Source organism: Amblyomma mixtum, chromosome 8, assembly GCF_055824585.1.
Source record: "Amblyomma mixtum isolate Tamu chromosome 8, ASM5582458v1, whole genome shotgun sequence".
Classification (NCBI taxonomy): domain Eukaryota; kingdom Metazoa; phylum Arthropoda; class Arachnida; order Ixodida; family Ixodidae; genus Amblyomma; species Amblyomma mixtum.
In genome coordinates, this window is record NC_143019.1 from 5561517 (window position 1) to 5633605 (window position 72089).

The 72089-nt window shown below is 48.4% G+C and overlaps 1 protein-coding gene across 4 annotated transcripts; it reads right to left on the reverse strand.

The window, feature by feature from the left end:
- Positions 1 to 5097: 5097 nt before the first annotated feature.
- Positions 5098 to 56935, reverse strand: LOC149331200 (sulfotransferase ssu-1-like). 4 transcript variants are annotated; one of them, XM_089556383.1, is made up of 4 exons: positions 56810 to 56935; positions 30158 to 30298; positions 7532 to 7780; positions 5098 to 6071 (listed from the first exon to the last, which is right to left on the reverse strand). In XM_089556383.1, exons 1-4 carry the CDS (start codon positions 56852 to 56854, stop codon positions 5373 to 5375), a joined length of 1134 nt encoding a protein of 377 aa, XP_089412509.1. In that variant the 5' UTR covers positions 56855 to 56935; the 3' UTR covers positions 5098 to 5372. The 4 variants fall into 4 exon arrangements, with proteins under 4 accessions (XP_089412509.1, XP_089412510.1, XP_089412511.1 ...); XM_089556384.1 differs by lacking the exon at positions 30158 to 30298; XM_089556385.1 differs by lacking the exons at positions 30158 to 30298; positions 56810 to 56935 and adding an exon at positions 24195 to 24321.
- Between the last annotated feature and the right edge of the window lie 15154 nt (positions 56936 to 72089).

Sequence of the window (72089 nt, forward strand, 5' to 3'; positions counted from 1 at the left end):
CTCTATATTTTCATTTTTACCGGCGGCGTATAACAGGGGCGTGCAAGCATGCAAAGCGAGCGCAGCGGCTTCCTTTAAAATATCGCCCTCCACCGATGTCATGGCCCCCGCTGCTCACACAAGCGCAATCGCGAAAAACGAAAATAGTTACACTAACACCAGTGACGATCACTAGAGCGTTGCAAGAGCACGCCTAATAGCAACGAGGTTTCACTGCCGATGGAAACGGGAGCGCGAATGGCACACGCACACTGCACGCACAGGACGCGAAACGTCCGCGCAATACGCCGACGACCTCTCTAGCGCACGGCGTATTGAATCACTGGTAAACGAACAGCGCGAGTGCTCCTCAGTAAGCAGCGGCGGTCTCCCGACGGCTCCGAGCAGTGACGCAGTTGACGAAATGCCCGTGCGATCGTGGTCGAGCACGTTGAAATCAATGCACGCAACAACGAGAGTTTTGCAGCGAATTCCGCCTGAGATATGAGTGAACGGCGCCAACGTAAGCTTGTGAGCACGATCAAAAACAAACTCGAGCAGTTGAGAAAAGTACGCCGCACCGCAACTGCTACGCCGCGGTCGTCTGCTACCGCCCGGCTTGCAAGCAGCAACTACGACGCCGTTGCTAAGTTGCCCGGACTAGGTGGCCTCCCGATCGCGAAAAAAACCACGTGATTTCCTCCACATTTTTCTCCCATGGTGTTGTGTGGAAAAGGCCTCTCCTCTCTTTTTCCTTCCTCCATGCTGATAACCAATAGGCACGTGACTGCAAACAGAGATTTCTTGCCGGCCATTAGTAATAGCCATACGAGTCTAGAATTTTGAAAGCGCGACTGCGATCGCCGCTGTGGCTCACCTAATTGGGCCGTTCCTCGAGCGATTCGAAAACTGCGCGCTTACGGAAGGGCGCAGAGAGACGACAATCAAATCCCGACTCTACGTGACGCATGTGCAACCACGGCCGGTCTAGAGGGGGGCGCGTTCGCTCTTTTCCCCCCTCGAGTACGGCCGTGGTACAACGTGGCATTCTCTGCGCCGGCCGCGTTGGAGCAGCGAAGAGGCCAGGAGCAGGAGCGTAAATTGCTGGGCTAGTTGGTTCATAATGTTGTCAGGGTGGAACCAGCGGAACACAGACGCAGGACGCGAGCGTGAAATTGTGGAAGCGTTTTTAATCAGAAAAGACAAGCAGATGTGTGTCAGCGATCCCTCGGTTTTTATCACTGATAAAGAATATAACTTTGTTTTATCCTAATGCAGTCGATCCCTTCGTCCAGAGTGTGCGCTTGAGCAGGGAAACATTTAAATGTGGCGGTTTTCTTGGCAATAAATCAGTTGCAAGTCCAGCGGTGTGGTGTGTGTTACTCCTGTTTTCTTGTCCTGCGTCTGCGTTCCGCTGGTTCCACCCTGACAACAGGACAGGAGCACTGCACCATAGGCCGAGCTGGGACTGTACTGTTGTACATGAGTCACGCAGTGTCGCGATTTCATTTACATCGCTGTACGCCCTACTGCAAACGCTCGATTTTCGAATTTCTTGAGAAACGGCCAAAATTATTTGAGAGCGGCGATGGCAAAAATTCTCGTTTAAATTTCTGAAGTATGATATGGCTATTAGTAACGACCGGCTGAAAACCTCTTAATTTCAGTCAGGTGCCAGTCGGTAATAGTGTAAATGTTAGCTATTACAAATTACTTAATCAATTTAATCGTTTTTATGAATGGCCTGGTTTTTTGGCGTTCGCCAGCACTTATATTACAGAGCCGCAAATAGAAACCTTTACCTCAAAACCCTATTTTTCCAAATTAATGGACAGCTTTCCTGAAATAGTTTGTATATACGTCACATCCACGTGTTACTACCATTATTACACATACATTTTAACGCGCTTTCTCTGTCTCGGTCATGAGCAGCTTTTCAGACCCGAGGTCTTACCAAATTTCCCGTACGGATCGCCGGCACACTCGAAATTACTTGACTGATTTTCATTCCTTTGGTTATTTAATTTGTTACATCAGAATAACATTTCCTCGTAGGCCCAGAATCCACGAAATCATTACATTGTTGACAGAAATAGGCAATTACTGAAGTTGATTCATGTACTATTCCTGTCACCAAATCTTTATTTATACTTGGGCTCGGCTAAACTCTTTCGAAGTAACCTGATGTTTTGTATTCTATCAATTGCCTACCGCGGAGAACGAGTTCACTAGGGGGAAGTTCATAAAGAAGCTAAAATTAGTGCCTCATGAATTTCCATGTAGACACTCGATTCGTTTACATCAGTGTTGAAATCAAAACAAAGAAGTAAAGGTTCAATAGCTTGCACTAACCATTGAGACGTCGCTACCAAGCTCCAAAGTATCCTTAGATCTTCCTGCTGGGGCTAATCGATATTCAAATTTACTACAGCCCTTCATTTATATGCCAAGTGGCCGGCTTGTGCAAATTCCGCGGCGTGATTCGCGACCGACTAACCCAAAACAATGAAATGTCATTTCCCGACACCTGAGTAATTTCCTAACAATTGGGCGATTCCTCACATCACGTCAATTAGTCAAATTGGAACGCTGCTTTCGTCCATATTGCCTACGCAAAATTCGACAGCGCTTTTAAGAAGCACTCTCCTATTTACTGCCTGGTTTCTATCGATCGTCTTCCGGTGTATATTGTCGCTGTCGATATATATTATGTGTTATCCACATGGTCGATATCAGTGTATTGTCGGCTGTGGTGTATATTTCGGAGTCCAGGGCTGCCCGTTTTCTCAGTAGACACTCATCCTAGCGTCACGACGAAAATTATTTTACCGGAATTCAGCAGTTCAGCACAATTGGATTAAAGTAAGCGACGTAGGAAAATCTGGTCCCCAGCAAATTCACCGAGCCTAGGCAGCACTAGTATGAGCAGGCTCACGAATATCTTGGGTCAAACATGCTAGCGCTCTAAGCCCTATATTAACCTATATCGTGTCAAGCGAAATTCTTACGCCGCTTGCGCGCGATTTCGAATAGTGACATCTGCGAAAGCAAGGCGTAACAAAAAGTAATATTAAAGAAACCAGAAGCATTTCAGGAAGCTAAAAATTAAGTTTCCAAATTTTTTTTTGATGAAAGGAAATGGGCCAGTATTTGTCGCATATATTTTGGTGGATACCTGAACCGCGCTGTAAGCGACGGGAGGAAGGTGGGAACTGCGACAGCCATGACGTCAAATCAAGCGTAACTGAAGTTTTTCGCTTGATATCCAGGCTTAACCAGAGCTAAGCCACTGCCTAATTTTTTTTTTTTGCGCCGTAAAATTAATCAAAACAATCTGAAAGTTGGAGTTTCTATCACTTTAGGCAAAGTTGGTCTCCACGAAAGTTACGCTTTCAGCATTTCTTACATTTTAGGACGCTATTCCTGAATTCAACTACATTCACTCAAGTCGTTTATTCCGCTGCGCAGCTAAACCACCTCTCAGTGCTCATGTAGCATGGAAGAAGCAACCAGAGTAAGAACCGCCGAATTAGCACATCTATAGGCACATCATGCACACAAAGCATTTGATGCGACGTCCCTGAGGTAATCTCCTCTATCCGAAAAGACCGTCAGCGCTAGCTGCCTCAGAATTGAAGGAAAAGCTTCTGCGCAGTAGAACAGAAGAATGTTTAAGGGTGGCGTAGCGCGAAAAAACGACAGGGACGAGAGAGACACAAGACACAGCTAGGACCAGCGCTAACTTACAACTGAAAAATATGAAGCGAATTCCCGAGCTCGGAGAACCAGACGCGCATGCCCAGCAACAACTGATTAGATGAAGCGAAAAGAAAACCTGACCTAGCACGACTTGAACACGACCTAATCACCATGACGAGAGCTGGACAGCCCCGTGCCAAACATTCGAGCGGTAACGCGAATGCGACTACTTAAAATTTAGAAAGATGGATTCCTTTCGAAGCAGAACTACCGACGTTTCACTGATGCACTTATCTCTTCCCAGCTTATGAATGAATGAAGCCTCAAGAACCTCCCTTGCTAGCTGTTCTTTAGAGCGACCAAGAACTTTAGTTTTCCCGAAAAGCGGATGACAACCGCAACTTGAGCAATGCTTAGGCAGATTCTTACTTTTGTCTGATCTGAGGGACCTAGCATGTTCTCTTAGGCGATCATTGAGGCAACGACCGCTTTGCCCTATATAAACACGGCACAGCTTAAAGGGATCTCGTACACAACACCTACTTTGCACTCGACAAACTTAGTTACATGATTAACACTGCAAGCCGCTTTCTTCTGGCTTCGACTTGAAAGTGCACAAAGGCTCGACAATTTGCGAGGAGCCGTGAAGACGACGTCAACACCAAACTTTCCCGCTATCCTTTTCAAGTTATGAGATCCGCGTATTTCTTTTCGTATTTCTTCGTATTTCTTTTCCTTTTTCTCATCCGCTTCAAGTTTTCTTTCCGCTTCATCTAATCAGTTGTTGCTGGGCATGCGCGTTTGGTTCCTCGAGCTCGGGCATTCGCTTCATATTTTTCAGTTGTAAGTTAGGGCTGGTCCTGTGTCTCTCTCGTCCTTGTCTTTTTTTGCGCTACGCCTCCCTTAAACATGCTTTACCAACTGGCTCAGAACACCACTCTGCTCCAGAACAGAAGAAGCAGGCCATCTTTTCGACTTTCGAGCCAATCGCATGCATTAGTGATGCCGACGTCATGCTCGCTAACACACCTAAACTAAAGAGCTTCTTCTTCCTTCCTTATGCATGCACCGCCGAATGTAACAATATGGACTATAACCAGGCCTCAAAAGCAAGACGGAATCAAGGCAGAAAGCATAATCAACGTACAAAGCTTTCGATTGCCTAGTATTCTTGGTTTTCATTCACTGAGGGACCGCAAATCCCCCAAGCTCACTCTTGAAGCCGCTCTCCCCAGCACTTCAGCTTTTACAGTTGGTGTTAACTCACGTCAATGGCGAAGCATTCAGAACGCTTAACTCTTATGTAGAAAGCTAAGTAGAATTTTTGATGTCATGCATTCCTTACTTTTTGTTTCCGATGTACTCACCGTAACTATGGCAACGGTGGCATATTCTATAGAAAAGAAACCTTGCGCACAGTGTCGGTTGAGAGATAATTTATTAGATCTCAATCCACATCAAGACTGGTTCATAACAAAAGCAGTGCTAGTAACGAACTACCGTTCCTTGTGTATTTCGATGCTTATTCTTATTAAAGAACAACGGGCCTGCATATCGTGGCTATCTACCCATCCATTGGTTATGGCTCCATTGTTCGCCATTATTCCTGACGAGGAAACTTAAATCAATAGCAGTGATGCTTACTCCCGACCACTTTTAATTTTTTTTTCTTGCCTAGAGCCAGCCACAATAAATTATTCGTCGGGTTCCCACAAACTCATGATGTCACAACTACGTCCGGCAACTTCCTCAATCCTAACGCGCAATCTCTTCCGCATATCTTCCGAGCACGACATCTTAAGGCCAATCTCTGGTTTGTTCGTCTCTTTTGTTATTTCCTCTGGCATACCACCTGACGCTGCCTTTCGAACGTGTTTAGCCCATTCCGGTTTCTCCTCGTCCACAACGGCTGCTGCCTCCAGCATCATCCGTCTTGGCTCCATGCTCTCCCACACACTCTCGTCCAATGCCTGGGAGCTGATCCTTTCCAGTAGCCTGCGTTTCCCCCTCAACTTCTGGCCGCACTCTCCTTCATCGTCCAAAAAGTCGGCGATTCTCAACATTGAGGTCTTTATGTCTGCCAGCAGTTCCTCGTACGTGGTAAAGAAGACGTTGTCGTCGTACCTCCGCTTGTACCAGTGCAGGAGGTCCGCGATGTAGTCGCCGCAGATGGCTCGGCCCTCGACGAAATCCTCGAAGAACGCCTGGAAGCCCTCAGGAGACAAGTCTTCTTTCTTTTCGTTGAAGACTTGCTCGAATAAAAGTGCACAGCAGTCGTAAGGGTTCCTCGTGATGTAGATGTACTTTGCGCAGTCGGCTTGGGGAAGAAGATAAAAAGGAAGATAGGTTCGCACGCTGCCAGGTCGGGGCATGATGTTCACTGCTTCTGCACCCTGCATTCGCAATAGTTAATTTTCATAATCGCGATCTGAAAAGGGATTACAAGGGCGTGTAGTCGTTTTTTTTATTTGACGAGTATATCAGTTGGCACAGATTTCGAAAGGTGGATAGAGATGTCGGGCAAAGTTTGAATAACAATTTTTCCCAAAAGACCTGCAATGTGAGCATTATTATTGTCGTCTAATATTCAGTTCTAATAGTCTTAATACGCTGTACTGTGATGTCGTCGCGTATTGGATCAGAGAGAAGTAGAAGGAGTCAAAGGCAGAGATACAAATCAGGCATATTTTTCACTCGACTGTGATACACAAGATGTCGTGAATGCAAGATTCGTATTGCCAGTAGCCACCAATAACCTCAGGGACGAAGTCTTTAGTAAATATGGTGCGTTCGCCACACACTTCAGCAATCCAGCCAGTCATATTATGTGCAATGAAGCTCTCTATAGCACATCTCGGTTTTCTTATGCGTGGCTTGCGAAAAGTATAATTCTGTAATGCCTTGGGTCTTTGTGAGAGCATAAGTGACTGAAATGAATCGAATTGCAGTACTAATTATAAGCACCGCTAGCTTCTGTCAACGAGAGACATCCGCTTTTAAGAGAGTTTTGATAGACTGTTGGGAACTTGCCATTGTCCAACATTGCATTGCATTCAATTCTCCCAAAGCTGTGGGAGACCCAGGGGCCAGCGCTTATACCAGTGTAACATCGATAAAATATTTGCGAAGAAACAGAACTACAATGATGAGTTAACTTCGAAATCATCGTTACGTACCCGCTCAAAGTGGGCTACTGTAGTAAGGCGAAAGCCTTTAATGCCTCATCGTTCTCAACAGAAGGTCGTCAGCAGAGGGGTCACGCTTTTCGGTTGGTCGAAATGGTTATGACGTCGGAGTGCGCGGATTCGAAGTAATGAGGTCACCCGCGGATGCCTGACGCCCCCTTTTGGAGCACACGGCAACTGATAAAATAGTTGTCGTCCGCTCCGACAGGGGGCGTAAGGCGTCCGTGGGTGACCGCATTACATACCTCATTACTGAGAGAACAAAGCCATGGATACAGCCGAACACATCGATGCAGAGAGAGAGTCGTGCTAGAGATATATTTGAATAATGGAATGGACTAGAGAAGCAGAGAAAGTCGGCAGTCAAAGTGTTTAATTGTAATGTGTAGTCAAATAAAGCACTAGTACAGCACAAACAGTCTCACAATCAATGCAAAACAGTGCGCCAGGAAAGGCTTTCGCCTTGCAGCACTTCAGAGAGCCAAAGTGCCCCCTGAATTTTTTTGCTCTTTCAGTCCCTCTTGCCCGATTGATTATGTGACGAATAAAACACAAGCACTCTCGCCTCATGACGTCTATCGCTGACAACAAAAAAAAACAGCTCCTGTTACGCCAAAAGGAACGTTTGATCATTTACGTTTTTTTTTTGTTTCTGTGGAAGGGCCTACCTGCATTTCCAAGAGCGGCAGGTGAGCAGCGCGTTCAAGGACAGAGGTAGGTGGCGCCCTCTCGTGCAGTATATGGTAGACGACCAGCTGCAGAAACTCGGCTCCGCACAGAGGGGAGAAGCTCACGACGAACACGTCGTCCGGGTGAGGCCTGTAGGCGAGCGCGGAGCGAACACTGGCCTCCGGATACTGTTTGCTCAGGGCGCGAAAGTCCTCCGCAATGTCTCCGTCGCTCCCCATGGTTATCTCCTAGTGAAAAACGAGAGAAGAGGTTAAATGAAAATGTATTTCAAGGAGTGCGCTGGATTAGCCCGACTGTTGACTAGTTACTGAAGGGACTCTAATGACAAACTGAAGCCCGCGTTTATCCAGAGATTACCGCAGTCAAATGAAAAAGACGCTGATTTCACTTTCATAACATTCGCTTCAAACTCGTGTTCACGGAATGGTTTTCTGTGTAAGCGCTGAAATTTTAAATTAAATGGCAGGACATTTAAAATCGATTATTTAAGTCAACGCTTCCTTTGCTGCCGGACGAAATTTTGAGATAACTAGGAAGTGGCACACAATATATCTTTACTGAGAAAAAAAATTAAATAGAGCACTTCTCAGTGTCTAATGTTAACTGACAACAGGCTGAGAGGCAAACTGTAGACCGATAGTGTATACTTCCTACGGGGAAAAAAAGTTAGGCAGCGATTCAACTCTGCCGAACCGACTCACGTAGCGAAAGCTGCATAAGCATGATTAATCATCACCACCAGCCTAACTACTCCCACTGCAGGGCAAAGGTCTCTGCTATGTCTGTCCAATTAACACTGTCCTTTGCCAGCTGCGGCCCCCATTAAGGTCTCGGCCACCGGTTACTGTCTCGGTCACAAAGGAGATGCCCTCGACTCTCAGTGGCAAGCTCAGCCAGAGACCAGCTACCAAGAGACAAGGTGGACGGTCGTTTGGTGCCCAGCTTTCGTCGGTTGCAAGCCAGAAAATGGGTTGGAGCTAAAGGTTCACAAACAAAACAAAGTTTATACAGCAAGGAGACGATACAAAGGATTTCAAAATCACTCGTACGAGCGCATACAGAGTGATTTACAATACAATGCAACTCATGCAAAGTAAAACTCGAGGGAGATTACAATACAAAGGCAATATTGCAGCTAAAGTGCACTGACACAAGACAGACAGGCAAACAAACGAAACACATTTTGTTCACCAGGCACTGCGACAGTCCGACGACCAGAGGCTCACGACAGGGTCGTCCCGCAGGTTGGCGCACGCTGCCTCGTTGTTCTGTGGCTGGGCGCGTGGTGTTGTCCCGAGAGTCGAGCGGGCGCGCTTCCGTGAAGCTTCAACGGCGGCTAGCGCTGACAGACAGCGGTCAACGCCCCTCACTTATAGCTGCACTCTGCGTCTGTTCGTTCTTCGCTCCAAGGCTGGCGCGCACATACACACAGTAGCAGCTGTAGAATTTCCTTCTCCCTCTCGCGCCGGGCGCGCGTCTCCATTGGTCACGCGCGGAGAGTGCCTTCCAGAAGCTTCCAGATCTTGTGTTGCGCCGCCGCCGGCGCGCGAGCGAAGGGGAGAGCGCATCACTTAGCACACTCAAGGCTACGCCCTCTCCGTAAGCATTAGCTGCATTCGATTCAGCCGTGGTTCTCTGCACCTCTGCACCGCCGGAACCGGTTCACGGTGCGCTGCACCAAAGCGCTCGATTCGCAGCGCCCCCTGCACCATCGTCCGCTATTGATTTTGGTTGAACAGGAAAATGGCGCAAAAGACGTGGACAAAAGAGACAAACACGACAGGACCAGCGCCAACTTACAACTGAATTTTATTTCGCACCAAACCCGCCTTTATGTAGGCCAACACGCCCTAACATCCGTGTAATCACGCACAGGCAGTAGAAAAGATCACTGTAAGATAGCTAGCACATGAAGCGCAATAGCAACCACGTAACATACTATCATGGCCAAGGGCGTCCGCAGAATTTTTTGCAGGGGGGGGGCCCCGTTGGTTGTTGGCGCCGGAGGGGGGGGGGGGTATGTTCGTAGCAAACAGGCACTATTTGCGGAGTAAATTTATTTATTTATATATAAATAAAAATTAAGCAAAATGCACACATGAAAGAGAAATTACAAACAGCAAATTAAAGCGCGGCTAGGAGAGGTACATTGGAGTTTATCAACGAAGAAACAATTAAAATTAATAAAAAATGCAAAAAGATACTATCACTTCGTGGAGAAGAGTGCTCAGTCTTGCTGCATACGGGTTCTCGACTCACCCGGATTGATGACCAGCACACAGCACAACATGTTCACAAACACGCAACTACAGTCACTCAGTCAGTCTTCCTTGAACAGCAACTGTAGGCGCCTCGGATTTTTCTGGGCGAATTGCGTAATTACACGTGTGATGAATTCACTTCTGTGCTTCATTACACGCTCTCGGTGCACACTCATCATACACATTGATTGGAAAAACTGTTGAACGCGTACGTTGAAAACAAAAGATGACTATATATACAACGAAAACTTATTTACATGATAAATGCACGCTCGCAGCTTCATACACTTCGCTCCATCTTGCTCGCGCATCCGCACAGTCGAACAACCGCACACACACTGCTCGCCGCTCGTCGTTTTCTCGTCCGCTGTCTTGGTTGTTCTCAGCTTCGCTGACAACCGGGCACTAAAAACACCGAAGCACAAACACAGAGGCGCGCACTTGCCGCAGTATCCCCGAATGCGCACTTTGGGGGTGAAAGGAACGCCGCGCAACTTCCGAGGGGAAGGGACACTCGCCACTCCGGTCGGAAAAATTGTTTTTGTGTTTTTATGGGGTTCAGAGCCCCAAAACGACTCAGGCTATGAGGGACGGAGTAGTACAGAGTTCCGGATAATGTCGACCACCTGGGTCTCTTTACCATGCACTGACACGCACAGTACATGGGCGCTGTTGTGATTTGAGGCCCAGCCAGAGGTGACAGGCGAGCCAGGCAGGCGCCATCGGGCTGCGTTGACCAAAGGCGCTGGTTTTCGCAGAAGACGCAAAGAACGCTGGTGTGGGGGCGCCTCTGGAGACTGCGTCGCCGTGAACAAAAGCAGCTAATCCCCTTTGCCGGAGATTCTGAAAGCGGCGCTTCTACCGAACTGCACTCTCCCGTGGATCGGAGGAGAGAGCGAGCGGCGGCGGCGCCAACTCATCGCCCGCTTGCCCCTGAGCAGCCCGACAAAGCGGGGGTGGACACGGCTGATTTGTCCTTCCCTCCTGAAGAATTCATCGGTGACCGGCGTAACGATAGGCGAAAACAAGATGCCCCGTGCACTGTCTGCCTCCGTGTCGCTATCTCTCTAGACACCCATCTCAAGATGGCTCGAAACACATGCTCGCCGGTGCCGCTGTATTTCTGCAGCAGGTCGCCCTTCAGTAGAGCTAACGATGGCGTGGTTTGAAAACGGTGGAACGACGCGCTCCCGGACGCGGCATTTCGCAGATGTGACCCAAAGCGTGGAAGCGGGGCTGCTTTTACCCTTTTGGCTGAGCGCACCACCGCCCCTGGCGTGCGGCCATCACTCACGGTTCGAGTGAGTGATTTTCCAGGGGGGTGCAGCCGCCCCCCCTTGCCCCCCCCCTCCGGACGCCCATGATCATGGCTAAAAAAAACCAACAAAAAAACCCAACAAAAGTATAGCAAACAACACTAAAACGGTCATGGCCAAGCAACTCTTCAACACCAAAAACGATACACACTCATGAGTGATACCAGATGACCAACAAGAAACGTGGAAAAAAGGTGAAGAATGAAGCGTTAAGACCAAAGCAGTGTCAAAGGTAAAAAAAAGGTTGAAATGGATGAAGAGTGCAAACCTTAAAAATTGGAAATCAAAAACCAGCAGCCACATGAATGATAACCGATGACCAACCAGAAAAAAGATGGACGCGAAGCTGAGACCAAAGTCGGCGTCAAAGGTATAAAAACGAGAAAAAAATTGGAAACGAACAACCAGCAGCCATATGAATGATAACCGATGACCAACAAGAAACATGAAAAAGGATGAATGCGGAGCTCAGACCAAGGTCAGCGTCAAAGGTGTAAAAAACGAGAACAAAAACCGCGCAAAAACCGCACATCGTCAAAAAAATCGTCAAAAATTGCAACCAATGCCAAAGGAAAGAGCGTGCACAACAAAACAAAACGAAGAGCCTTCAGAAAACTTTCTAGAAAAGTGTACTCCTCGTTGCTAAGCGTAATGGATGGCTTGCTGACGCATCTGCTCCCTTCTTTCCTGATGTAAAAGGCTTCGACCACCTCTCTCAAATCTGTCCTTCCCACTCCTCAAAAAAGTAGTTTTCTCGAACTCCGGACGGACCCCTGCAGGCTTTGCAATGATCCACTAGAAAGCTTCCTTCGTTATTCCGCAGATTCCGGCAGTGCTCGCTGGCTCGCTCATTAAAACATCGACCAGTTTGGCCAATGTAGCTGAGCCCGCAACTTAAGGGAATCTGGTAAAGGGAATCTGCTTAAGGGAACTTAAGGGAATCTGGTAAACAACCCGCGTCCTGCACCAGATTCCCTTAAGTTCCCTTAAGCAGATTCCCTTTACCAGATTCCCTTAAGTTGCGGGCTCAGCTACATTGGTCAAACTGGTCGATGTTTTAATGAGCGAGCCAGCGAGCACTGCCGGAATCTGCGGAATAACGAAGGAAGCTTTCTAGTGGATCATTGCAAAGCCTGCAGGGGTTGCCGTCCGGAGTTCGAGAAAACTATTTTTTTGAGGAGTGGGAAGGACAGATTTGAGAGAGAGGTGGTCGAAGCCTTTTACATCAGGAAAGAAGGAAGCAGATGCCTCAGCAAGCCATCCATTACGCTTAGCAACGAGGAGTACACTTTTCTAGAAAGTTTTCTGTAGGCTCTTCGTTTTGTTTTGTTGTGCACGCTCTTTCCTTTGGCATTGGTTGCAATTTTTGACGATTTTTTTGACGATGTGCGGTTTTTGCGCGGTTTTTGTTCTCGTTTTTTACACCTTTGACGCTGACCTTGGTCTGAGCTCCGCATTCATCCTTTTTCATGTTTCTTGTTGGTCATCGGTTATCATTCATATGGCTGCTGGTTGTTCGTTTCCAATTTTTTTCTCGTTTTTATACCTTTGACGCCGACTTTGGTCTCAGCTTCGCGTCCATCTTTTTTCTGGTTGGTCATCGGTTATCATTCATGTGGCTGCTGGTTTTTGGTTTCCAATTTTTAAGGTTTGCACTCTCCATCCATTTCAACCTTTTTTTACCTTTGACACTGCTTTGGTCTTAACGCTTCATTCTTCACCTTTTTTCCACGTTTCTTGTTGGTCATCTGGTATCACTCATGAGTGTGTATCGTTTTTGGTGTTGAAGAGTTGCTTGGCCATGACCGTTTTAGTGTTGTTTGCTATACTTTTGTTGGGTTTTTTTGTTGGTTTTTTTTAGCCATGATAGTGCCACGTATCATTGCAGTGTTTGTTCGTTCACGCTCAAGGCAGCAGGAAAGGGTTGTTATCACTTTTGTTCGTGGCGCGAGAAGCGACCAGACTAATCCCGATTGTTCGCAGCCATGAAAGGCTGCATCTAGGTTTTTCCAGATTACCGTAGATGATCTTGACCTGTTATCTGGAAAGTTCCTTGCCGGCTTTAAACTGAGCGATGCCGCGAGCGGCGGACATTCGTAGTTCGACGACCGACGAGCATGTTTGTTGCTTACGCAGCCGCCGAGTGATTCAGTTATTTTGCGGGCGCAAGTCAGCCCAAATAAAGAGCTTCATTTCCAAGACTGGCTGATGTCTTCCTGACCACTGGACTGCCGTCACTACAACGTGACATCTGGTGGAGGTGCGGGGTAGCCTTCCATGTACCGGACACCCCCAGCAATTCGCGACGCCAGCCCTTCGAGTCATTCACCGGAGGATTTGACTCCAGTCTACCACGCAGCCTCTTGGAGCCTCCAGCCATGACTTACACCGCAGTAGTGCGCCGTCCTGCACCTCGACGACGGCACCTGAGCCCCTATCGCCATTAGCCAGCTGCGCTGGAGCGCCGCCCTCTCGCCCCAACTCGCCCGTCCTACGAGCGTCGCACACGGCCTAGGAAATGCGACGAGTGGAGAACACCCGACCAGCGCCACCAACTATGCTTCCACTGCGGAGAAGCCGGTGACATTCTCCGGTACTGCCCATACAGGAGAATGGGCATCCGAGGATTTTCTTACGACGCCCCACGACCCCGACCTGGCCTGCGACCAGCCGCAATCGAAGAGTTCTTGCGTCGGGAAGAATACTCATCGCCGAGCCGCCCATCTCGTTCTCCGTCGCCATCGTCACCGCGCTATGTATCTCCTAGCCGAGGCTACGCAGTGCACGGACGCTCCCCCGGCCCCCGAAGGTTAAACTGAATAAAGCAGCCTCTGGAGGTGAGGTTGCTTCTGAGCGCAAGAACTGAGATCCTCCATCGACGAAAAAACAAGACCATGCTCCCTACGACGACGACGACCCCTACGAAGACGACGGCCCCTACGAAGACGACGACCCCTACGAAGACGACGACCCCTACGACGACGACGACCCCTACGAAGACGACGACCCCTACGAAGACGACGACCCCTACGACGACGACGACCCCTACGAAGACGACGGCCCCTACGAAGACGACGGCTCCTACAAAGACGACGACCCCTACGAAGACGACGACTACTACGACGACTACAGCGACGACGACACGGCCAGACTTGACTACTACGACGACGACGACTACTACGACGACACGGCCAGACTTGAGGCTTTTACCGCTGCCCTTACACCTTATTAGGTACGCTAAAGGACTCTAAGTTCTCGAAGCATTCTCCGTGTTTAATTTAAAGCATCGAGACGATGCTTCTTTGGAAGGGGGGTAATGCCACGTATCATTGCAGTGTTTGTTCGTTCACGCTCAAGGCAACAGGAAAGGGTTGTTATCACTTTTGTTCGTGGCGCGAGAAGCGACCAGACTAATCCCGATTGTTCGCAGCCATGAAAGGCTGCATCTAGGTTTTTCCAGATTACCGTAGATGATCTTGACCTGTTATCTGGAAAGTTCCTTGCCGGCTTTAAACTGAGCGATGCCGCGAGCGGCGGACATTCGTAGTTCGACGACCGAAGAGCATGTTTGTTGCTTACGCAGCCGCCGAGTGATTCAGTTATTTTGCGGGCGCAAGTCAGCCCAAATAAAGAGCTTCATTTCCAAGACTGGCTGATGTCTTCCTGACCACTGGACTGCCGTCACTACAACGTGACAATAGTATGTTACGTGGTTGCTATTGCGCTTCATGTGCTAGATATCTTACAGTGATCTTTTCTACTGCCTGTGCGTGATTACACGGATGTTAGGGCGTGTTGGCCTACATAAAGGCGGGTTTGGTGCGAAATAAAATTCAGTTGTAAGTTGGCGCTGGTCCTGTCGTGTTTGTCTCTTTTGTCCACGTCTTTTGCGCCATTTTCCTGTTGAATCATGAACCAACTAGCCCGAACTAGAGTTCTTATTGATTTTGGTGCAGTCGTGGTGCCGCTTCGGCGCAAAGAACCGCGGCACCCTCAGAGACGGAGGTGTAGGATAGTGGTGCACGTGCTTGATGGCGTAAGCAGACGACGCGCGCAGCCGATGAAATGTTTGTTAACATCAATGGCCAACTAAAGGAAGTTTTCCCGTGGTCGACGGATCCGGCGTCATTCTGCGACGCCTCTTGAATTCGAAGATGAAATACCTAGCTACTACGCTTTCGTAGTAGTTGGGTTCTGTTGCGGTCCGTCCGAACTAACTTGTGTTGCTGCAAAAGAAAGCACCGCGTCGGCTTCCTCATCTTCGCTGTAGGACGCCTCCAAAAATTCCATAAAAATGGATTCGGCGATGTCGTTGCCCATGACTCCACGAGGCACGAAAAAGAGACGCGACGCACCGCAACACAACACAACAACACGACGGACCGTGATCACGCCTGCACGAGAACCGGATAGCAAATGACAAGGCCAGTGCTTGCACGCGCTCGATTGAAGACCTCCGCACCAGTGATTTGTGGCGTTGCTGACGCGCTGCACCAGCACCAAAACCTGGAATTGCACCACGCCGGCGCTAACGGAACTTTTTTAAGAATTGGTGCAGAGAAGCAATTCTGAATCGAACAGTCCTATTGAGTAGAAGCTACTCCAACATTATGGAACAATCGACGACGTGCGCTGACGTAATTTCCTTGGCGCCGCGCCGGCGAGTGATGGTGGAAAGGGCAGCAACACACAACGGTTAGGCGCTCTGCGGGGTTTCCTTCTTCCATGTTGCAATGGCCCGCGCTGGCGAGAGTGCTTCCGCGCGCCGCTGGGTTTTTCAAGCGAGAAGCTTCACTACGCGCACCACAGCCGCGCTTCGCGTGAGCCGTCGGAGCCAAGATTTGCCACAGCTGCGCATGCGCGAAACCGAGCGACGTCACGCGCGGCGCAGGTGGCCGCAGCCGCGCCGACTCCGCCGCCTGACTACAGAGGCTAGAAGGTTTTCCTAGTGTCGCGACCGGGCCGGCGCAGCTGAAATAACTTGCTATGCTCAAGGCAGATGGCGCTGCCGCCCGCTGGCGTGCGGGCGGGCGCAAGAAGCCCCTATGGGTAGTGCTCGCTTGTTCAGTCGGTTGATCGTGTGTGGGTTGCTATCACTGCTTTGACAAGGCATTAAAGTGTTAAAGACGGTGCAAACACTGGCATAGGTTCTCTTCACATTTAGATTCGACACGGACTAGCTGTAACACCGACAGTGTGCCGCGGCAGCAAATGCAAGCGTCACGTCGGGCCTCACCTACTGCGCCGTGAAGAAGCGTAAAAACGCATTTTGTACCTGATACCGAAATGTGAAAAGGAAGCGACACAAATTGCAGGGTGGAACGTCTTTATTACACACGATTCCATGACAACAATGTACTAATGCCTTTTTTTGTGCGAAGTGCCCTGTGCGACGCTACTGACAGCGCCTCATTTTCAGCAACTTTTTCTTTTCTCGCCGCGCTCTTTGTTTACCGACTTTACAAGGAAATGCATCCTAGTCAAGGCGTAAAACTTGACCACTTCTGTCGTAATTCGACGTCAATGCTCCGCGCAGCCCACACCTTGAAGCTCACGTCCCTGAAGAAAATGCAGAAAGCTGACCATGCTATCTGCGTGTAGCTCATTGCGGCTGAAAAACACCGTAAATGCGTCCTCAAGCTTAGCTATGAGCTGATCAATTGGCCTTGTTGGATAAACTAAGCATCCATAGTCAAAATTTCGAGTAAGTGAGGCATTGTTGTTTGACTCGGCTTGCAAAGGCGAAGTGCTGAAACAAGTTGCACATTCGGGGCAAGGAAATCTTTTAAGGATTTTTATTACAACATACCCAGCTACATAAAAAATTAGTCTGCTGTCACTTTTTTCGTCTACACAGCCCTGATGATCGCTCAGGCTGCTGTGCTCCTCGAGCAGCTCTGCAGCAAAAGCCAAGTTTCCGCCATCCAGTAAATTATCGACAAGTTCAGTTATTCGTTCATTTTTTCCTTTGGGAACATCAGATGGTTGCAAGAGGGCAGTCACGACTTCTGCAGGTACGTTTGCTCCTTTTGGAGGCATTGCGAGGCTGTAGAAAGAAAGATTGTTGATAATTATCAAAAACTGCCCCACAGTTGGATGATCATTGCCACCGAAGAACTGGCGCACAATCCCAAATACTTTCTCCATCCTGTCTTGGCTTAGGTTTGCAGTCAACAAGTGCAGCGACGTGGTCAGGTATTTTACAAGCGACAGTGTGCTTTGCAGCGTTACACGCAGCCCAAGGGCAGTTCCTGCACTTAAAAAGCCGCCACCATACTGTGCAGCATGTTCCTCCCATTCCTTGAGAAAAACAATGAACTCATTCAAAAACTGTGCACTTCTTGAATCAGCACGAAGGCCTTTTGATGGGATTCTAGATGACATTATAAAAATTAGTCTTTCCATTAGTTTTACAAACCGTTCTGTCGGCTCGATGTTTCTGACGTTGTCCCTTTGCAAATGGTCCCGGTAAAAGAAAATACCCTTTAGTACCTCCTGACTGAACAGCTGAAATGCAAGGTTTACTCGCATTTTTTCGAATGCGTTTGGATGCACATGTGATTGCGTGATGTGTGGCATCACCTTCAATGTCACAAATCGCCCGCGCGCACTTGCCAACAGGCTGGGCGAACGGCGCGGCTTGCATAGCGCGCCAAAAGCCGCACGCCTGGCAGCTGCAGCGCCACCTACGCTGTGCATCCAAACCGGTTTCACAGGGGCCCCTTGAAAGGGCGGCCGTTCACGACACTAGGAAAACCTTCTAGCCTCTGTAGCCTGACCTTTCGGCGCAGCCGCGCGCTACTGCGCATGTGCATCACCTCTTCACCGCCGCTATTACTGCGCGCTCGCCTCCTCGCCGCCGTCTGACGTTTCGTTGCAGCCGCGTGTTTACCACAGTTACTACGCATGCGCGCTTGGCTACACCGTTATCGCGGTGCTCCCAGTGCATTGTGCGCGAACTGCGACAGCCATGACGTCAAACAAAGCATAACTGCAGCTTTTCGCTTGTATATCCAGCTTAACCAGAGCTAATCCACCGCCAATATTTTCGAATGCGCGCCGAATTTTGTGACATCTAGCAAGGCATTGTCATCACTTAGGTATTATCCGTTAACTGTTACCCCCCCTGTTCCCAATCAAGGCCTCGGAACACTTCCTGTAAACAGGCGGCAAATAGCATTGGCAAGATTATATCTCCCTGCCTGACACTCTTCCTTATTAGAATTTTATTGCTGACTTTATGAAGTACGATGGCAGCTGTGCAGTCGTAAGAGATATCTTCCAGTATTTTTAATAATTTATTGAATACTTTAACAATTTTAATAATTTATTAGAAGTGCTTCTAGCAGTTCTTGCTCGTGCCTGGACTTACCCCTGCTAATAATTCTCGTGCAGTGAAACAGAGGCGAGCATTTGCTACAGTCCTTCACACGCAGAGCAAGGTTGCTATCTGTGTCTGCTTTAAACTTTTTGCCATGCTCCCTGAGGCGTTCATTTAGGCATTGCCCAAACTGCCTGATGTTATATTTTCCCAATCGACATGGGGATCGAATACACAACTCCGATTGCACACATTGTGAACTTCATTTCGTGGTTGGTCTGCAGGCTTCTTCTCTTTCACAACAGGAGATGCGCTTACAAAGACCAGATAGCTTACATGGGGCTGATAACACCACGTTGCATTTTCGGACACTCTTTTCAGCCAATGGGAAGTTTATTGAAGTATGGGACAAAAATCATTGAGGTCATCCCGTACTTTCGTAAAATTTCCCATGGGGGTAAAAAAGGGTGTCCGAAAAATTTGGTGCCGGCATGGTGTTTTCAGCCCCTCGTGAGCTGTCTGGACTTTGCGTCCGCATCTCTGGCTGTGAAAGAGAACAAGCCTGCAAAACCAGCCACCAAACGAAGTTCACAAAGTGTGCTCTGGGGATTGTGTATTCAATCTCAATGTTCTGTGGGAAAGTATACCTCCGGCACAGGGAGCAAGCTGGAGTTGCATGTGATGATGTGAAGGACTGTAACAAATGTTTGCCTATGTTTCACCGCACGAGCATTACTGGCAAGGGTAAGTTCTGGGACGAGCGAGATCTGCTTGAAGCATTTTTAATCAAAAAGCGAGCCATCTGTCCTTAGCATAGAGAAAGAGTGGCGCTTTTACCGGGCGTTGAAAGATGACCGATGTTGATTTTTTCATTTGCACATGCGCTTCTTCGAGAAAATGCGCTTCTAGTACGTGGATGAGTAAAAAAAAACATTTGTATGCCCGGCAAAAGTGTGTGCGACTTCTTCTGGTCATGTGTCTCGGTTTTCGCTGGTTTTGTGCAAGAAAATGAATAACCAACTCGCCCAGCAATTCACATTTTAGTTCGTATGCTTCATGGATTTTCCAATCCCTAACATTTTTGAACATTTTTTATTCATGCTACTGCTATTCTCAAACCCGGTGCCTTTTATTCTCTTTGCAGAACCAAAGGCACCGAATTTCAGAATTTAAGATCTAGTACTCTCGTTTATTGATCTCTAGGAAATGTCTGAGATATGGTTTTAATTCAAAAGACGTTCAAGCTATGCTAGCATTAGGTATTTTGCAGTGCTCTGAAGCACCGCAAAATATCTGCAAAGCTGTGGTAGTAACAGTGCATTGCATAAAATACCTGGTATAGTTATTTATGTAATTCAAAATATTATTGGTCATTTATGCTGCTCGCTTAGACTTGAAGCAAGTAATGCGTAAATTTATCAGTACATGCGTTGTACACCTTGCGATGGTCACAAGTGCTTTCCTCCAGAATAATGCATTGATCTGCCAGAATTGTCCATTTGAAAGAGATACTTCTAACGCCTTTCACTTCGAGACCTGCCTTCTTAAGACTGCCTACATTGGTTTATGTGCCGTTGCCTGCTGGTCAAAGCTTTGCCTTGAGGAATTGTGATGTGTACATCTCTTGAGGCAGCCATACTATGTCTGATGTGTTAGGAAATAAAAACAACCTTAAGCATTTTTTGGCTTTTACCCTGAGGATCAGGCAAGATTAGTCAATTGACAAATTAGAGTGACTATATTGCTTTCAAATGGTAAATGTAAAGGCAAAATCGTGGATATAGCCTCAATGGTTACATCGACAAAAGGATGATGGAATAGGGAACAAGACAGTAGACCTTTCGGACTGACAGAGTAAAATTTTTCCGCAAGCTACGGCGTAGTTCCGGATATAGTTCCGCACTGGGCTGTCGTCGCAACTTCACAAAGTCCATGCCTTGCATGCCACTTAGCAAGAAGCCGGTTAAAATTCATTATGTTCTGCATGACAGTTAAGATGAAACACAGTTCATAAATGGAAGTTGGACAGATGTTTTATCTCTGTTCTATAGAAAGGATAATTATGTATTGATTTCATTTGCAAATATATAATGATGCCTACAAAATAGTTCCTTGCCATTTTTTGTCTTGGTGTGGCCCTTTTCTAAGTAGTTTCATATTGTATGATTTTGTACATATTCTTTATGTATCATCCTTGTATCTAATCTAGCTATACATTATGTTCTGTTTTTCAGATGCAAGGGTCCATGGATGTTGTTGGGAGGAAGCACCTGAGGTGACAGAGGAAGCCACAATTTTAACGGTATGTATTTCGGCAACTAAAAAAAGCAGTTATGAGCAATAATTGCCTTGAAAAGCTACCAATTTTGTAGCATCTTTAATAAGACATTGCATAATCCAAACAACTTTAGCTTCAGAAACATAACAAAAGTTACAAGCGAGCTTAATTGTAGACTTCCAGTATTCTTCAAACCCTTGATCAAGGAGCAAGAGGAAATTCAAACGACCAACACAAACAACAGCTGAGATCGTTTCAAGAATGATGAACACCAGGTCAACTTTGCTTAAGCCTTTAACAGCATACACAAATATGGACAGTAACTGTACAGAATTATAGATGGACTGTACAGAAAACACATCAGACTGTCATATTAGCCTAAATATGTTTGAGGTTGGCAAAGAAAAATTTAAAGTATAGTCAGATTTTCGCTGGCATGTTTTCACCTTTAAAATAATGCATAACACATTAGAATAAATGGATCAGCACATGGTATTCAGCTACGACAGCTAAATCGTTTGTAATTCCATTTCTTGTTAGTGTTTTGGTTCCATCAGACGATTGATTGCTGTGATATGTAGAAGGTGTTTAGGTCACGTGAGGTATGACAAAATAATATAACTGCTGATACAGCATTTGTTGTCAAACCTCTGTAAATGAAAACTGTGTTAGCCCTTACAGTGTAGCTTGATTCATGCCTCTCGTGGCGTTAACAAAAAACACACCACCAGTTGAAAACTTCGCTGGTGAGACCGAAAGACATCAAGAAATTAACTTGTAAATTGCGGTTATGCATGGATCACCATGCATTGGTCTATGTATTCTAATGTGTAACAACGTTTACAAGAAGACACACAACTTAAATTTGGAGTCTGTTGTCCCAAATTGATGCCACACTACATGAAAAGAGCTCAGGCAGTCATATGGCCGACATAAATTCATATTATACTGACAAAAAACGTTCAAATGACAACACACTGTATAATGAAGACGCAATTCAGTCATATTGACAGCGAATCGTGTTAATGAGGCCATACTGTAATATCAAAAGACATGAGGCTGTCATACTGACGGCTCGCTTGTGTTCCTAGTTCACAAGCAAGACGTCAAAACGATCAAAAACGCCTTCATTTGAAAATGACGGCCGGCTGTCATTTTGACGGTTAGTTGCTCGGAAATAGAGCTGCTAAGATATTTCCCGCCATTTTGACGGATTTTTTTTTTTTTTTACAGGCGCAGGCTCCTTTCCCAAGCAATGCCACCCTAGGAAGCCGAGCACCAGGCCGGGGGAAATCTTGTACCCGTTAGAAAAACTGTGGGTGCCCGGCCAGCGTCGGGAGTCGAACCCACCACCTCCCGAAGCCGAGGCGGGTGCTCTACCACACGGCCACGACTGCCAGGATGACGGCCACGAGTGGTTTCAGCGCCCGTCTAAGCTGTGGGAGGTGGTTGGTTCGAAACCCACCGTCGGACACCCACCGGTAAAAATGTACAAGCGTCCCCTGGCCTGGCGCTCGGCTAGGGGTGCACGTTTGGAAAGAGCGGCGTAAACCCCGCTGGGCCCCTCGCGGGCCAAGCGGTGGCCTTGGTACAAAATCCCCTGCAACAATTGCGATGCCTCATACATTGGAGAGTCAGGTGATTTTAAAAGAAGATTAAGAGAACATAAGAACGACGTCAAAAAATGGCACACGTCATCCAACCCCCTGGCAGAGCATGCTCAAGAAATGAAGCAAACCATTGACTGGGAGAACGCCACAATCTTAGATACCATGAAACCTTTATCGTCACGACTGCTTTTAGAATCTTTTTATATACAGACTACGGAGAATGTTATTAACAGGACGAAGGGTCATATCCCGGATAACTACGCCCACTCACTGCGCTGTCAAGTGTGCATATAAGAAGCGGCCCATTCCGTCCATCTTTTATTGTGAACGAGGGACCCGTAGGGGTCCCGAAACATCGTGTATTTGTCTTCGGCGAGTGTATCTATTACTTTGCCACTATGCTTCCCCCTCGCCAGACAGGATTCTGTCGAACACTTGGCTAAACTGCAGGACAGTCCCGGACAGATGAAATAGGCGCGACAGAGCGCGCACTTCGCTAAGTGTGGTTACTGCTGTTCACACAGCGGACCAAGCCGCGGTTACGCCGCTAACCACAGTTATCACGAATAGAGCTTGGCGACCTCGGTTTGCTTCGTTAACCGAGAAGATGGCGGCGTCTGTGGACGGAAGGTGCCTGTATAGGCGTCCGAGTGCAAAAAGCGCATGAGCTGGCCCGCTTCAAGAACGTACTTTTTTGGTGCTAAATCTTATTTAAAGAGCAACGTATTAACATAGGCAGGGTGTATAGTGCCATCCGATGGCGCTTTTATGCAGCCTGCGAGAATCGTCCGACAGCGGAGCAACATCGTACTGCAACAACGTCCTGCGGTGCTCAAGCTACGTATTCTACCGCAAGTCCAGTCCCTGCCGCATCGTTAACGTATAGGCGAAGAGTTCCCAACGATCGCAGCACCGGATTCCGCGAGCCCGGAACACACGAACACATTGACGATCCTGACACCCTCCTAGACACACTTCAAACCATGTACACCTCTCCAGGCGCCCCCACACCTCTACCCCACTACACAGGACAAGCAAATCCTACACTCGACACCGACATCACGGAGACGGAAGTCAGAGCGGCCCTCCTGACTCTCCGCGCCAACTCCGCACCTGGTGCAGACCAAATCACAAACTCCATGCTCCGTAATCTGGACGACCGATCGATCACCCAGATTACGCAATACTTCAACCAGTGCTGGAGGGAGAGTAGCCTCCCGCAGTCAGGGCGCCACGCGAAGGTAATATTCATACCCAAACCCAACAAAACACTTACCATTCAAAACCTTCGCCCGATTTCGCTAACCTCATGCCTCGGAAAGCTCCTCGAGCATGTTGTGTTAACGAGACTAACAAGTCACATGGCGGACAACAATCTTTACCCGCATAGCATGGTAGGATTCCGCCCCCATCTATCCGCACAGGACGCCATGCTGCAACTCACACACGACCTTTTTGACCCGCTTCTTCCACGTCACACCAAGGCATTCTTAGCTTTGGATCTTTCCAAAGCTTTTGATCGCATTGAACATCAGGTGATCATGACTGCCCTTTCCCCATTGAATGTGGGTGTGCGCACGTATGCCTACATTTAAGCATTCCTCACTGACCGCACGACTGAGATACACTTCGGCCCTTTGTCTTCCCCCTCCTACACGCTTCAGAGTATCGGCACCCCTCAAGGGTGCGTCCTTTTCCCCTTTCTCTTTAACATTACCCTCATCCCACTCGCCCGAAAATTGGCAACTATTCCCCACCTGAAGCACACTCTTTATGCCGACGATATCACCCTGTGGACCACCCACGGCAGTGACGGCGGCATAGAGAACACCTTACAGGAAGCAGCCACACTCACCCAAAATTACGCACGGACCATCGGATTGTCTTGCTCCCCAGAGAAGTCCGAACTGCTCCTCATCCGTCCTAAGAACCACCGCTGTCCCCGCTCCCCCACTGCCATTGAACTGAATGGTGACCCGGTATCTGAGGTTGGCACCCTCCGTGTATTGGGCCTGCATGTCCAGAACGATGGCAAAAACACCACCACCCTCAAGAAACCCAAGCAGGTTGTAGGCGCGATATCCCACCTCATCCGCAGGGTTTAGGGACATCATAGAGGCATGAAGGAGCGCGATCTATGTCGCCTCATTCATGCATTTGTCCTCAGCCGTGTGCTGTACACTACCCCATACTTACAACTATCCAGACATGACAAACGCTTTGGATGCTTTGATTCGCATGACATTCACAGTAGCACTTCATCTTCCCCTCAACACACCCACAAACAGATTACTAGGCCTGGGCCTCCACAACACGATCGGGGAACTGGTGGAGGCCCACCGACAGGCCCAATACATCAGGCTCACACAAACCTCCACAGGTCGGTATATCCTGGACTCCCTCGGAATCAGAATACCGGCCAACGACGCAACCCTCCTCGCCATCCCACGACCCCTTCACCGGGAGCTCCTCATCAGGCCGCTCCCGAGGAATATGCACCCGTCCCGCCATGAGCAGCGCCGCAGAGCCCGTGCGAAGGCACTCCATCGAGCGTACGGCTCTGAGCCGGACGCCGTATGGGTGGACGCTGCCTGCACGGGTGATGAAGCGACAGCAGCTGAGGTGGACTCCTCTTTATCCACCCTCCTCACTCTACCTCTCCCTCCAGACACCTCACCAGAGGCTGCAGAGGAAGCCGCCATTGCACTTGCTATCACCCGCACGGAAGCCCGGTCCATTTTAAGTGACTCTGAAACTGCAATTCTAAATTTTGCTCGAGGCCGAGTTCATGTCCCTGCTTTTGACATACTGGACTCGCCCGATGCACCCCCGCCCCGCCAAGTGGAGCTGATATGGGTGCCTGCGCACTCCAGGAATCCCGGAAACGAGACCGCCAACCTTTTAGCCCGAGGTTCTTTAAACCGTGCTCAGGTGGCCTCGGATCTAGGATTCACGAAGGAGCGCATGCACTCATTCAGCGAGCTGACGCAGGCCTACAGAGCCTCACGCCAGCTCTACCCCCCGCCGCACCCCTCCCTAGATAACAAACAAGCAACACTCTGGCGCATACTACAGACACATTCTCTCCCCTCACCCCTTACAATAGCCCATTATCATCCCTCCTTCCCCGATCCGGCATGCGCCCAATGCCCAGAACCCTTCTACTCTTCCCTCCACATCCTTTCCCTCTGTCCGGCGGACGCCTCCCCGTGGGACCTAGAGAACCTCAAGACCTGGGAGGACTGGGAGCCCGTGCTGCGCTCTGAGGACCCGGCCGTGCAGACCATCGCCACCGGCAGGGCTGCCAGTGTTATGGACCTTAGGAACATAAACACTTGAGTGCAGTGGGGTCGTTCGGGGACCCTGAGGCGTGCCCCGAATTCCTTGTACAATAAAGTTTTTTCTCTCTCTCTCTCTCCGCGAGCCTACTGCAATGGTGGCAGCCATGAGCGCGGCGGACGACGGCGCTCTGCTGTGCTACTCCAGATTCGTCACTATAGGCCTAATTTGTTTCGCACCGAAGCCACAGCGGTCTGCGCTTTTGCATTGACCAGCGCTATATGAAATGGTTTACTCATGGCACTGCCTACTACAACCTCATTGTCTCATATTAAAACAAAGATGTAGCATTGATTTAAGCGACGCCTTAGCAGCGGATCGGGTCAACCGCATGCAGAGGCGCTGCAACGGCGGCAGCTGCTACGCGGCTGTGAACATAAAACTACCTTGTATCGCAGTTATTACACCTACCAGCAACTCGGTGCAGGTCAGCGATCCTTAATGAGGATTCATTTTTGGCATTCCCTTATCCCAGTGCTTATTATTGACGAGAACAAAAAAGTTTAGCACGGTTTTCTGACGCTGGCGCCAGGGATACGCCAAGAGATGTTGCCCCGGCACGGACAGCTTGCGGGAGGCGCGGCGATGTATATATACGGCCATGGAGGCAATGCTGCCACTGGGCGGCGCCTTTGGACGCCACTTATAGACACTGCGTTGCAAGATGTTTACAAATGCCACTTCGCTCCGAATCGCCGGTCACTTCGTTAGTTGCACCGCGGTAACCCAGAACGGTGGCGAGCGTTGTGACAACGGCGAACCGTGATTCGAGATAACCGCAGTTAAGTTCGGTAACCGCGGTTATACAATGCCCGTGTGACCAGAGTATAAGAATTTTAAAAACAGTGAGGCCGATTTAATTCAAAAGCGGAATACGCACCGAAGCAGCACTCAGGGGTGCATAGCTGTCAAATCACGCGTTAAAGCAGACCGCACGAAAGAACGTTGTTTACAACAGCCAGTAGAGCGCGATCGCATCGCAACGGGCTCGTGTGTTCGCTTCACCTGTGTGTACAAGGATGGGGGAACACGCACGTCGATGGCTCATCGCGCGCCGTCACCGGCAATGGCCGGCGATGACGGAGAACCAGCCAAATCAGGCCCTTCCGAATCCCGAACGCGCCGGCGCCGGACAGGCGGGTGACAGGACTCCGAGGTTTGTGCCTGGACTTAAGCATGCATATTAAGTGCGCGCTTTAAACCACCCGCTTTCTTGGACCCGCGGAAAATGCTGGGGCACTCGGGAGCCAAACTCTACGTACCTTCCTGCTGTCCGAGTCTGCGGTCATCTCCCCGTTCATTTTCCGCTCGGGGCCTCTCGTCGAAACAACGCCCGCCCCCAACTGTCACTCGGAGTGAGCCAATGGTGGCGCGAGGTCGAGGAGGGAAGAACGGCAGGGCGGGTGATTTACAGCCCTTCTCGAAAGAGCTACCCTTGCAAGGGAGGAAAGCACCGCAGGCGCCTGCAAACCCCACGGGGGGTCTCTTTGACCAACGAAAGGGCCGCAGCTGGCGCGCACAGCACTCCGGTCGCTCAAGAAGCTCAATCCCTGCATGCGAAATCGCATTCCGTGGTGTTCCTTAGTCAAGTAATGTCCGAACCAAAACACTTCTGCTGCCACAACGGGCGACTGCACAATTACACTGAATACTTTGCCTTAGAGCCGGATGACATATTTCTTTATATTTTGGAACCGACTTTCTCGCCCTTCTCGCGTGGAGTAGGGGGCGGGGGAGGGGCACGTCCTCCAAAGCGCCAACTGTCTCAGCCGCCTCGATAGGAGTTTTGTTGTCCAACATTATCAATATTGTCACGTGGTGGTGACTCTAGTCCGACGAACAGGGAAACAGCAAGGATGTCTTCGAAACGGAACTGTTTATTTAGGCTGACTTGCGTCCGCAAAGAATTGAATCACTCGGCGGCGGCGTAGCAACAAGCGTGCTCGGCGGTCGTCGAACAGAATGCCTGCCGTTCTCGGCCGTGCTCTTTTTAAAGCTGATAGCGAACTTTCAAGATAAAGCTTGGAAAGTTACTAGAACACTCTGGAACAAGGTACAGTCGGCTCCGCCTGGATGCGATCAATCGAGATAATTCTAGGCGCATCTTGCATCACAAACAAAGCGATAAAGCGCCATGCCGGCAGCTTTGAAGAATGAACAAACTCTACAAACATTCGCGGTAATATACTAATCCCTAGAAGCGGCATTTCTCCGACATCCTGGGAGATTCGGGACGTAATTTACCACCAGAAACAGTCTTCTGAGAAGTTGTCGCTCTCTGAAGTTTTGTGAACCCTTACGCGCAGTTATTTAAACGCCTGCTTGCTTGTTCACCTGTCACTCTAGACTACTGCGCCTAGTGCGTTTGCTTGGGTGCTTTGTATGACGTAGTTGGACCACATGCTTCTAACAGCCGCGGCGAACACAGAGCTATCCGTCAAGCTGAACGCAGCTGTGGCCAGATGAACGCGACTGACCCGCCTTTTACCACGGACAATTATTATCGGGCGCAATTTTAAGCCCTTCCACTCTGAAAGCTATGCGTAATCAATATTATAACTCAATCTCGTTGATTTGCAGGCGGGCCTGTTTGGAAATATTTTTATGCAGGAAATCGCATTACGGTTACATTTCTGCCTAACGTAGTCCTGGTCCCCATGTGCACAAACGTTTCTGCGTCCGTTCACCCGTACAGCCACGAAAATCCACCAATGTAAGGGTTACCTTCCCCTGCACTGCACATTTACATGCACATGTGCAGGTGCGGCCAGAATAATACGGAGCACGCGAAAGGCGGCCAAGCTAGCAGAAACTATATCTAAGCGCCACCTATTAGCACAACCAAGACACCTCTGGCTATCCGCGCGCAGCGAGAGTGCCTGCCGCCGAGCGCCCCTCTTAGCTGCAACTCTGCCGTTATCACTGTTCGAAAGACGCTGAGCTGGTTCGGGCAACGCCGCCAGGTGCTGCCTTCATCCAGGCGTGCTCACTTCAGCCTCGGTGTCGACTAAACTGCAAAGCGGTGGCCGCGCGGACTGAAGGGCCGAGATAACACGTAATGCCAAAACGGCCGTTTTGCGCCCGTTTACAGCGCGCGCCGCTCCTCGATGCGAGAAATGGGGCAACGAAGCGCATGGCGCTGTCAGCAGAGTATCAGTCGATCATAGAGCAAGGGGTTGCATGCTGTATGCTGTGATGTTGATAGGCCTGCGGAAAAAGCGGGTCCGTGCTACCGGCGCCATCTCGCCGCATCAAAATTAAGATAGTTCCTGTCGCCACTGCTAGGCAGCGCTCATAAGCACGTTTCTGCTGCTCCGCGACCCTTCCTGCGCTCCGTATTATTCTGGCCGCACCTGTACTATCGCGCTCAATATGACTTGTAACCTCAAGTAGCGTGGCCGGAGCGCTCCCCGGTAGCATGGTGGAGCCAACAAGCGACGCGCTTGAAAACGGAAGGGAAATAATTTTGTTTTTCTATCGCGCTCAATAAGACTCGTAACCTCAAGTAGCGTGGCCGGAGCGCTCCCCGGTAGCATGGTGGAGCCAACAAGCGACGCGCTTGAAAACGGAAAGGAAATAATTTTGTTTTTCCACCACTCAGACTTCTCCCCTGTGCCGTCTGGTCTTGGCAGTACCATGGTGTTATCGCATCGCCAGCGCTTGCGTGACGAATGGAAGGCGCATGTCACGGTTGATTTTCTTTCATTCATTTTGCTTTGACCTGTCATGCCCGATAAAACCGTGGCCCAAATCGCATCCCACGACGACTCGTGGATTGCCGTCCAAGCAGCGTGGAATGCCATGCGAGCGGACACGCGCTACGTTGAAGCCATCCATGTGTCCCTTCCGTCGAGAATACGCGAAGTGATCAGCGCTCATGGATGGATCACCCGCTATTAGACGTCTTCAGTTTCGTTTTTATTTCTTTTCTTCGAACGACGGTCATCGTTCCGCCTCATTTCTTTACGTATCATTGTGGCAAATAAAACTTTCGTACGGGGGTGTTTTATGTCGCTAAATGAATTGCAGGTGTTCCTGCGACTGCTCGCTCTCGTACTTCTCGTGCTTCAGCTCATAACTACGCCACCGGCCTTAGCATAAAGCCGTCGGCCCCAGCATGAAACCACGCCTGGGAAAGGCTAGACGCGCCGGCGCCTGCAACTCAGGTTTCCTTCAGAAGACGACGCGGGGGATGCTGGAACATCAGAATCATTTCCACTTCGCTTTCAGGCGCGCCGCTTGTGGGCCCCACCATGCTATACCGAAAGCGCTGCGGCCACACGCTCGCGGGCTGCAAGTCATATTGAGCACGATAGTACAATCGTCAGCACGCTTAACACGAATGACGGAAAGCGTGGCCGGGAGCGGCTTGGACTGACGCCAGCATAGCGAAGTGCTGCGCGCTGTTGCCGAGATAATATCTTGGTATGTTTGCGGTGGCTGACGATAGCTGGAGCGCAGCTCGATTTGACTACTCACCTTGTTCTTTCGCTTGTATCCAGCCGGCGGGGTGAGTGGGCTCAATTGGCTGTTTCGCGACTTTACTGGCACTGCATCTATAGTGCAGCGTGGGCGAAACACGAAGCCAGACAATAACCTGCGAAAGCACAGCGACGCACGCTGTCCCAGAATAACGGTGTAAGATATATAGGTGAGGACACTGCGCGGGCGGCGCACTGGCTGCAAGCGGCCAGATAAAGTACCAGCCGCGTCATCCGAACCGGGCCGCTGATCGCAGCGCCAGTGTCGATGAAGCGGGCAAACTTCGCACGAAGAAAGAAAACATAAATGAAACATCTTGTTTCGATAGCAACCATGCAGATATCGCACGGCTCGTTTACGTCACAAAATCCGTTCGCATGGCATGGACTGTTCCCAAGGTGGATGTAGAATGGTGGCGAAGGCTGGGCCCAAAAACGGTTTAGCGCGACTGCAGCACAGCCACTTTGGGCGGCCGAAACACTTGTATAATGAAATTCAAAAGCACAGAAAAAAATGCTATAAAACAACAAAAAGAAATTAATATTTTAATGCCACGTTTTATAAGTTAGGTAAACTACTTCAGATAAACATTACGCCGAATTCTGTAATTTTTTTTAACGCTCTTGTTGCGCTCTCTGTTGATCAGTGTGCGGTGCATTTGCAGCGCGACTTTGCAGGCCTTGTTTCGGTACTCGGCCACAGTGGCTGCGGGCTGCGGGAGCTTGCGAAGCGATTTCTTATCTCCAGCTGCCTGCTATGGCGCGCCTTGGAAAGCGTGCAAATTAAGCTCGCCGGTCTCGAAATGGCCCCTTTAAGAAGTTTTTGTCGTCCTTGCCCGTCGCCTCTCTGTCACCGTTTGGCAAGATCTGCACCCCGCTGCACCGTTTCCTTCGGTGTACGGCCAGTGCGAAACCTTTTCCCGAGGCTTCGCGCTCAACGCTTCAAGCGCTTAGCTCTGCATTTCAAGATGAGCTTGCGGCATGTGAAGAAACCTTGCTCCGTGGCACATTGTGACAGCGTGGGTTGTACCGTGGGTGTCTTACCCAGACTACACCGCTTCCCTCTGGACTTTCGCAGGTGAGCTCTTGCCGTTGTCGTCTGCTCTAGATATGCTTTTGTCGGGCTTTCCGCGCCTATCGTAGCTGTAACCGTTTCATGCGCACTTGGCTTCATGTTATAGGGATATTTTAGTAAATTGCAGGGCACGCACTTGCAGTCATAAGATGTGCAAAAGACACAAATCATTTGTCTTATTTGTAGCTAGTTTCGTGCAGCCGACTGTCACCAACGTGAAATTGATACCGGGCTCTCATGAGCAACCACGTGCCCTCTACTTGCCGCATGGTCAATTTAAAACCAACTGCGCTGCCTAACAGCTCTGAGCATGACATTAATGGGTTTTGAAGCACCGTGAAGCCTATTTGAGGATCCCCTCGCAACTGACAGTATCGAAACTCAACCATGTGTATGTGCGCCGCATTCACTGTGCCTTAACTGAATTCGGCCAGCAGTAGTTATTGCCGTTTTACGTATACATGACCGTCAATGCAGTTTTAAACTCATTTCGCTGCATCGCTCTCGTCACTCTTTGAGCATAGAAAAGCAGCTAGCCGCGTGGTATCAGGCGAGCGTAACCGCACTCTGCGGCTTGGAGGCTTGGCGCGAGCATTTTCTGCCGTAGTTATAACGTACTGCATTTAGGTGAACGGAGTCTTGGCGTATTGACGTTTGGAGTATATGGTATTTATTTCGGTGCAAATGTATAACGTGGACGCTGCGTCATGTCCAGGTGCAGAACGTGGGTACAGTTCTGCCGCAACCTCAGCCTGGAGAAGACGCCGTGCCAGCTGCGAGACCTGAGGACTTCTTCCAAGCACTTCGAACTGTTTGTGTATCTGCGGTCAGGATGCCTGCGTCTCGATGCTGTGCCTACTCGAGGAAGGAGTGGCTGTATTGAATGTCCTTGCACTTCACTTTAAACTGCACTTTATGTATGTTTTAGTTTGATTAGAATTGCTTCAAATTACTTCGGTTAGCGACAAGAATGAGGTCTCGAGGTTGTGCGCAGGCTCTATGTATGGTGTAATGCTCTAGCGTTGAGCAGATTTGTTGATGCTAAAACTTGTTTTCAATATTGTCATGCAGGTGTAAACAAAGCTGCTATATTCTTTCAGTTGAAGAAACGAAATGTGAAGAGTAATCCCTGTGTGCTGCATAGTCTATGTGTTGATGCGCCTACTTGTGTCATGTCATGTTTGCCTCAATGGAAGCTGTCGTAGCATTGTTTTCTATACTTTTCAATTTCCTACTTGGCAACATTCGTGGAACTTCAGGGCTTTTTCTTATCCGCACTGTGACCATTGAGATGAATAGCCAGCTTAAAAAAAACTACTGATTGAGCTGCCTGTGACGCGCATTTTTTTTTTTTGGCGTGCTTTATCGCTGTATTTGTTTGGTTGGTGTAATAAACCATAAATATGAAAACCATACTTGCCGTACACTGTATTGCAAACTGTGCACTTGAGCCTGCGCTTTGTGCATCATACCTTGATGTACTCAAAAGTACTGGCAGCAGTATATTCACCAAGGTTTCCACTACGAATCATGCATCCTTAGCCAGCGTCTGAAAGTGTTGCTGCCTTTCTATGCTGCCTTCTTTGCCAGTGACTTTCATTGGGTTCCCAATTGCATATTAAAAAGGCCATAACTAGCAGGAACGCGAGGACATTTGACTGGCAAAGGTTCGTGCGCGCTGAAAGGCAACCTTCTATAGATACCGGTTCGAAATTGCGGGTTCTATAAAAATACCACTTTATAATTCGCGCCAAAAGCATACGTATGCGTGACGTCATTCAACGTCACTCATACGTAGGTTGCCCCCCGAATTGGGGGCGCTGGGGTGCCCCATGAGCCGCCATTTTTTGGACCAATGGGCGTCTATGGAGCCTTCGCTACCATGGTATATCTACCTTGCTGTTCCTTGCGCTGTCATCAGCAGTATCGTCGTGGCACTTTAAAGGGACACTGAAGAGAAATTGAAGTTGGCCTGTATCGATAGAATACGAGCTCCTGATTACAAAAACACCACTCAAACTGACAACAAAGCTCTTGTAACGTAGAAAAGAGCAGGAACCAAAATACAGGTATCGCCGCCACAGGCCAAACTCGCAAGTACAAGCGAGATGACGTCATAGGACAAAACAGTGTTGCTAGAACCAATAGTTCTAGCGACAATGGGATACCAGAAGCTACGAGTGAGTCACTGAGGCGCAGCCAATGCATGCGCAAATCTCCTTGACGTCGCCAGATGGCGCCACGTACCCGGCAGCTACGCGAGGGCCTGCAGCATCGGGACCAATCAGCGCCTGCTCGCCGGCGGTAGGCGGGCTCCCGGTATTCCGCTAACGGTAACAAGGTACACGGTATGCTAAAGGTGTCTATTTGCGAGAACTTCGTTGACGACTTCGAGAACGGGATCCATCGTAACGCTGGCAAAACGCCGGTGCAAACGTAAACGAAGCGACGGTAGCGACGGCCGCAATAGCCGATAGATGCCTTCAACCTGCGGCCGGCGGTAGCTTTCTTTTCGGCTGCTGCTAGGCCGCACTGCCGGCCGTCAGAAATCACGGAGTCTGCGTTACGTCATGTGCGCGTCATGTTTCACGTCACTTAGTCCTGTGTCGTCATAAGAGAATCCCAAGTTTGAATCAGAGCGGCGGGAGAAACTTTTTCAACTTCGAATGCAAATTTCTTAGGAATAAATGCATCTTTCGCTGCCGGCCAAGTGGCAACAAAGCCATGAAATGCCGAACTATCGGATTTTGCTTTAAAAAATATATCAACAGAACTCTCCTCACTGTCCCTTTAAGCAACCTGAGCGCGGTTCATGGCGGTGCGATTTTACGCCAGTGCTTCCCCAGCGGCACGGTGGTGGTCGGCAAACTGCAGTAATGGGCCGCAAGTGCTTTGTTTTAAATAGGGGTGTGCGAATATTCGAAATTTTCGAATATATTTCGAATATTATATATTTAGTATTCGTATTCGATTCGAAAGCCAAGTATTCGTGTTCTTTCGGATATTCGACCCGATGCGAATATTCGTATCTAGCCGACTATTAATTTTGAGCACCGGCGTTCATTTCGGTCCGCAAGCCCTATCGACAGAGACATAACAACATGGCGGCGCCCAGGGCAATGCGCATGGATGAAGGAAAATATTTCCTTGGAATTTTTCCTCCGTGGAAGGAAAATTTTTCCTTCCTCCAAGGGCCATGCCGTAGCTGACTGCGCTGGTGAGCTTTTTTATGGCTACACCTGCGAAGCTGCTATAGTCAGAGCTGTGCACGAAGTACCTCGCAATACGCGCCAGGTCAGTGCCAAGTGAGAGGGCATTTTCTGTGGCTGGAGGAGTGGTGGTGGTGAAAACTTTATTTACAACTGGGGAGTTTGGGACACACAGGTCCGTGGGCCCCCTCACGGCCCCACTGCACTCAAACGTTCATGTCCCGGAGGCTCATGATGCTGGCAGCCCGGCCGGTGGCGATGGCTTGATTGGCCGGGTCCTCAGAACGCAGTAGGGTCTCCCAAGCCTCCCAAGTGGTAAGGTGCTCCAGGCCCCGCGCGGGAGGATCCGCCGGGCAGAGGAAAAGGATATGGTCTAGAGTGGCTTTGGGGTGGTGGCAGAGGGTACAGGAAGGGTTCGTGTCGTTTCAGCTAGAAGGGAACTACTTCTGCTTGACCATGTGGAGCAGCTGGTTTTCCTTCACGACAACCTTTTATGTTCATCCCAGCAACGCGCTTTTGTGCTGATGGCAAGGTAGCCTTAATCAGTGCTGTGTACTAGCCATCCTCTCTGATATTTCCAGTCTTCTAAAAACAATGTTCGAGACTTTGATACTTTTTATGCAGCCACAATCACCTTTTGTGTTCATTTCATCACTTATAGTTGAACTGTGACGTTCTTGGGTGCTCAAATAAATGTTTTGTAGTGGTTAAATGCGTTTGTCCTTGATTATTCGATTCGATATTCGGAATCAAGTATTCGTATTCGATTCGTATTCGAAAAATTTGATATTCGCACACCCCTAGTTTTAAAACCGCAAGTGGCTTTCAGTGCAATCACGGTGTTTTATTTTCATTGTTTTGCTTAAACTAACTGAAACCGTTAGCAAACGCTTTGGTAAACTGTACGATGTAACTGTCCTGATCGCATACATTGTTAGCAATAGCTCGTGATTACAAAAAAAGTATTTCGGGGTTGCCGTTCCCAAGTATCGGCCAGTAAGATGTGAGCGATAATAATGCCTTTGTAAGTATAAGAAAAAATACTTATATGCAGTGCGACGAGTTAGTGGCATGGGTCGGAAAGGAAAGACCAGCAAAATTCAGTAACGAAAGAGTGGCGCGCAATAAAGTGTGGTACGAATAAAATTTATAGCAAAAAGTAAATAAAATTCTTTACATTCATCTTGCTACTGCAAACTGTGGCATAGTCAAAGTTTGAGTGCACCCTTGCATCAGTGGCAGAAGCGAAGACCAGAATAATATGTTATTGGCGTGTTAATACTGTTAAGGTTAATCATTCCTTACGCCTTACAGAGCAGCGAGTATAAGTTTAATAGTGCGCTTGATGTTGCAATGTGGTGGAGTGGGCAGCATATCACCCGACAAGTGAGTCATAGTTATTTTACAGTAGGCGCTCTGGAAACATAGTTGTTGCACTTTTAGTTAGAGCAAATTAAAGCAAGGGGACAGCTAAAACATACTTAAAACATGTGCGTGCTAGAATGCGCTATCGGGAGAAAGTCGAAAAAAAAACACACCAGACGAGCGGACAAATGAAGAGCATGGCAAACGACTGAGTAAATGAATGGTATAATAAGCAAGTGCATGGAAGTACGAATGAGCGGCGCGCACGAAAGCAAATGCTACATTTATTTAAAGAATGAACTAACGAGCTAACTAGCGAAACAACGAGCAGGGCGCGCAGCAGGTGAACGAAGGAACGGGCCAACCAACGCACGAACCAACGAGCCAAATTCAAGAGAACAAAAAAGACGAGCGATGGTTACATACTCGGTTATCAGGGCACCGGCAATTATTCTTGTAGTAGGTTCAAAAAACCCGCCAGAACTCATCGCCTTCTTCGCCTTAAAGGGATGCTGAAAGGTTTCCCAAAAAAATTGAGTGACGAGATGCACTTTACAGTTTTCCACCCTCGGAATTCGAATTTATCATCCAAATTAGGCAAAGGAAAGCGCAAACCTATTTTATTTTGGCGAAAAGTGCAGCAGCAGCCTCGGGCCAGCTCGCGCGCCTCGTTGCCGCCTGTGATTGGTTGGGCGCCTCGTGACGTGAACACTGGCGTTGGCTCGGTGAGCCCGGCTCGGTCGCCGCCGATGTAGTACAAGAAGCGCGGCGCGCGGTGGTTCGGGCTGTTGGTTTGATGCTTATATCACGATGGAACACATCGAAGATTACCAGGAGGATCTTGGCGTCATCCCCTACATGTAGTACGAACCAATCGCAAAGAGCAAACCGCTCCAAGGAAGCAACGATGCTGGCGCAAGCGGTGCTTTTGGCTTGAACGAAAGCGAAGTGTCAGCATCTCCACGTGTTGGAAATGTCTTTTAGTAAGCACACTTTTCTAGCCAAACTTCATTCAGAGATACAATAAATTAATTTTGAAGCGAGCAAATGTAGTATAGCACTCCTCCACAAAATTTTCCAAACGCAATGTAAGCGGGATGCGATCGTCGGCATTGTTGTCTTGCCGCTTGTCGGTGCTGCCGCAAATCTGCTTGTAATCCTCACAGACCATTGACATGCGCAAGAAGTTATCAGGCTCTTTTTGCACGCAAATTTTATGCTGGCATCGCTTCATGGTCGCTGCGTGCCGGCTCGGTTCATAACGCACGCGTAAAACAGAAGTTCGCGGCGCTTTGCGGCAGAACTTGTCGAGGTGACAAACGTGTGCCTCCCGTTCTGCGTGCCAAGATGGGATCTGGCAGTAAATTGAAATCCTTGTTTAGGCGAGTTGCTTCATACTGCAAGCCCTTGTAGGAATATCTCCATCCGTTTGCGCCAGCCTTAATCGTGCTGTTCTCAGATCAAGCGACCAGTGATTTTTTTCACTAACTCGATGGCCTCGTGCTGCAACCGAGCAGGTCGAGCCGCAAGACTGGCTGTAGCACACGTGGCGTACAATTATATAATATTATTATTAATGTATGAAGCCATGCTGCACTCGGCAAGTTTTTACGACTACATGTGTTATCATAAATGCATTCCTGGCAGAACACTTTACTGGTATTGGCTGCATTAGAACTTGAACAGACTTGTCAGCCTTGTCATCCCTTTTAGAAAAGTTCGATGCAGGGTCCTCAGCAGCATCTGCCAGTGGCATTCGACTTGTTGCACAGTCCTGATTTGTACTGCTGTTTGGTGTGCATTCTTGACTGTCTGGTGCGCAGCCTCCAGGTGTGATGTCATTTTCCATGCACTCTTGATTTGCACTATCGTCTGTTGTGCAGTCTTGATCTTGCAGCAGTTCGGCAAGTACCTGAAAGGCATAAGCCATGTGATGTTATTGTTGCAAACAGAACAAAAGTGTGCTTCAGTATGAGTAAAATCTTCTGGTTTATTTCGCAAACTATTTTGTTGATTGGCGAGCTCTGTGGAAAGTGAGATCATTTATTATATACCAGGTGTTTCTTTAGAAGGTCCAAAATTTATTTTAAAAAATGGGTAACTAACCTTGGATTAATTTTATCCCTGGGGCTATATTGAGGGATATAGCATACACCAGTAATAGGCAGAAGGTTTCCATTAGCTCACAAAACTGCATATCTTAATTAAATTTTTATTTTCATATTATGTTGTATTTGCAGATTTCGAGCACCTCCTGCAAATACTGTAGCCAAGCAAAAAAAAATCTCTTTAAAAACTTCGCTCTCTTTAAAAACTCTTTAAAAACTTTAAAAGATCGCTCAAAAAAAAAAAGTGTACGCTTTGGGGCCAGACTGCAAGCGCCATGACTGCGCACATTGGGCGCTGACGAGGCGGCTATCAGCGAGGCCCCAGGCGAAACCAAACTGAAAACGAAACGCCACGCGCCCGTATACCAGAAACATCTGCAAAGAGTTTTCTCGGCGCTCCGAGCCCGAAGAAAAATGTGCCGTGTACTACTCCCTATGTCCTCGCCACTAAGGGCTACGCATGAATCCTAGAATATCTGAGCTCCAACATAATTGATTAAAGAGGCTGCATATAACGTCTTTCCACGAGCTCGCTTACCGAACGAAGTTCTCTGCTCACGCGCGGCGCGCAGTCTCCGGTTGTGAGGCGCACTTCGCGTCGCTCCACCTCTTGCAGTATTAGTAGCAGTTTAAGATTTTTATACAGCCAAAAAATTTAGGGCCGAGCTCTGATATGAGTAATGCTGTACGAGATGCATGATGCATTCCTGCAAGCACAACTGCAAAACACTTATTTTGTAAGCTGCAGTTTGCTGCCGTCCTGACGTTCTCATTCCAGCGCCTTTCATCTCACTACTACCGAAAGTCTTGCATCCACGAAATTACGCGCCATACACTACACAGAACACCGGTTCGCGAAGTCAAATTCTCATAGTGTTAATACACAAATTCTTACCTCGAGCTTCCTCCTTTTCGCGAAAGCTGGCCTCGGTGGCGGTGACGAGCTCCTGTGCGCGAAGACAGGCGGTATTGCGCCGGGTTTCACTCGAGCTGACTTTGTTGACAGGCCTAATGAACGCATTATCGACAGGCTCTGGTTATAGTCTTCATCATGAAAGTGGTCAGAGCATAGCACTGTTGTATTGGAAGGCTTCAAATCCCTTCGCTTCACAGCACCGACCCACCTCGCGGAAAGCTCCTTATTTTGCGGGAAATAATGAAAGTCCACATCGTCGCGGCCGCTGGTGTTAGTGGAGCCGAAGGCTGCGCAGAATGCCGGCATGGTGGTCCACCGCTTCACTCGATGCTGCACACGTTTCTGTACGTCACCACAAACATAAAAACGCACAAATGCAGGAACGCACGGCAGATCGAAGCAGCTTACGATGGCACGCACGCAGAAACAAGCACGGTCGCGGAGGCTGCGAGGCGGCGGAACACCAATGTTTACGTCACCACCCCACGGTTTCCGGTTTCGGCTCGCATCGTCAGTGTCATCAGCAGCGCTCGGCGGACAGCGGGGGGCGGAGCTACCGCGCAATTTTAAACGGCGATTACGTCGCTCCTAAGTGATTAATCTGGAAAAAAATTTCACCCGCATGATTTTTAAGGTTCCCACATCCATACATGAGCATCTTAATGAATTCGAAAATCTTTTCAGCTTCCCTTTAAGCTAAACCAGCGCGAGCCGCTGCTTCATGAAAATGCAGTTTGCAACGAAGTGGTAAAGAAACAAAACGGCAAAAGTGTTTTCTTTTTTTTATGGGCAACAGGTTTCGGGAAAATGGCATTCGCAAAACGCGCATTCCACAGAGAAAAGCATTGCCTCCCACAACGGCCCGGGCCGCTGAGCGAACAGCCATCTCGTGGCACTTCTGGAAACTAGGGGACTTTACCCGAGAGCGGCGCGGGCCTCTGTGTCCTCACTATGTCCTCACCGATATGTATATTTTCCACCGTGCCCAGAATACGAGAAGTGAGGAACCTGCGCAACGATGCCACCGGATTTAAAAAACAAACGCCACGAACCCACGTTTGCTCTGGTTTTCCGAATCTTCATTTCTTTCGAGCAACGGCTTTGAGCCCGACCTGCAAAAGCGCTCGAGTGGTCTGAAGCCGCGCCACTTAAAAGCTTTTTGGAGATAAGCAAACAGCAACGTATTTTCTGCGCCCGCGTGAACCGCGGCCAGTGAAGTCGGGAAACAGTCAATTGAGCCCACTCACCCCGCCGGCTGGATACAAGCGAAAGAACAAGGTGAGTAGTCAAATCGAGCTGCGCTCCAGCTATCGTCAGGCACCGCAAACATACAGAGATTATCTGAGCAACAGCGCGCAACACTTCGCGACGCTGGCGTCAGTCCAAGCCGCTCCCGGCCACGCTTTAAGCGTGCTGACGATTGTACTATCGGGGACAAAAGTCTCCGGACCGCCACGCACGGTCGCCGGAGCAGCGGGGAGAGCATCGCCGCGCGCTCTCGCGGTGACGCACCTGGTGACGAGACCGGCGCTGCGCGCATGCGCGTCCTTCCTTATCTGCGAGCAAGCCGTTTACTCGCTCGGAGCCAGGGTTGCCTTGGTGGCTACTTTGCGCCAAATTGGCTACTTTTCGACCCCGTCTGGCGATGAAAATTTCACGCTGGCTCCTTGGCTACTTTCTGGCTACTTTGAACTTCTATTTTGGCGCATTTACTAGCCTTTTTTTTTTTTGCAATTGCATATACAATAGCAAGCAAGAACAGAAAAGAACAATTATTTCCAAGCTTTGCTGTCCTCATCGCAGTCCTGGTCGCCTTGACGCGCGCGCGCGTCCTCGACGCATATATTCCTCCAACGAACTGGAGTCTGAAATACGCCAGCAGCAAAGAATTAGCGGTGCACTTGATCGCGCATCATGTTTGACTTTCCGGCACGCAGCGGCATCGTACAAGGACACTTGCGGCGAATGCCCTTTTCAACACCTGGCGCAAGGAGCACTGAAAATTTTGACCCTTCCAATTTCTAATGCTGATGCCGAGCAAGAGGCCCAAAATTCCGTGCTCTTTATTTACTCTGTGTTTTTGTGTTGATTCGAAGTGATATTCTTTATTGTTCATTAATAGTAGTGGCTTATAATAATGGTTATTTCCTACTTGGCTACAAATTTGGCGCCAAGATCAGGTGGCGTGGCTACTTTTGGCTACTTTTAGCTCCAGTTCTGGCTCTTTTTGAAAAATTCCCAACGGCAACCCTGCTCGGAGCCGTCGGTCGTCGGGGCGCGCCGCTAGGCGCCGCTGCCGTAGTGGCACGCTGCTGACTCATCGGCGCTGTCGGGCGCCTGTCGCTCGATTGCCCATGCTCTGGCACACGCCTATGATAACGCTCGTCTTCTTCACTGTTCAGCGCAGAGCATGTGAAGGCCGTGCTAAATAAAACAATTACAACGCCGCAAAAAATGAATAATCCATAGTGCCTTTCGTACTATGCGGCCTCTTCCCATTTGAACTGTCAGACAAGACGCTGTAAACTTGAGAGCGCACGGACGAGTATTAAGCAGTCGAAGGTTGTAGGGCGAAGAAAAATATAGAAAGCAAGCTGTGCTGACATAACTTAGGTCTACGCGGGCTGTGAAATACTCGTGTATGAGTGAATGCTAGCGCCAACATTTGATACCGTATCGGCTGAGGTGATGCGCGTTTTGTATTAGCCCTTTATCAGGCGGGCCAGAAGTACTAAGTAGGTTTCTTTGTTCGTAGAGGATGTATTATGCAGCGCCGTGGGGAATTTTCATTGAAAAGAACGTTTTCAAATTGTCTCTTACAGAGCGCAAAAAAGACACAGACCAAGGAAACACAACTCGGTTGTCCCTATTATAGTTGGTGGGGACTTCAGCGGCGCACACACTTCTTGGGGATACCAATCGGATTCCTTCAGGATTGCACAGATCCAAGAAAGCTTTAAAGATCATTCCTTTCTACCCCGATCCGATTCTTTTTACAAATAAATGTTTATTCTCTCTCTTTCAACTTTTAAACCAAATGCAGGCCTCTACCCGCCAATGAGGTGGCCCGTATTCACCTGACTTGGCTTGGTAGTTAGGCCCCGGTAACCCTCGTAGGGCTGTTAAATCACATACTTGGAGTGGTGATCATACCCTATTTTTACCTCCCCCGCTTCTTCGTGTCTACGGAAAATACGCTGCAGCGTACTCATAATGTCATGAGACTCTGTAAGCGCAGGCAATCGTTTATCTACACTCAACCCATCTTCAGCACTGTTTACTCTCTCTGCTGTTCCCGCGACTCAAACTGTTACCACTACTGTAAATGAAGACGACCCAAACCCGGAGATAGACCTCCTGAATCTGTGGGCTCTTCGTCGCCAGGCCGATCATTATGCTTCTCGTCACCCCGAGGAAGCCTCGTCTCTTCCCTCTCTCCACAGAGGTACCGCACGTGCGCGGCGCTATGCAAAGCGACTAGGCAGGCGACTCTGGGCTGCATGGTGCGCCCGCCTGCTCTCTACGCAGGGTAATCGGCATCTTTGGAGAGTGTTCCACGCCATGGAGCGTCCTTCTCAGGTTGCAGATTAAACAGATAGCATTCGCCTCGCGCTCTATATGGATGAGGATACAGTTGCACAATAATTTGCAAGATACATTCGCAATAGCTGGCTGCATAATTAACTAGCCTCGGTACGCCGTGGTGAAGAGACGCTGAACGTTCCATATAGCGCGTTTTCACCTCTTGTCGTTAGTGTCCCCATCTCTATTTCAGATTCTACTGACTGCCGTCAACGGAGAATACTTCCTATTCACCGTGCGAACTCGATTGGTGCTTTGTAGACATTCAGATTGATTAATAATAATAATTATTATTATTATTATTGGTTGTGAGAAATGGAAATGGCGCGGCAACTGTCTCACGTATCTCGGTGAACACGGAACCGCGCCGTAAGGAAGGGATAAAGAAAGGAGCGAAAGAAGAAAGATGGAAAGAGGTGCCGTAGTGGAGGTCTCTGGAATAATTTCGACCACCTGAGGATCTTTAATGTTTACTGACATCGCACAGCACACGGGCGCCTTTCTGCGTTTCGCCTCCATCGAAGCGCGGCCGCCGCGGCCGGGTTCGAACCCGGGTACTCCGGCTCAGCAGCTGAGCGCCCTAACCACTGGACCTACCCGTCGGGTTTTAGATTGATTGCCATAAGGGCAGTTTAGGTGCTCAGGAAACTAGATGCCAAATGCATTCAAATCTCACTGGTAGCCCAGAACTCTCCTGTAGCCAAGGGGATGGACGCCAAGTTACACTGGATGTGTTTGTGTTTTGTTTGAAGGCTAGGTCCCCTCGCTTTTCGCTCCTCACGCAGTCTTCCAGAGAAGGCATATAGCGTGTTGCGGCCCCGCTCGTGTGTCCCAGCCACCCATTCAAATTATACACCGTGTATATGGCCGATAGTAGCACTTGTTTCTCTTTTCTCTTCTTGGAACGCTTAACTCTCCTATCCGTTACGGTGCTGATCCAGAATGACACAGCGAAAACGCTTTTTTTCCTCAATACTTTAACCTCGGTAATCTTTTCGGAAATGCAAGTCATCGGCCATCTAACTTTCACTTCGCCTCGCTTGCCGTTTGGCGAACTTAATGCTACTGCCGCAGCCTGGCAGTGCATGAAGCCCTTGGCCTGCTTTTACGGCCATTTTAGATGTTCTTACCACGGTGACTGGCTGGTTGTAGGCATTGAAACAACCCGTTCCCCAGCTCGGACTTCAGTCAGAATCATGGCGCCGAAAGTGCCGCTAGAAGAAAGACGGCGCATTGTTCGTTTTTTTATGGAAGGTGTCTCCCAAAGGGAAATTTCCCGGCGCACTAATAGGTCAAGAGACACCGTGAACAGGATAATAGAAGCCTATAAAAAGGATGAAGGGAGGTTAGGTGACGCCCAACGCAGCGGCAGACCAAGGGCAACGACAGAAGATGTGGACAGACTGATTGTCGCTGCGGTAGTTGCCGTCCGTTCCTCAGTGCAAAAGAACTAAAGGACGCTCTTGCTCTCAATGTTTCATGCAAGACAATACGGAGGAGACTGCAGGAAGCAGGTCTCCAGAGCTGTGTGGCAGCCCAAAAGCCTCCCCTCCCAGATAAGCAGCGCAGAGAAAGATTGGCCTTTTCACAAGCCGCTGAACAATGGTTAGTGGAAGACTGGGGCGAAGTTGTGTTCTCAGGCGAATCAACTTTCAGCACACGCTGGGACCACCAATGGCGTGTGTGGCGACCAATCAGCTGCAGGTGAGCACGCTTAAGTCTACTGCACAAAACAAACGCTCATTTCGAAGGTTAAATCTCCTACCCTGTTCGGGGCTAAAATTTTAGATACGGTCGCACCTCTCCGCTAATTTTCGTCTAGCAGAGGCACCCTGAAAACTCTGCGTGTAATTCATCTATTTCATATCGCTTTTTGTATGGTATATGTAATTAGTTTTCCACTGCGTACCTCCTTGAGCTGAATTTTTGCCTTCTTCATTATGCCATGCCCAAATTATATGCATCTTTAATTAGAGAGACCCCGAACTCGGGCCAAGCTGCGTCTTCGTCCCTAAAGTACTAGCACTCGCCTCCATACGATGTCGAGGCAAACTTATTTTTGATTTATATTTTAATATTATTTATAATTTTACTCAGATTTGGTAGTATGCCCATGCCGGTTGCGCCCTGCACTTTACTTGGGGTATGGTAGGCGTCAGGGTAGGTTCGGCCACCTAGGTTTCTATAGCGCGTGCTGGTATTGTATATAGCAAGAAACAGAAGTTAATAAGTTTCGTAGTACACCCGTGGTGAATTTTTGCAAAGCAGAGGTAATTTTTTTACTCAGTCTAACTAGCGCTTTGGTTTTTTTTGTGTGTGTAATCATGTGAGCATGCTTGTTTGGTACTGGCAAAAATACGTTCCCTTCACTACGCCTCAGTAATAGTGTCGTGTCTACGCCTTTCCTGCTTGTCCTGTCGAACGTTTTTTTTTTTTTTTAATGATTGCGTGTGCTATTTCCTCTCTTTGAGTGCAACATACATCGCTTACTGCGATAAAACATCGTTCTTCTTACTTTTCTACTTTTAGGTATCTCCCGGAATACATACAAAGCATTTTTTGCAGCGGGAGGTGCACTGTAAACGTGTGGGGGGGCGATCAGCAAGGATGGGCTCGGCCCGCTTGTCCGCATCGAAGGGCCATTTACGTCAGAAGAGTACTGCAACATTTTCTTGACGGCCCTTTCCCTGATGGCGTCTTTCAGTTTCAACAGGATAGAAGTCCAGTCCACACAGCCCGCAAAGTGACAGCACTGCTCGACAGCTACGTAGTGCGCCAGCTAAACTGGCCCCCCAAAGGAGCTGACCTCAACCCTATAGAAAATGTATGGGGCCTAATCAAACAACTCAGCACCCGCCGTGATGTGCCCACTACCGCCGACTCCTTAGGGGAGGCGGTGAAGGAGGAGTGGGAAGTGTTACGTGGACGACCGGATGTGATTGCATCGCTCTACAACTCAATGCCACGGCGGATAGCGCAAGTGATCGCCTTGCAGGGACATTTCACCAGTCACTAGTTGAATAAAACACTTCCAATCCATATTATTTCTGCTTCCTTCAAGTTACTGCATATTGCAATCGTAGTCCAACCACATATTTTTCTCGTGTTTTTAACACACGCCACTAGCGTTAAGGATGATCACCGAACGCACAGCGCCTGAAACAATTGGGCAACACGTGTTCGCGCTAGCGATGTCTCATGTACGAATTGACTGTTGATAGCCCACTCAGAAGTGAGTTACGGCCGCGCAGCTTGTTGCCTATATTACCCGATAGCTTGTTCCGCTGAAAACCCGGCGTCGTCGGTCGTCGCCGTGTGTCAGTCGGAAAGAATACTAGAAGTTTCAAACGAAGGTGGAAAAAGAAATCTGGCACGGGGGCCCAACCTGCTCTGTTTATGACTTTGGTGCTTATGATTTTAGCGGTGTTCATGACTTTGTAAGGTGCATTGGTGATGTGTAGCGGTGTTATAGTGATTAGTAATTAAATTAATTGAAGCTAAAAATGATCCGCCGCATGAAAAAGGCGGCGTTATGGGGCTTCATTGTACTGAAACAAATCGTGCGCTGAGTAGTGTAATATGTCGAAATGTGTAACCTAAAGCGTGATTGGCAATTGGTGTTTGGAATAAATAAACAAGAAAGAAAGATAAAGGCGGCGAAGGCACTATTGCATCTCCTCTTAAGGCCTTGAAGCGTAAGCGTCCTTCTAAAATCTTTTTTCCCCTCTTCAAAACATTACGCGACTTTATTTTCTTCGTTGCATACAGGCGGTGCTCATTGCTCGCTTCAAGTTAAAGGCGTCTTGTCTGACCATTTTACTGCAGGCAGGCAGCAGCGCACGACTGGCTCTCTAAATGCGCTGTTTGCGGCTTAATCGCTTCTTTATTACTTTATTGCGGCCGAAAATTGGCGACCACAAGCGACGAGCGTTATCATAGGCGTGTGCCAGAGCATGGGCAAGCGAGCGACAGGCGCCCGACAGCGCCGATGAGTCAGCAGCGTGCCACTACGGCAGCGGCGCCTTGCGGCGCGCCCCGATGACTATACCGACGACCGACGAGCGGCGGCTCCGAGCGAGTAAATCGGCATGCTCGCAGATAAGGAAGGACGCGCATGCGACAAGACGCCTTCCTTCTCCTGTCCTCCTCCCCCGCGCGCCGGGCGAACGACTTTTGTTTTCTTTGTGATTTCATGTGACTGCGGTGGCGACATCTAGCCCGCTCCGAAGGAACTAACGCACCTTTTCAATTGGTTGCGCTGGATTCCCGTACTCGCCGTGTTCTTCTCTATGTCTCCGCATTAACCGTGCGTTCCGCTGCATAAATACATCGGTGACTTAGGAGAAACATCTGTATGCTTCACTGAATCGTCTAAAGGCAAAAATGAGCACGCATAGATGGACTGTATTGGTAGAGCCGAACGCGCACCGTGTCCGGGTGCGCCGGGCTTTATGCGGCGTGCCAAGTTTGACATCGAGAGTGGGGCGCGCATTGAACGTGACCGTGAATCACGAGGCCGTAGAATGAATTTGCGGTGATCTGTTTTGGTGGAGTATGCAAAGAGAACGACCGTCCCCGCCGGAACGCTGGACGTGCTACAACGGATGCACAGGCTTGACATTCTAAAACGCACCTGCAAGTGAAGGCATTCTTAATTCCCGTGGTACATCCGCTCTTCTAGTGGCTTTTAGTTTTGGTCTGCTGCAGTGTACCGCGGACCAGGTAAGACGCTTGAGGGAGTGCTCGAAATACGGTATGAAGGCCACGCTCCGTGTGTACTTATCTGTGCCTCCCCTATTAATGTTATTTTGCTTGCATGAACTGTAACGATATAGACTCCCGCATTAATATCTTCTTTGGAATAGTTACTTAGTAAGGAGAAAACCTACCTCGCAAATATCCTTCGCCTGCCAGCAATGGGATAATAAAGTTCTACATAAATGTTTCATCGGTATCAGTCATTTAGTGAAAAGCAAAACCTACCTCGCTTTTAACACATCTGTCTGATAATCTTCCATATTCGTGTAGTCGCTATTAGAGCACTGCACGGGCCTTAATTATTCACGCGTCCCGAGCCCGTCAACCTTTTTCGTTACCCGCCCCAGCCCGGCCCGATTTTTTCGATATAGGCCCGAACCCGGCCCGCGCGGTATAGGCATGCCCGGCTCAGGCTCGGAAACAGCCCGAGTACTAAATGCACATCGGTAAAGCGAAAGCCTTTTGTTATACGGATCTCATTAAAAAAAAAAGCGGGTACAAAACTTTAAAAGACTGAGATAGTGGAGGCCTCACTGTGGGCAACGTTAACAAAAAAAAAAACGTTTTAGCATTAATAAAAGAGGTTATCACAGATTTGCTCGCATTCGTAGCCTCCTCCTAACTAGTTAGGCGTCAAGGGGAAGCGAGAACGCGGAAGTGATGTTACAAAGTATGTGACAGGAAACGCACGACCCACTTACGATGGGCATCTATCACGCATACCCACAGCTACTGGTCATATTTCGAGAGTAAACGCAAGCCAGCGCGCGCTAGCTGGTGTTTCCACCAGCGGTTCCTACGGTGCCTTGACGATGCATATCGGCGCGATAAATTTCTTTTTGTCTTTTTCTGTAATATATATATATATATATATATATATATATATATATATATATATATATATATATATATATATATATATATATAATATACACGCAAGCACGCGCGCGACTGCAGAATGTAACGCGTGCGCTTCACCATGTCAGAGCGCAGTTTGATCTGCGCTTATAGTACGCGTGTATGTCTAACTGCGGCATGCGCTCAAATTTAAGGAACGTCACTCTAGAGTTAGACATGTGCCTCGCGTCACTTACACGTTTGCGTGCGTGCAATCACGATGCGCTCAACGCAAGCGCCCTTATGTCGAGCTTACTGCGGCCATGCGCTCGATCGCGAACAAACCACTGCACAGCGTAGCTTGAAAAACAAAAAAAGGAAAACTCAGCAGCTATTGAAAGCACGTCCCTTACGTCGCAAAGTCTGGTCGATGGCGTTGCGTTAAAATTCGCCCGGCCAATTCGGTGTAACCAAACCTTCATCCGGCCCGCGTCGGTTTTCGATGACGGGATCGAGAAGAACCGCTTTCGGCCGTCGTGACGGTTCTTGCACCCGAAGGCGCAGCAGCCCGTCATGCCGCACAGATAGACGGCTTGAAGTTAGGTGGCTGACACACGTTCCGAGCAAAACAAAAGCCGCTGTTCTTCACAGCAAGCAAAAGCGCAGTGTCCGCAACGACGCCTGCCGAACCTACGGTGCGCGGTTGGAGCGGACAATATGGCGTCTGCGGCGGCGAAAAGCGCGGGTTTAAAGGACTTTTGCGCGCGAAACCATCGACCAATGGGAAGAGGCGACGGGCGCAGGAGAGGGAGAGGCGGCGTTCTGCAAAGGTTGTCGCTACTTTAAAAATTTCCAGGGGCTTTACTCCCCGCTGCTCCGGCGACCGTGCGTGGCGGTCCGGAGACTTTTGTCCCCGATAGTACATGCACATGTACGCCTATGCAGACACCGAACGTCGTGCAAGGGGCGATGGGTTCTTGTGGAGCAGACGCTGTAATGCATGGGCTCCAATGGCAATCTGCCTCACTATCACAATCAAGGAAGATTGAATAAGAAAATCGCTAATGGCAGATCCATTAAGAAAAGTCCAATGGAACGATGCCAACAGCATGAAAGAATACCCTAAAACCAATATAGCAGTCAGGTAGTCCAGGTATTGCAAAGCTTTACATTTGCAGTCCGGTACGCGATTTCAGCAGTTACTCATCAAAGCAAACTCGTGATAGAGCGGTAAGTAATGAGGTTGGTAAGCGTAACGTGCGTCAGTGTTTTGCTTATCCCAATGGTACAGAACAGAACACAGCGGAAGTACACCACGAAGAAGACAACAGTGTTGTGATTTGCGGTGACAGAAGTATTGCGGTGTACCATTCTGTCAAAGGCTACTACAACAATAACAACAACAGCAACAACCATGGCGTTGTGGCCCAATCGAACAGATGCGAGTAAACCAAAGGCTGGATTTCAGATCCAGTAACCGCTATAAAATATACAGTTTGGGGGTTTTCCTCCAGTAAGACGCAAAGCTCTGCTCTGAAGAACACATGCGTTAAAAAGCTTCGAAAGTTCACAGCTCACCGCTCAGCAGTACTGATTTCTTCTACGTCTTCTTCTGAAAACCTCGTGTCTTCTTCCACAGTTCGAAACTAGAGCCTTTTGAAGAAACGCCAAAAGAGGCGTGGCTCTTCCGAATCTCCTATCAACCACGAAATGATAGGATGTGTGTGGTCCCAATGGGCGTTTTTTTTATATTGTTCAAAGTGCGGACGTAAGCCGTTCCGTCATTTACTGCTATTCTGCCGATGTTATTGCCAAGTAATCTCTGTTTTCTAGCACGTGCCAATGATGTAAACACGTCTGCGCCATAGACGTACACCACACTGGGACATTGCGAACACGGGGCGGCTTCCATTAGCTATAGGGGCTGCAGAAAGTGTTGGATCTTTCGCTGGCATTGCAAAAATTGGCAGTGGCTTAGCTCGGCTATGCCAGGATATACGTAGCGAAAGCATGCGACACAGCCGGCGAAGCGAGCGGAGGCGAGCGCAACGACGAGGCAGGCGGTGTGACGTCATACCAAACGCCGGCGGCAGCTCCACGGCGAGGCGTGTGGTGTGACGTCATGCCAGATGGCGCGGCGAGCGCGCGGCGTCCGCCAGCTGCGGCGGTTGTAGGCGACGGCTCAAGGTCGGTCTCTGTGCCTCCTAGGAGCACCGCCACAGTGAAATCGCAAGTTCGTGGCCAAAGTAGGTTTCGCTACAAAACAGATACCTCTTGCTGTAGTGTCCCGCCCACGATACGCAGTTGTGAGGTCAAAAGTTCCATTTCACGCACCATTGCTTAAAAAATTTTCTGAGATATCGGTCGGCTCCCGTTATTTCATTCAGCGCAAGTTTCAGTTCGATTCACTTCATATTACAATACTCGTGTTTCTGGGACTAGGAGGTATACTAACGCCTCTCCCTTTTAGAGAAACACGTAAGATTTCTAAGTCGCTATTTGTAGCAATGACTGCTGTTTCTATCTGAATCGCAAGACCGACCTTCAAAACATAAATGCTTATTCACTGTCTAATGCATCCTGAAATTATGGAATACTGCCGACCGGGGCTTGTCCGAGCAGGATTTTTCCTAAAAAAACGTAATTTCTGGTTCCACGTTGCTTCCTTCACACCATTTCTCCTTGAGAACACGTTACACGTGTAAAACTGAAGAGACGACATAACATATATACAAACGGTATCAAAACGGCCACGGAAGTATAGGGTGCGATTACCGTTCTCTCTAAAAAAGAATTCACTAAAACCACGCTTACCGGGCAGCCTGACTCGCCTGCAGTGGTTCTGTGCGCGTTCTGCTTCCGTGAACGAGAGGACTCAAAACACGCCGTTTGTTTTATTTTGTTCGTTTCCCCTGCCTGCGTTAACTGAGACTTTAAATCCCGCCCACCTGCAAGCTGGCAGGCAAAGGAAAAATACAAATCCTGTCGCTTTAGCTGTCAGTTTTCGTCACCCGCCACGGACAGCGTAGAGGACACTAAAAGAGAGATGGAAGCTTTTGCTATTCACTCGAGTCCGTTGTCCGCAGCTATGAAGTCGGACGTTAGAAAAGCGCTGTCTAATAAACTTGTTGAATAAATCAGGCACACTTGCGACCCGTTCGCCATGAAGAGAGAGTAGAGTTTGCTTAAAAGTATGACGGGGAACGCGGAGCGAGTAGGGAAAGAATATGCACCTGCACCACCGCGCAGGTCTCGGGAACGAAGCTTCGCAACTAGTTGATGATGTCTTTGTGAGCGGCGCTCAGTAAAATTCAATCCGCGAAGAACGTTACCACGGCGCGGTGATGTTTATCGCACGTTGCCTTTAGACTGATCGTAGTCCCACACGACGCGACCCCTATTCACGCTAATCACATTTTGATCGGCATAGCAATGCAGTGACGTCGGTGACTGTAGGTTGACGTAGTTAACCCAACACCACGGCGCGGCTCTCATCTTATGGCGCCTAGCCGGAGTGTGAAATAAGTATGATAATAAAAATGGCTTTATAAGATCCTTAATATATGTAATGGTGTCCCGCTGACGTATGAGAACGTGAGTTTCAGAGACAGCTGCATGTTGTAGATGCCCGCTAAAGAAAGAATGTCTGAGTAGGTGATATCTGTCATATTGCTGTCAACCATTAATTATCAGTGTGTGTGACTCAATGGTAATTTACGGTGGTGTTCAGATTACGGTGTGCCCGCTTCCTGGTAGTGAAGATTAGAGCTATAAATTAGTTAAGAATACACGTCCGTTATAAAAATATATTCATCAACCCTTTCTCCAGTTTCATAAATGATCGGCTTGTTGGTAGGTATTAATTCAGAAGCATTACTTGCCTCACGCGTGATGTAGAACGGAAGGTCCCACACTTTCTGTCCACAAAGTAACTAGGCTAAGCTCGGACGAGCGTCGTGCCATCTGCGCAAGAGGTTGCTCGGAAAGAGCAACATGGGTCGCACGAAGCCTACCGGTGGGTGTGATAGAAACAGCCACCTGCCAGTACAGTGGCGCATCTCTCAACCGCTGCGCCACTGCGCTGGTAGTGGCATGGGTTAGTTAGTTAGCTAGTTATATGGGGTTTTTATGGCGCATAAGCAACTGTGGCTATCATCGGTAGTGGCATGGGGACTAGCCGCTATCTATGATGCCTATATGGGAATTAACCCACGAAGCTCCGATTGCTGTGCCGTATGGTGGCCAACGCGAGCTATGTTACACAAACGCACAGAATACCACAGACCTAATCCACTACAAACGCACCAACAGAAACAGCATTAGTTTGGTTTTGATTTCATAGCACGGGACAAATTCTACCCATCGACCATGCAACTGAAGACAATGGCTTATGTGGTCGTGCAATTTGACGAATCACCAAGAAATCTCAGCTGGCGTTGGAACAGGGGAAAGGAAAGGCGGGCGAGGGTGAGGGCGTTCTGGCCGTTTCGGCTTTACCTGTCAAGAAATAACACGCATCGCCGGAATATCTGAGATCTAACCACCAGGTGATAGTGTATGCCGCTGTATTTTTCACGATGTGTTCTTATTAGCAGTGCATGGCAGCCAGTGAAAAACCGGCTGATAAGCCAGCAAAATACTGCTAAGTTCTTCAAAATACCTATCTTCTTAAGAAACCTTTTTTTCTCGCAAAAAGTTCCGACTTAAGGATGGGGTGTTGTTGTTCGTAAACTGCAAATAAGGAAAGTTCATTGTGATGTGGAGGAAATAAGCTGGCCACTTTCTCTGCATGATCAGTGAGCTTCCGGGAAGTGCAGCATTTTACGATGCGTTGCAAAATACCAGAGCGGCTATTTTCATCCGAGCGTCACGGATTACGTTCTCTCTGTCACTGGCAGAAACATGGCTGGCGGAAGAATAAAACTAAAAAAAGTTCACTCGGATGTCAAACGGCGACAGCAATTTCCTGCTAAATAAGAGTTCGTTATGACATACTTCATTTGTCGCGAGGCCGAAATAAACGCCTAGAAAATGCAATAAAAAGTTCTGAATATGCAATGGGTTCGTAGCTGAAACAAGATAAAAACTGCATCAGTGCGCCATTACTTTGCGCAACGCTCGCTGCCTTGGTCGGCATCCAGCTGGTTCGATTTGAACTTCCGAGGAATTAGCCAAAATCCCTCTGAAAAACTGGATAACACACATAAATGAAGCCATACCTGAAGGCAGGACACCCGCCTTATGACTTACTCCTGCCGTTCTTGTCATATTTCTTGCACCCTTTGTGGTTCAACAAGTATCGCAAACAATTCGGCCTACTTTTCATTATTTTACTGTGGTTAACTGGAAGATATATAACAAGAATTATTTGGGAAAAAACGGCACTCGCCATTTCTTTGAAAGTTTGATTAATACCGATATCAGACCTATGCAAATATCGCCAGTGCAAAACATTCAGAAACCAACAAAAACAAGAAATAAACTTGCTAATACAAATAGCATGTTTAAGGTATAAGAATCTTTATTACTCAACGCGGCTTCCCTAATTCTGGTCTGTTGATCATTCGCGGACCAATCACAGTGCTGAAATGTATACAGCCATTCCGAATATGCCGAATTCTTTCAGGAACTAGGGAATCAACATAGAGGACTTGTCATGGAATGCGTTGAACCGGTTGTTTTTGTCATGTTTTTCTTCACAGCTGTAAAATACGGACATGCTCTAACGCGATTAATGTGCTGTTACATAATTCCTGTGCTTTATGTTCCTTTTTTTTCGTTGTCCTCTTTTGCTGTTATCTGAATTTTTGATTCATTCTTTTTGTTGTGCTAATTGTTTTATTGTTGATTGTATTTATTGTTTGTTTTTAGTTGACATCATATGCATCAGTAGCTAATGCTCTGCTCTTATGCAGCTATTATGCAGCTTGAGCCGAGTCAAGCTGCATAATAGCAGCTTTTTCTCCCATCTCCTCGTGTATGTGTGATACATGAAAATAAACCAAATCAAATCAAAGTGCGCCCGAACCAAGCGAACAAATCGGTTTGAGGAGCGGCCTGTAAGAACTCCAAAGTTATGTTACTTTTCTCTCAACGTAGAACGTTCACCTCAGAGCACATACTGTGGCATTGTCAGCACCCAGAGAGGGTGTGTTAATTAGGTGCCACTTCTCCCACATAACGCGGGTTCGGGCCAGAGCAAGCCAGGGGCACTGCCAGCCTTCGCTCTCGCTCCGAAGGAAGGAAGGCGCAGTTATTCGAAAGCACAAGTGTGAAACACACAGTAAGCTGCATTACAGAACACTGCACCAACCCCCATACCTCGGTGCAGCCCATAGCCCCGCCGCAGCACCCGCAAGCGGGCCCGCGGGGCCGCGCGCGCAAAGCAATGACTACACAGGCGAGTGACGGCACTGCTAAGGACGATCCCACGCCGCACGGCCAACCGAAGGGTTAAATCGCGAGCAACGCAACACGAGGGAGGATGGGGGGAACCCGCACAGCACATCTTGACGTAGCACGTCGATGGCTCATCGCGCGCCGTCACCGGCAATGGCCGGCGATGACGAAGAACCAGCCAAATCAGGCCCTCCCGAATCCGGAGCGCGTCAGCGCCGCACAGGCGGAAGACAGGACTCCGAGGTTCGTGCCTGGACTTAAGCATGCATATTAGGTGCGCGCTTTAAACCACCCGCTTTCTTGGACCCGCGGCAAATGCTGGGGCACTCGGGAGCCAAACTCTACGTACCTTCCTGCTGTCCGAGTCTGCGGTCATCTCCCCGTTCATTTCCCGCTCGGGGCCTCTCGTCGAAACAACGCCCGCCCCCAACTGTCACTCGGAGTGAGCCAATGGTGGCGCGAGGTCTAGGCGGGAAGAACGGCAAGGAGGGTTGTGCACAGCGGTTCTCGAAAGAGACTCCCTCGGGAAGGGGACACGCAGCGCGGCCGCCTGCATTCCACTTGGACAGACACCGCACGGGGTGTCTCTCTAACCAACGAAACGGCTGCAGCTGGCGCGCACTCCGGTTGCGCAAGAAGCTCAATCCCCACAATACATGGGCAAAGTGCACGGGTGTTTAGTTCTGAAACTGTAGTTGTTGTTCCTTGTCGTGCCGCAACGAATCTATGAATAGCCGCCGAGTGAAATCCTTAACTTTTGTTATGTATTAGAGTGCAGGTCTATGGCGCCCGTTTCTGCGTTTCGCGGCGTCGCCGTCCTCGTCGCCGTTGTAAACGTATCCGTTGCATACCAGCGTCTCTGCTTCGGAGCACGCGGACGCGGCGTGGAAGCTGTGGAGGCTCAGCTGCAGTCATTCGGCAGGCCCGTGCAGTTTTCCTTTTCATCCGTCTTGGTCAGTCAGTCAGTGTCCGTTGTGAACAGCAGTGCGTCGCACTTCAAGCTGCGAAACCGATGGAGCGGGAGCTTGGTAAGCAAAGGAGAGACCAGTAACGGCCCTCTTGGAACATACAATCGTGCTTTAACCTACGTGGCGGTAGTGACAGATGTGTGCTGCACGTGTTGGCATTGACAACGTTGTGCCATTTTAAGGAAAGGAAGTGGGCAAACTGGCTTCATGGGCTAGCGGACGCTTGAATCGCGCTTACAGGTACGTGTGGAGTGATGAGAGAGAGATTTGGGTTGCAGGCATTGACAACGTTGCGCCAGAAATGCGGCGCTGAAGCCATAGGCCATCGGCGTTCATTATGTTCACTGCCGTTGGCGTTGACAACGTTTTACACTCCGATCATTTTAAGGAAAGCAAGTGCGCATAACTGGCTGCCTGGGTCAGCGGACGCCTGAATCGCGCTTATAGGTTCGTGGGGTGGTGAGAGACAGAGATGTGGGCGGCATGCGTTACCGCTGAAAACGGTGAGCGAACCCTCGCGCGATCAACCATTGACTGCCACCTGCGAGGGTGGCAGTGTGGGTGGGGACTTTAATGAACATATGGAGGCAAACAGGAATTCCTTTCCACTTATGCGGGAGAACATCCCGTTCCTCTCGCTCGTAACACCTCCCACGGCTGTGACGACCTCGCGAAATACTTGCGCAGACATCGTCTTTAAGAACCAGGCATTGGTGCAGCAAGTCGAGCATATATCCATCCATTTCTTCGGCCACAAAGCTTCCTTCATGACAGTCAAGAACTGTTAGTGGAGTGTTTCTTCAGGAAGGAATATGTGTGAAAAATAACAAGTTGTCTGTAATTGTACATACATGTCTTGCTCGAATTATTTGCCTCAATCTACTGAAAATTTGAAACAGCTGATGAGCTGCGCTCAGATTTCGCATTATGAAGTAACGTAATCGTCGGCATTTTTTTTTGTGCCATAAAAAGCACCGGCTGCTTCGTGGGCAGCTCTATGATACCGCAATTACGCTGTGCGACCAAAGCCATTTTGAAAAAACCTTCCGACATGCAACAAATTCTTGTGCACACCTCGGCAATTATGGGTCCTTTAGAATATCGTTGGCACTGTAACTGGTTTCAAAAAGTGCCTGGTGTGGCTGCTGTAAAAGCATGACTGCTCAAAAGGTCTTGATCAGGTCCTCTGCCCTGTATGTAATTAGGCAGTGGTGTCCTAATAGCGCTCAGCCACTGTTGCAGCAAGTTTTTATGCTTCTGAGCAATTCATCTACTGCTTCAATGCCAAGCCTGTAATATATACCACTAAACGCAAGGCTCCACGAATTAATGCTCGTCATGCGTGCTGCATGCATACAAGAAAATCTTAACGAAAAAAAAAAAAAACAGGCGACAGTGCCGTTATGAATTTTTCAGAGCAGAACAGTACTCACACATGAAGCGGAATGCTCGATCGCGTTTGACGCCTCGTTTTGCATATGATGCACGATGGAGGAATCCTTATGAAACTCGATGCAAGAGCGGGACAAAGCGGTAGATAGCGTCGCGCGGAGCCACAGCGTGCCTACGGCATCCACTGGGAACTGAGAGGCGAGCGCGTATGAGTGGACGGTTCTGTTCTCTGTGTTCTTTTGTTTTTGATCTGTGTTCTTTTGCTTTTGAGAGAAGGCGGGCTTGCTCGCCCGGCCGACTGCTATGGCGGTCTCGGGTGTCCGCTTCAGCGCCGGCAATTCGTCGCGAGCGCTGGCGACGGGTCTAGTGTTCAGTTTCATGTGCGCGATCGACCGACGTGCGCACAAGAAATACGTTCGACGAATGTGCGCAGTGGAGACGACTTGCGTCTGCAGCGCTTTTCCGGCACCGCTTCAGACATCGAAAAACAAAACCAGCAGAGAAGCCAACGCTCGTGCGAAAGACCGCGTACCGAGCGGCGGGAGTGAGTGGTTCCGAGGTACACACGGCGCGGAGAGGTGAGTAATGCAGTGCGTATGGGGCGTATTAAACTGCCGTGTCTTGATTCTGTCCTGCAGTCTACGCTGCAAGTAGCAATTTGCTAGCACACGTCGGTAACCTACAGTTGCTACAGCACACGAAACGTTTACATATTTCAAATTTTGCAATAATAAAAGAATTCAGTGTAATGCTTCAGTACCTTCTTCAATGTTCAAAGTTCTAGAGGTTTATTTTTGATGTTTTCTCTGTCGCTGTATTGAAAATGATCGCTTAATTTTCGATAGCGCGAATCACAAATTAAGTAAAGGCGACTATGGGAGTAACAAGATGGGGTTGCTCGAGTGCAAGAAAAGACGACCTCCTCACAGCGCTTTATACTTCCGCTTTCAACGGCCGAACACCGCACGTCCCTTCGTCCAATTCGAACGGTGGCCTGTTGTGTGACCTGATTGGAGGGTTCGAACGGCTGGCTGCTGCAACCATCACGAGATGGCATAAAAACAGAGCTGCGCTGAGCCGGAGCAGCAGAAGGGTAGTAGAGAAGCCACCACGCCAGAGAGACGCTCTCCCGGGGCATCGCCCTACAGCTTTGTGCTAGCCCGTTGTGCTCTCGGCCCTTGTGTCGAATATGTAAAGCCTTTGTACATATTGTACATAAACGTTTGTTGACTCACTATCGCCCTGACCGTTTATTTGCTCAGCTTTGCGCAACAGTGGCAGCAGGCTGAGATGCTCCCGTCTCTAAAGTGGTGCCCGGGTGGGATGTTCAATTCCCAACAACATCACACAACTTCACCCGCGCTTCGACGAGGAACAAAGACAGAGAAGAGAATGAAGGACATGGGACGGACAGGGACAAGCGCTCGTCGCAGCGCTGGTGAAGTTGTGAAGATGTACCAACTAGCTCAGATCACGGTTTTGTCCCAACAACATGTATCGCATATATTCCGTAATAGAGAGTATCGGGTTCTTTTAAACAGAAAGGACCACCAGTACTGTAACTGCATAATTAGCAGTAGCTGCATTGCACTCAAATATGACGGGATGTGTCCTAGAGCAACAGTCAGGACGTATGTACATACTACATCGCATTACGAACGGCCAAGTAAAAAGAATCAGCCGCCCCACCTCCCAGGACATAGTCAAAACATTTCCGGGTGTATTTTAAGGATAGTAATCGCACTCTGCCGTAATCCAAACGGGTGCTGTGCTGTGGGTGGAATTGTGAAATTTGCCGTGTTCACACCAAACGGGCTTAGCAGGGGATTTGTCACATTCGATAGCCACAAAATCAGCTCTCTCCGAGACTGGCATAATGAAAAAGACGATGGTCCAGGATTGATACCAATAGGAGCAGCTCTTTTAAGAGGGATTTTTTTTTTTTTGCATACCGTCCAGTTCACCAACCTCTCGTAAACCTTTTGATACCTTGGTATCAAAAGGTTTAATACATGTTGAACAACACCCCAGCTTTGAATAAGCGATGCAGAGCTAAGAATTACACAGAATCATCAACTTTAATTCTACATGTATGTACAGCAAGCTTCAACGATATGAACAACACTGAGCTCATTTGATTAAATGAGAAAGCATCCGCTCATTCCCATATATTTTTCTACAAGGCAGTCCCCTTGTATGGAGGTAGAGACGTGCCGAACAGCAAAGGTATCTCCTCATTCTTGTGGCCCTTATTTTAGTCTTTGGTACGTTTACGAGCTAGCCTGATGAACGATGTTGTGTTGGATGAACTTTGTTGCTGCTTGAACAAAAAAAAAACGCTAAATAACAGAAGTTCTTCTTGTGTCGGCAGACCACAGGCATTGGTGCAAGAGGTGCAAGATATGATCAGTTGACCCACGGGAAAACTCATCTCCTTGTTGACTAAAAAATGTACTTTTCAGACGCTTTTCGCAGCACAAAATAGTTAAGCTCAACTTAACCTTTTGTAGAAGTCTACCACATATGGTGTGCGCATTGGGAGGCGTTTATCGGTAATCACCAAGCACTTCACAGGCGTTGGCGGTGAGACACTGCTCTGTTGTCTGGAATGTCATGGCTTCCACATGCCGCCTACCAATCAAAGAACGTTTCCATGTCGAAAAAATGATTTAAATTGTTTTGATGTCTTCTTAGCACCACAGCCGGACATAGGTTTACTTGGTAAATGAGCTTACAGCCTTCCGAAAAGGCTGCCCTAAAGGTACGTCGGGAGGACCCTGTACCGTTTTTTCCCGAGTTCGTCGGTCGGATCCGAATGCTGAGGATCAAGGTGCAGTCAAGCAGGAATGAAACGCAAGCACTGATATTCCGTACTTTTCTGCTTTGCAGCGAGATATTTCTTTACAATCAGTTTATGAATATGTACTTCAGTATACCCTCTACCACTAAACATCAATGAAGCTAGTTGGCACACAATGCCGCGGAAAGTGCATATGTAAATTTTTCTTTTCACCTCACAGGCACTTTTCGCGCTTTATTCCGGCCTGAATGTAAGCCAGACAGAACCGATACATATTTTCCTTAGTACGACGCTCGGATCTCTCCAAACTCTTCTTGAATAACGGGCCATTTGAGGCTCCTCGGCGGACTGTTCGATTTTGTTCCCGTCGCGCTAAATTTTGTTTTTTTTTCCGTCTACGAAGGTAGCTTTACATTAGTTTCAGTGAAGAATATTTACGATCACTGCCCGGAATGGCACGACGGGAGTTTTATGCGTGTACTTAGAGAGCACAGCAGTTGTTCTGCTACGCGCCTGACAAATACCATGTGCTACTCTGCTTGCGCCATTTGCCGCACTTCCTTTGATAGCAGCATGTGAATTGCAAAACTACTGCTGTTTCGGCGCCAACCTATTTGGGGCATACTTATGCGCTGCTCTGCCGGGTGCCGGAATCAGCTTCGTCAACTTGAAACCTTGTGTCCCAGTGGCACGCCGCTGTCCTGCGTAGAAGTTGAGCGCTGGCTGCATCGGATCGTCAAATACGTATTTGCGGTGACGGGTGAGCGGGGGTCCATCGGCTCACGCTAAGCACGAATCCACGGGGATTTAAACTCAATGTGCGGCCATAAGCAGCGAGCAGCGCACTTATTCAAGAAAACTTTGCGCAGAATAACACAAGACGTCTTGTGTTATTCTGCGCAAAGTTTTCTTGAATATGTCGCTGCACCAACTGGCCCAACATTCTGCTCTACTAAGCTTCATTTCTTCTCCATTGGGCACTTTTCTGTGTAATCGTCTTGTGTTATTCTGCGCAAAGTTTTCTTGAATATGTCGCTGCACCAACTGGCCCAACATTCTGCTCTACTAAGCGCACTTATCTTTGTCTGCCTTGGACTTCTCCGCATAATCGCAGTTGTTTGCCCGGAAGTGGCTGATGCACGTTTCCGGCTTTGCGGCCGCACCTTCCTCGTCTATTGTGGTAAAGCATGTCTTCGCCTCAGCAGGAGCGTCAGTTGGGCCGTCACAGATGAGTCAGTTATGGTAAGACTCATTCATAAAATTTTAGACATGAACAATCTATTTGCCGCTAAAGAAAAGCTACCGTACTGCATTTCTTACCTATTTTATTTATTATTATTTGAAAATACTGTTGGCCGTGAGGCCGTTACAGTGGTGGGGCGTGACACTTGGAAAGCAAAAAGGTTTCGACGATTATACAAAAATACAAAGTGAATCTTCATCTATACAATCATTTCTTACCGCGTAATGTTTCACTTTTTATACAGAAGCAGTGTTAATAAATATTAACTTGAAAAACAGTTATTTCACACAGAAAAGGAAAAAAATAACAACAAAAATTTCTACATTCCCGGCCTTCACCTTAGGTGAGTTGATTAGGCGTATGACACACACACACAAAAAAAAGAAGAAAAAAAAACTTTTTAGTGCGAAGTTGAGATAGCTTTTTCGAAAGTTGTTAATGTACTGGACTGTAAGAGAGATGCTGGTAAATTATTCCATTCTGCTATCGTCTTCGGAAAATAAGAATTAGCATACACATTAATGCGTGGGTTCGGGGTTTGGTAACAGTATTCATTGCTTGCTCTGAGATGTGTAAGTTGTTTTGGGACCAAGTAATGGGAGCTATTGATATTGAAGGAATTTCTTGAGAGCTGAAATAAAAATTTTAGTCTGGTTACTCGGCGACGTTCGGCTAGAGGTGGTAAATTGAGAACACACAACATCTCTGTTACAGAATCAGTACGTGCATATCTGGACAGTATGAATCGAGCTGCTCTTCTTTGCACACTTGCCTTAGGCTGCTCTGCAGGGCAAGAAGCGCTTTGTTCCAAATAGGAGAGCTCGATTCCTGGCAAGTAGTATGCCGCGGCGCTTCAGAGGTCTGTGCCAAATTTCCGCCAGCGCCAATTTTTGTGATAGCTTGCCTAAATTACGAGCAGAACCAGGCCCGATATTACGAGACTGTTTACTAAGCCGGAGTGAGAAGGCTAGTAAACACCTCTGCTGGTCGCGCTCTGAGACCTGGTGTTGGTGGCGGCGCGCCGTGCACATGTCTGCGGGAAGACGCCGATTTGGGCGGTTTTTAAGACCGCTGCGAGTGCTTGACCACATAACATAATTGCGTGTATTTATTCTCGCCGGTTCTTCGTTCGTGTTAGTGGTTTTAATAACGCCGAGCGGACGAGCTGCCGGATACGGCACACGTCTTTGGTTGCAGCGTGCGAACTGTAAAATTACTGGTCATTATGTAAATTGTAAAACGATATGGGGCACATGTTATTTTCTACCGTGTGCCATAGTCGGCTTCATAAACGAGGCTTTCCTTGTGGCGAACTATGTTCTTCAGTTGAAGTTGAGTGTGTACCCCGCATATAAATGTCTGTTCGCATGTGAATCCGGGTTCTTCTCGACATAATTTCGAGCCCGCTGGAGTTTAAACTCAACGTACATGAACTTTTGAGAGAATACAAAGTTGCGTGCTGGGCGTATGCCTGCTCTGTCCCAAGCTAGTCAAGCACTGTCGGTGTTTACCTGAGAACGGATGGTTCAAGCTATCGGCTTTGTGGTCGTTTCCGAGTGCAGTGCGATTGAGTACATCTTCGCTTAGGCAGGCTCTGCGACCTGCTCATCGCCACTGTACCGCAGTAGGCGTCAGATAGATTCGACATGCCTTTTACCATGACTGTGAGCTAGAACCTAAAATTTTGGGGGTGGAGATCCTAGCCGGCATAACATTTATTTTTTACGAATTGTTCTATACGGTGAGATGAGCGTTGTACTCTGTACAAACGCTCTATCCCCAGAACAGATACCGGCTCTTAAGATTTCGGTGCAGAAGCGTAGACGACGCAAACTCTATATAGTGACATATGGGTGGTGAAATTGCGTGCAGTTCGCGCTGCCAATTCAAGAGACTCTTTACAAAGTTCGAAGCGACTCCTCAGAGCAAGCGCGCACCCCTGCTCCGTCGTTTGCATGCAGCCTTGATGAGAGTGACAGCGGTGTTCGCTGCGGGAAAGTTACGCCAGCAGCTCCTGGGAAGTCGCGAAGTGCACGGAGCGCGGCGGGCATACGTTGGACGTGACCTCAGTCAAGGGCCTAGAGCGAAGTCCGCCGTACCTTGAATCATAATCGACTAGGAACATCGGACGCATCTTTAGACACTCCGTTCCGAAAAAAGCATACAGTTGTTTCTCTTCCATCCGGGCTCTGGAAAGCCCAGCCATCAACAGGAATGCTCGCCCTCCATACAGGCCATGGATACAGGCCGTCAACGCCTACGAAGCTTTCAACTGCAGTAGCCAGAGTCTTTTGCGTAGCGGTGTGGTTTTAAGCGGTGTAGCATGGTTGCGCCATGTATGCTGCTGGAAGGAAAGTGATGAAAGAAAGCCTACACTGCAGTCCGAAAGGCGGCGCAACGACACCAATCTATCGCTTTCACACTAACTCTATGCTTTCAAACCCACGGTGCCACCGGTTGCAACTTTAAGAATTTAGAGCAAATCATTATTCGACGACTTACAAATACTACCTTTCGATTCACTACGGCTACTGAAAACAGCTACTGTCGTAAACAGCATCGTAAGACACAACCATCCTTTCCATATATCCCTATCTCACACGTCATCACGTGCCACCAGGAATGTAACGCTAGGAAACTTTAATCTGCCACCCACTCACAACGTATATGGAGAAGGACAGCTCGCTTTTATCGGTGCAAAAATGTGGAATACCCTTCCCCACGAAGTAAAATACCCTCAAAATTTCACTCCTGGAGCAAAAACATTCTTTCGGAACGTACAGGCGCGGACAAAAGTAAACGGAGCACGCAACTGTCTTTGAATATTTTTCACGCGTCACCTAATTGAAATTTCCAGCAGTGGTACGCGCATGCTGGTAGAGGAGGTTGGTGGGCTTTCTTGTAGACAAACAGCGCTTCTTCATTACCAATGGAGAAAGCGTGATTGCACTTCGAACGCAATAGCGTGCTCCGTTTACTTATGGCCGCGCCTGTACATACTGTAAGCTGACGCTTACTAAAACCTGCTACGCTCATTCGTCTTCCTTTTCCTTTTTATAAATTCTTTTTTGGACATCAACGATGTTTTTTATATTATAGAATTGTTCCTTGTGATGTCTTTTTTTTTATTTCTGCACTTATATTCATGTATAAATATCTCCCCCGCGGTTACAAGTTCCAATTATGTTATATTGGAGTTTCTGCATGACAGTATTTAATTTTTTGGACCCATAACTAGCCTACGGCTACGGGTCCAGACAGTGTTGGACAAATCTTTTTGTACTCGGAAATGTTCATAAACAATTGTATCTTGAATTTGATTTTGAATTGTACATGATAACGAGAAGAGTCTCCAGGATCGGAGAAAAATTGCTGTCCTCGACTGTCGGAGTCAAAAGGCCAGCACCGCTGGTAACCACAATGAACACGATGGTGCTTAGTGCAGTTAGAGCTCGAGTTAGAGAGTGAGAGTTAGAGGGCATGATAGTTCGCCACAAAGCCGGTCAAACTCTGAAAGCTTCCGCCCAGCCTCTAATCGTTCGCGGAAGCAGGCCGCTGCCTTGCTCGCAAAGCGCTATCGTACTAGATGCAGTTGTCTCTCTATCAAGAGACAACTGTTCCTTCGCGCACTGCACTGGTTTGTAGCGAGGACAGCCGTCCTACTCGCGACAAAACTGTAAAAATGATTTTTTTTTTCCATTCAACCTTGAGCCTCCTCATGACCATCCGCCACGATTTGTCAGTTAGCGCCACCTAGCGAGGAATGTTCACCATACTTTTTCGTAGTTCTACTGGATATGCACAGATGGCGCGACAAACCATCAATGCATTTTGCGTGATTTTGCGTGCAATCAATCCCAGAGGGCACCACTCTCCCCAAGAGGTCGAGTTTTGGAGACCTGAGTACTGCTTGTTGGGGGGATTGTGAGGGGCTCGCGCGCATGTGTGGTTCTTGCTACTCCTCTTGATTGTTTTCCTTATATTCATTCCCATTCGCGGTGAACAAACAGTTGGAAGTTACGTCTGTCCCGTCTCACGTGCTATGTGTTGTCCTTTTCGGCGCTACAACCCTTTTCTGGAATTTTGGAGACCTCTCCGTTACAGACTCCGACGGCGATGCGGAGTCTACGGCGGTCGTACGAACTAGAGGCACTAGAAGATTCGCCAGAGGTCACTACCAGCGGCTGCCATTGATGGTGCCTGGCGAAACAACGTGGTGTCAGGGACGCTAACGATAACAAAGCGGATCGCAATCACACTGACTTATGTGGTGCTGATTCCCTGATGTGGAATCAGCGTTAACAATACGCTTTCTTCCCTTTTCTCTCTCTTTTTACGAAACTCTTTCTTGTACGTAAGGTTCGATCCCGGCCGCGGCGGTTGAATTTCTTTGGAGGAGAAATTCGAGGCCCGTGTACTGTGCGATGTCAGTGCACGTTAAAGAACCCCAGGTGGTCGAAATTTCCGGAGCCCTCCACTACGGCGTCTCTCATAGCCTTAGTCGATTTGGGACGTTAAACCCCATAAACCAACCAACCAACCTTGTACGTAAGGGTACTAAAAAGAACGCAGTTGGTAAGTTAGCATCTATAGGTGGGTTTCAGGCTTTGGAAAGAAAGTTACTGCGTATAACGAAACCGCCTTGATTTCTATTTGCCGATGCCTGAAGCGCGATTGGCTGCACCAGGTTTAAGCGTTGTATTTGTTCGGAGCAGCAAATATTAACAGCCAATTCACAGTCGTAGGTTCCGCTTACAAGCGGTCATAGCTGAAATGCGTTTTGGTTTCGAAGTCTGTGCAAGAAAATGTGAATCAAGTGCCAGAAGTTTTCTAATTTCGCGTATAACTGCAGCCTCAAGTGTTCCAAGGCAGGGATAACTGGATATCCAGGGGAGAGGCCTTACTGCAGCGGGAATAGCTGTACTTATAATGAACATGACGGTTGTGACAACGCGGTGCAGGTGCTTCCATCTGGTCGAGCTTTAGGTGGTCCAGGACAACTTAGATGACTTTGTGAGAAGTTAAAATAGAACACAGCAATATTGCATTTTTCGAGCAGCTTTCGTTTGCTGTATGATAAGACCCGAAGCCACTTAGCATAGATACACGTGTCATATAAGGTGTAGGGGTTCTTTGTCGGCATGGTTATTCGGTGTCGACTAAAACTTAAGCAACATAGCATAGTGGGCGAGGTGGTATTGCATCTTTAAGGAACGAAACAGCGCAACTAAAACGAAGGACCAAGAAAAAGAGAGACACTGTATGTGCTTACTGTAGGTACTGTAGGTACTGTAGGTACTGTAGGTACTTACTGTAGAGACTGTAGGTGCTCACTTTTCGCCAATGGTTTTTCCTTTCTTTTTATGTTAGTAGTTTGCGATGACGACGTGAGCCTGTGACGCAGCGATTAGAGATTATTTATATGTGGTTTTCCGATCAAAACAGTCAGTTGTAAGTCAGCGCGTGTTCGTGTCACTCTTTTTCTTGGTCCTTCGTTTTAGTTGCGCTGTTTCGTTCCTTAAAACTTAAGGGCAGTTGTACCCATCTTTATTGATATCATACGTTAAGGATGCCCAGGAATAACCACTAGAGTTAATAAACAAAATATTTTTTTCCTCGGCACAAAAGTGCATTGTGCAGATCCTCTTACAGTCTTGATTCTAGGGCTCACATGGCTCATTTGTCCGAGACAGGTAATGGTCAGTATTTTTCAATTATATGATGTGGAACAAATAGAGAGGTATATAAAAGAAACCATAATCTTGATAAACTACTCAGACTTGCCAATCTGACAAGAAATGTGCTTATCTTCCTAAGTCTAAAACCCGAACTTTGGAATCTTCCTACGTGTATAACAAACTTTGACCTACGTACAAAGTACATCAAATGCATTAGTGCGCCTACTGAAGAAACTTGACCCACAATACGCTAACATATCACAGTTATTGAAACATCTTAGCGAATTATTTCCTAGAAATAATTGTCTTTTTGCATTTGGTGTAGGGTTTGTGGGAATAAACATGCTTGTTTATTCCCACAAAGCAGCGAAAGGGGGCTGCGGCTTAGTCAAGCTGTCTCTCACAGCTTTTTCTGCGCCTCCGCTGTCTGTATCTTTACAAGGCAGAAATAAAGAATTTGAATTTGAATTTTGAATTTGTTTTTGGATACCTGGCTATATAGCTTCTTTTTCCCTATAACTGTTTCATTAGTTTTCTTGTATAATAAATCGTACGTATTTCAGTGCATTTTCTTGATTTTTGTTCCTGTGACTTGACTCCGCGTCAAATTCTCTGATGGGTGCCAATAAAGTTTTTTCTCTCTCTCTCTATTCTGTGTGCAGTGTTAAAAAAATTTGTTCTACTCAGCAAATTATTTTTATTGCTGAAAAGTCCCTACCCGCAAGTAACATATGCATGTCCGCCAATGCTGCCATGCGGAACCTGGGGTAGAGGGTATTTCAAACTGCCCCTTGCAGCTTTTTCCACGAGCCTTCCCATGTAACTTTTAGTCATGCTCAACTTAAGAAAAATGGCTGAGGCTTAGCTTAGGTTAAGCCTAGTCAGATGCGAAGCATATTGTCGCCGAGTTGCATATCGAGCACGCCGCTTGGCTAGACGTTCTTCACGCTCTTCATCAGTCTCTGTAGCACGCCGCAACTTTTGATTCTCATTCCAACGAGCAGCCCTGTCTCCAGGAGGCATCTCTATCCCGTGTACGCCTAGCAGAGGCAGGCGCACCCCCTTGTATACCGCCGCTCCAGCATCACGTGTTCACTACAGCGCACCTAGCGGCAGAAGCAGGAAACACATTGGTCGCGACGCCTCGCGCGACGGCGCGAGCTGGGGCCCCGTTTCTCCTATGTCGTTACGTCACGCATCACGTGGTCCTTCTTGGTCGCGACGCCTCGCGCGACGGCGCGAGCTGGGCCCCCGTTTTTCATCTGCTGTGACGTCACGCATCACGTGGTATGACATGGAGGTCACGAAAGGTCAATGGTAACGACACCGCCGCGCTCGAGGAGCTGGGTTGGGCTATTTTAGTATGCTTCGCATAAAACAAGCTATGAGCAACTCTGAGCAGACGTATCAAACAACGAAGGCGGGCTAGACAGTATGACACAGTATAATCGAAGACAGGGATTTTCATATTAAGGCAAGGAAACGTGCGACGACATCACATAAGAAATGAAAAAGAAAAGTATTTGGAGGAAAGGAAATTGCGTAGTAATTGTATCACATATCTCGGTGGACATCCGAACCGCGTCGTTAGGGAAGGGATAAAGGAGGGAATGAAAGAAGGAAGAGGTGCCGTAGTAGAGGTCTCCGGAATAACTTCGACCACCTGGAGATCTTTAACGTGCTCGGAAATCGCACAACGCACGCGGGCCTTTTGCGTTTCGCCTCCATCGAAACGCGAGCGCCGCGGTCGGGTTCGAACCCGGGTACTCCGGCTCGGTAGACGAGCGCCTTAACCACTGAGCCCCCCCGGCAGGTATAGTAGCCTTCTCATTGTTCACGTTTCGCGGAACTTTCGGGTACAATATGCTTACAACCATTCCTAGTGTTTTGCTTAAGTGGAGTTTCCTTTAGTGTGCGCAACTTTCACATAGTGTGCGCGCCGTAACTACTTTCGCCTTTGTAAGCTAGTAGTGAAAAAAGTTTCACTTGTCGCACACGAATATGTTTTGAAGGCTATAAGCAAGAACATGTCGAAAGGTATCATAACTCATCGCGATGTCCATCATTTAGGTGGATTTCGGATTGGAAAACTTTTATTATCGGCTGGAGTAGCAATTGGATTAGTTTATCTTGATGGCCATCAGTGGAGGCTGGTCGCGACCTCTCTTGTCAAGACCTGTGCATGTGTTTCCAGGTCGGAGCTGAGCAGCAAGGTCGTGCGCGAGCCACAGAAGATATAATGGTGGGGTATCTGTCGGACACTCCATAAGATGTGGTCTGCAGTGGTTTTGCCACCGCATTTGCTGCACTCCGGTTTAAATCTATCAGGGTACACTTGGCTTCGTACAGTGTGGTTAGGGAGAGTTTTATTCTGGAGTTTTCTCCACAGTACTTCCTCTTCTTTGGTTAGGATTTTGTGCGGAGGTGTGAAGGTTAGCCTTTCTAGCCTGCAATGCTGAGTGATCTCGCGATAGGTATTAAGGCCGTCTCTTGTCATTCCGACGTCGAGTTAGGATCCACAGCTCGGCCGATAGATCCTCGAGCTTTATCGTGGACTGCATCAGTCCCCAGGTTTGACAAGTGTCCGGTACCCGGGCGCATTCAACGTATTTCCTGTCTTTCGAGTAATTGTTGTGAATTCCCAAGGAGATGGAAGATATTCTGACCTTGGAAAAAATTTCCAGTTGCGGCTTTTGAACTCCACCTTCTTTTCTGCATGCTTCGCACTTTGAAAACGCAAAGAAAACTTGAGAAAAAGGAGAAAACTTGCTCCACCATCATTCGCAGAACTCAAACAGATAGCAAGTCCCTGACTCTGACGGCGAAGAAATTTCGCCGAAGGCAGCGAAAAGCGAAAACAGAATTTGAAGTCGGCTGCTCCGCGATCACGAATGCACCTGGCCTTGAAGTTTTTGTAGCGGTGTTCTGCTATGGTATCGTACATGATAGGCGCCAGGTATCGAACTCTATTATGGTGATATTTCGCTGAGAGTAATTAGTGAGGGTCACTTTCAATCACTTTTATTTAGCAGGCGTTTTGACACCTAAGCTTATGTTCGCAAAAACCTCGCAGGCAGTCTAGTGCAAGTAGAATACCTAAAAGTTTTCCAGTGTGATGCATAGCACCACGTCTGTAACAGGGAGGTGAAGCTTCGTATACCTCCCAGTGTCCACGAATTACGGACCGTAGCGCCAATTGCTCTTTAAGTTTAAGTTCATAGCGGTTGGCGGCGCAGTTACGTCGTATTAATCTCCATCACAACGGACGTCCAAAACACGCAAACACCGGGGGGGGGGGGGGGGGGGGGGGGTGTTTAAATGGCATCTGCTTCACATCCGGAGTGGTTCAAAACCGGGCCCACTAGGGAAGGAAGGTGGATTAATCGCTGTACGCCTGCTCTGCGCAGGGCCGCTCTAAATTACTTGGGTTTTGATTTGGTTTGGTTTATGGGTATTCGTACACCTTTTTGTTGTTGCGGCATGTTCAAATAGGTTGCGCTGCTGGTCAACAATGGTGACCGCAGAGCTGGGCCAACGTACCGAGAAGAGCGAACATATTTTCCATGGTTTCATTGACACATACATACTTCCCGTTACTTTCAGACTAAAAGAGAGATTTCTCCAAATACCCTATACGTCTGTGTCACAGCATTCCGTACAATAAATATAAAGTGTATGGACGCAACGGAAGTGCTCCGTTAATCTCAAATGGCACAGCTGACATTTTTAGTGAATCATTTCGGGCATCATTCACACACCACATGCTCGATCATTCCGTACATACTATGCAGGCAATACAGAAGGAATATTATGTGCACAGTGAGTGCACGCAATTTAAATCATGCCCGATGTACCTTAGAATCGTAGATAATGGCAAATAAGTTGTTCACTGATTATGTAAACCCGTGAAAGCAAACCACTATCATGCAGTGGCCTTTCAGTAAACATAACAAAATTCAGCAAACATAAGTTCCGTAATCGGTTCCCACGATGTGCCGACTCCCCTGCGGACCAAACCCGATGACTGCTTCGTCAACAGCAGAAACTACATCATATAGTTGAAGATCCACGGCACCAAAATGAGCGATTGCTCCTGAGAAAGCGAGCGCAGGTAGCAGTTCCCGTCGTATCCGTGGGGGTCTGGGTGCACTCTTCGCAATCTCTACTGTCACGAGCACAGGAGCAAACACCACCGTTGTTCCTGACAGGCCTTTATACAGCTTTGCTATGACGAACGAATTACACCGGCGCCCATCGAGTTAACTACCTACCTATTAGTGCATGTCTCCTACGCAAAAGAAGAAAACCATATATTCCGCTTTACCTTAAACGTCAGCATTTCGGACATCCTTCCGATGTGCGTCAATTCATCTATTCAGATTGTCTTTGAGGACATCTTTCGAAAATATGCAAAATTAATGTACTTCCATTTGCTCAGCGGTTTGTTACAGGATTACTTGCTGCGCTCATGTGCTCATAGCGACAGAAGCCTCACAGTGTGAAGGAAAGGCCGGTGTTGGCATTTTCTCCATCCCCCTCGACTGGTCCTTCTCACTCCGCCTTCCCGATTACACCCCCATTTATTGGGCCAAATTTCTAGCAGTAGTCCTGGCGTTGAACAAGTTAAAAAGCTCTTTGTCTTCGGTCATAATTATTACGGATTCATTATCCCTGCGTTCATCTCTCACCGCGTCTACAGCATATCAGGCACTCTGCTTCCTCAAATGCTTGATACCACCACATGTGTGTTCATTACGGTTGGTTTGGGCGCCAGGGCACAGAGAAATCCATTTGAATGAGGTTGCTGATACCCTGGCGAAGGCATCTTCAAGGCCCATTCGTATCTCTGCTTCCGCCCAGCCCATATATTACTCTCCCGAATTTCGGCATCTCATTTGCCCGTGGTGCAGTAAAGGATGGCAATCACAAAAGCTTGAGGTAAGCGCGCTCGCACTGCGAATTCTGCGCAACCGAACTCTCGATCACAACATCAATCTCGTATGGGTGCCGGCTCACGCGGGTAATTCCGGAAACGAGAGGGTCGACCGTCTAGCCCTACCTTTAACCAACCGGGGGACGGGAGACTTCTCGGGAACGGACGCCCCCGACGAGGCGCCTCGCTCGTACGCGGAGATTACGAACTTTTATCGCGAGCAAAGATGCAGGTATCCCGCCCCTCACCCCGACCTGGACAGGGCGCAAGCCACGACGCTCAGACGCCTACAAACAAAGGTCATTCTTAGCCCCTACCGATTATGTCTACCCACAAACGGTGAATATGACCCTGCATGCCCGCACTGCAGTGTAGGCACGCACGCTACCCAAGACCATATTTTATGAGAATGCGCTAGCAAGCCCCCTCCGACGACACTTTTGTCGGCTCCCTCAGCGAAGGAATAGGACAGGCTCTTGGCCAGTTCAACAAAAATAACCCAGCTGGGTTAAATGCCGGCGAAGTTGCTGTCTTTAACCCTCTATGCTGGACATAATCTCCGGGAGTATGCCAATAACGATGTGATCTTCGGTGCTTCTGGCACGCACGCTCTAGAGTACTGCGATATAACTTTAAAGTGCGTACTCCTTCCCGCGACTCGAACTTG

What these genes read in the sequence shown, in the direction of transcription:
- LOC149331200 (XM_089556383.1), bottom strand. Translation starts at nt 56,854, where the DNA reads ATGCAAAACGAGGCGTCAAACGCGATCGAGCATTCCGCTTCATGT. An exon ending in GATACAAGCGAAAGAACAAG is followed by an intron (nt 7,781 to 30,157) that starts GTGAGTAGTCAA and finishes GTTTTTCACTAG; the next exon opens with GAGATAACCATGGGGAGCGA. An exon ending in TGCCGCTCTTGGAAATGCAG is followed by an intron (nt 6,072 to 7,531) that starts GTAGGCCCTTCC and finishes TTGCGAATGCAG; the next exon opens with GGTGCAGAAGCAGTGAACAT.